The 72,089-nt window shown below is 36.1% G+C and overlaps 5 protein-coding genes across 6 annotated transcripts; 4 read left to right on the forward strand and 1 right to left on the reverse strand.

Moving 5' to 3' along the window:
• The first annotated feature begins 11,143 nt into the window (after positions 1 to 11,143).
• On the forward strand, positions 11,144 to 15,336 carry LOC132131358 (SLAM family member 9-like). Its single transcript, XM_059543381.1, has 4 exons — positions 11,144 to 11,171; positions 14,339 to 14,674; positions 14,813 to 15,112; positions 15,287 to 15,336. Exons 1-4 carry the CDS (start codon positions 11,144 to 11,146, stop codon positions 15,334 to 15,336), a joined length of 714 nt encoding a protein of 237 aa, XP_059399364.1.
• Positions 15,337 to 35,862: 20,526 nt separating this feature from the next.
• LOC132131068 (SLAM family member 9-like) lies at positions 35,863 to 38,459 on the forward strand (the record flags this gene model as incomplete). The annotated part of the gene is made up of 3 exons (XM_059542991.1): positions 35,863 to 35,911; positions 37,165 to 37,479; positions 38,191 to 38,459. Coding segments are annotated over exons 1-3 (633 nt in total), but the record flags the coding sequence as incomplete, so codon positions are not given.
• A 13,364-nt stretch (positions 38,460 to 51,823) lies between these two features.
• On the forward strand, positions 51,824 to 55,670 carry LOC132131733 (uncharacterized). Its single transcript, XM_059543828.1, has 7 exons — positions 51,824 to 51,914; positions 53,374 to 54,074; positions 54,359 to 54,404; positions 54,503 to 54,594; positions 54,788 to 54,898; positions 55,010 to 55,286; positions 55,378 to 55,670. The coding sequence occupies exons 1-7, from the start codon at positions 51,879 to 51,881 to the stop codon at positions 55,582 to 55,584; spliced, it is 1,470 nt and encodes a 489-aa protein (XP_059399811.1). The 5' UTR covers positions 51,824 to 51,878; the 3' UTR covers positions 55,585 to 55,670.
• Positions 55,671 to 55,673: 3 nt separating this feature from the next.
• Positions 55,674 to 65,435, reverse strand: LOC132131731 (uncharacterized). 2 transcript variants are annotated; one of them, XM_059543824.1, is made up of 14 exons: positions 65,367 to 65,420; positions 64,530 to 64,690; positions 64,233 to 64,446; positions 63,858 to 63,933; positions 63,301 to 63,575; positions 63,074 to 63,211; positions 62,517 to 62,596; positions 62,292 to 62,372; positions 62,000 to 62,214; positions 61,719 to 61,812; positions 61,473 to 61,635; positions 61,286 to 61,386; positions 61,004 to 61,154; positions 55,674 to 56,445 (listed from the first exon to the last, which is right to left on the reverse strand). In XM_059543824.1, exons 1-14 carry the CDS (start codon positions 65,400 to 65,402, stop codon positions 56,320 to 56,322), a joined length of 1,911 nt encoding a protein of 636 aa, XP_059399807.1. In that variant the 5' UTR covers positions 65,403 to 65,420; the 3' UTR covers positions 55,674 to 56,319. The 2 variants fall into 2 exon arrangements, with proteins under 2 accessions (XP_059399807.1, XP_059399808.1); XM_059543825.1 differs by lacking the exon at positions 64,530 to 64,690 and having other exon boundaries at positions 65,367 to 65,435.
• Positions 65,436 to 68,169: 2,734 nt separating this feature from the next.
• On the forward strand, positions 68,170 to 69,606 carry LOC132131359 (SLAM family member 9-like). Its single transcript, XM_059543382.1, has 4 exons — positions 68,170 to 68,261; positions 68,306 to 68,319; positions 68,543 to 68,878; positions 69,083 to 69,606. Exons 1-4 carry the CDS (start codon positions 68,170 to 68,172, stop codon positions 69,421 to 69,423), a joined length of 783 nt encoding a protein of 260 aa, XP_059399365.1. The 3' UTR covers positions 69,424 to 69,606.
• The last annotated feature ends 2,483 nt before the right edge of the window (positions 69,607 to 72,089 follow it).

The following is a 72,089-nucleotide window of genomic DNA, read 5'->3' on the forward strand; positions in this document are numbered from 1 at the left end:
ATACTTTTAAATATGATATTAAACCACCAGTAGGTCTTAATGAGTGAATCACTGATTCAACCGATTCGTTCAAACGGCTGATTCATTCAATAAATGAAGCAAGTAACCATTTTTATAGATGGCTTACTGAATCATTGACTCGTTTAAAAATTAATAATTTAGTAATGAAACACTGTTGTGATTTACTCGGAGATGCGCAACTGTTCTGCTGTGACTTTGCTTGGAACTATTTTTGTTTAAAACGGAGCAAAAACTATTCTTAATGTGTATAAAATGTAAGTCAGTTAACATACTTGTTTATTTAACTGAAGATGTATAAAATCAATCTCACTTTGGCAATCAAGCAGAAAGTCAGGAAAACATCACTCCTGGCCGTGTGATGTTGCACATATTAACGTTATACAGAATATTTATATTTTTTCTATATTTTCAATATGTTTGTTTCTTTGTGTGTGTTATTGTGTTGATTTCTCCACGAGGCTGCATGAGCCACAGCTGACGGCATCTTGATACTGTCCGTTATTAGTCACCTTGTACACTGAAATCAAAATCATTCTCGTCAAATTGTGCTGCCCTAGTTATTGTTTGTTATTAAAATTATATCAGGTTACTTGTCCTGTATGACAAGTAAAATTCCTTTTACTTGCCCCTTCACAAAATCCACTTGTCCCGGACAAGCATTAATGTCGAGCCCTGGCTAAAATATAAAGACCATTTCCAGGTCAAATATTTCATCTCAAAACACTTAAAGTGCATAAGGTAGTAGCTAACAATGAAGAAAAATCAACATTACAAAAATATATTAAAGAACATGAAATTCCCACCAATAGCTTTGCTAGGTCAAAGATTTCCATGGACAGCAAATTAATCAATGGTAGGCAGAGCTTACACTGAATACTGAAAATTTTCCTGTGTCTTTCTTTAAAAATGTAATTATGTCTGGACATCCAGTGATTAAAGGTCGTCCATTATCTTGTTGCTGATTTCTTCTGAGCGCGATTCTGACCCCCTTCCCCCTCTCCGCTGGAAAAACTCTAAGAATCACGAACGTATATAAACATTCTGGACCAAAATGTGTTTTTGATGCTTCAACAAATTCTATCTGACCCTCTGATGTCACATGGACTACTTTGATGATGTTTTTCTTCCCTTTCTGGACATGGACAGTAGACCGTACACACAGCTTCAATGGAGGGACTGAGAGCTCTCGGACTAAATCTAAAATATCTTAAACTGTGTTCCAAAGATGAACGGAGGTCTTACTGGTTTGGAACGACATGAGGGTGAGTTATTAATTACATAATTTTGCAAATTGGGCAACTAACCCTTTAAGACTGTTTTTTTGGTTTAGTGTCACAAATAGTTGATTTCCACTGTAAAAAGAATAATACAAGTCTGTTCAGCTCTTATATCTGACTACTCTGATAAAAGTAGTTTAGTAGCTTGGGTAGTTTAAAATTAAGATCCCATGATCTTTTTTTTTAATGTTTTTCTTTCTTCTTTTTTTGTACTTATGTGCTATAATTCAGTACAGCAAATGTGCATTAAATGGCTAAATTTCAATAAAACCTGGAAAAAATGATATTTTAAAACTTTATATATTTATATAATAAAGCTTTTAGAATTGAATAAATTACTCACCACACAGAAACAATGAAGGCATTTTCACTGATTCTGCTGTTGATGATCTATATTTTATAAAGTCCAGAGTCTGTATTTGTGATGTTTGTGATGGTCAGAGATCCAGTCTGATGATCCAGCTTCAGTCTGTCTCTGAATCTCTCAGTTCCTTCATTACACTCAACACCTGTACAGATATAACTGAGATCTCCGTTAACATGAGATATACAAATAAAATACCATCTAATTCTCCTCTGCTGCTTTGTTTTAACATCAGTGTATAGAGTGACTGAATCTTCCTCCATCACTGACACTGGCACTATATCTCTATCAACACCAAGAAAAAAAAGAAAAATACAGTAAATGAAAAGACAATGCAGAAAAGCAGAGCGGATGTGACGGAAGACAAAACTTGAAATTCACTATAGCATCTATAAAGACAGCCTTCATGCTTTTAATGTGAAACTAGCCACAGCTAGACGGACTTCTCAAACCTTATAAACAGTAACTTAAATAACACTCGTACTCTTTTTGCCACTGTTGAGAGACTGATGAACCCCCCAAGTCAGATTCCCAGTGAAATGCTCTCAGACAGCAAATGCAATGAGTTTTCATCCTTCTTTTCTGTGAAGATCACAAATATCAGGAAGGCGATTAGCACATCCTCAAGTAATGCAGAGGTCAGACAGATTAGGCCACAATATCAAAAAGATACTATGTCTATTTTTGAAGCAATTGATAGCAAAATTCTGGAAGACATAGTGCAGCACCTAAAATCGTCAACCTGCTGTCTTGACACACTTCCCACATCTTTTTTCAAGAGTGTGCTTAACTGCTTAGAAGCAGATCTTTTAGAAGTGGTGAATGCCTCACTTCTTTCTGGGACATTTCCAAACTTCTTAAAAACTGCAGCTGTTAAGCCCATCCTGAAAAAGAGCAATCTTGATAACACCATTTTGAGCAATTTTAGACCAATATCTAATTTTCTTTTTATAGGCAAAATTATAGAAAAGGTCGTTTTTAATCAGCTGAACAAATACTTAAACTCAAATGGATACCTTGACATTTTTCAATCTGGTTTTCGACCGCATCACAGCACAGAGACAGCACTCATTAAGATAATAAATGATATTCGCTTAAATTGTGACTCTGCTGCGTTTGACACAGTCGATCATAACATACTACTAGAGAGACTGGAAAACTGGGTCGGGCTTTCTGGGATGGTTCTCAAATGGTTCAGGTCATACTTAGAAGGGAGAGGTTATTATGTGAGTCTAGGAGAGCATAAGTCTAAGTGGACGTCCATGACATGCGGAGTCCCACAAGGGTCAATTCTTGCACCGCTCTTGTTTAGCCTGTATATGCTTCCACTAAGTCAAATAATGAGAAAGAACCAAATTGCCTATCACAGCTATGCTGATGATACCCAGATTTACCTAGCCTTATCTCCAAATGACTACAGCCCAATTGACTCCCTCTACCAATGCATTGATGAAATTAATAGTTGGATGTGCCAGAACTTTCTTCAGTTAAACAAGGAAAAAACTGAAGTCATTGCATTTGGAAACAAAGATGAAGTGTTCAAGGTGAATGCATACCTTGACTCTAGGGGTCAAACAACTAAAAATCAAGTCAGGAATCTTGGTGTGATTCTGGAGACAGACCTTAGTTTCAGTAGTCATGTCAAAGCAGTAACTAAATCAGCATACTATCATCTAAAAAACATTGCAAGAATTAGATGTTTTGTTTCCAGCCAAGACTTGGAGAAACTTGTTCATGCCTTTATCACCAGCAGGGTGGACTATTGTAATGGGCTCCTCACCGGCCTTCCCAAAAGACCATTAGACAGCTGCAGCTCATCCAGAACACTGCTGCCAGGATTCTGACTAGAACCAGAAAATCTGAGCATATCACACCAGTCCTCAGGTCCTTACACTGGCTTCCAGTTACATTTAGGATTGATTTTAAAGTATTTTTACTCGTATATAAGTCACTAAATGACCTAGGACCGAAATATATTTCAGATATGTTCACTGAATATAAATCTAACAGAGCACTCAGATCATTAGGATCGAGTCAGTTAGAAATACCAAGAGTTCACACAAAACAAGGGGAGTCCTCCTTTAGTTACTATGCTGCCCACAGTTGGAATCAGCTTCCAGAAGAGATCAGATGTGCTAAAACACTAGTCACATTTAAATCTAGACTTAAAACTCATCTGTTTAGCTGTGCATTTATTGAATGAGCACTGTGCAATGTCCGAACTGATTGCACTATATTTTCACTGTTTTTTTTATTTTATTTTATGTAAAATCATTTTCTAACTGTTTTAAATTCATTTTAAATAAGTACATTTTTTATTAATTTTAAAAGTTTTAAAATTGCTTGTTTTATTCTTGTTATTATTTTTCTTCATTATTATTTTACTTTTTTTATGTAAAGCACTTTGAATTACCATTGTGTACGAAATGTGCTATATAAATAAACTTGCCTTGCCTTGCCTTGCCTATATATATATATATATATATATATATATGTGTGTGTGTGTCTGGGTTTGCATACATATAGTTAAACCAGTTGAATCTTTAAGTCAACATATTGCTAAAGTGAAAGCGAAAGTAACCTAGAGTGAGAAGTCGGTGTCAAAACAATAAGTTTGTCTCAGTTTGCTAGTAATGTGACGTTCGACACCGAAGCTCTGAAACAAGTGTAAAACAAACAACAAACACGGCTCATGTCATTTTTGCTTCAGCTGCATCTCGCCTGGCAACATTTGTGGTTTGAACGGGCGAATGCAGAACAGGAAGTCCTATTGTGACTGCTTTGTGAAAGCTACATAATCATGCTCCATTGTGCACTCGATAGTAGGCCTAAACTATGTTTTGGACACCTCTTAAAATTGCTGTCACCTCAAATATTTCAGTAGATAATGGAATATGTATGTAATGTATGTATGAATGTATTTATTCAGTGCCCACGTAAACTCTGCCTATCCATATTACAGGCTACTCGGACATGATTAAAGTAGACAGATTATTATTTTAATGCAGCAAAATGACTTAATGATTGAAACCAGTACTCCTCAGACCCACACATTTTGTCAAACACTCATTTTGGGTCTCCCAGTCTCTAGGCTAAATATGAGCTGATGAGTTGAATCAGGTTTGTGACCATCAACACAGAACGTTCCCCTAATGCTATGTTATGGTTGCCTTTTGGTTATTTTGAGCAACCATTGAAGAACATTCAGGGAACCAAAAATCGTTAGCTGGACTAGATGAAAGAGAAATCCAAAATGTGCCTTAGTTCATTTGATCTCTAATGCATTTTAATGTTTTCTGCATTCTGCAATGCATTCTATGTTTTAAATAGGAAACAAAGAATAAATTGCAAACAGATGTGAAGAATTTCATCTTCCCTTACAGAAATGAACCATGGGTTCATGACAGTAAAAGTGTAGTAACCCTGTTTTTTTTTTCACTAGACACCTTCAAACTAACACACTCACAACAAAAGTGCATGAGATGTTTGTCCATCAACTGATCACCATCATTGTGAGGAAATCAGCCCGCAGCAGGTTTCCTTTTGTCTTTCATGTTTCGTGTTGAGCTGCTCATGTCACACCTTAGTAACACCTACAATCAGAGATGGGAAATAAATCGACCTGTTTTTTTATTATAATTATTAGTATTGTTATTATTATTTACTACAACTAAATGAGTGCAAACCATTTTAAATCCATCATCTTTATTATAACATGAAATTTAGGGAGATGTATACAATAAAACACTCCATGTTTAATACAGTGAGACATCTACCCTCGTTGATGAATTATAAAAAATAATGTGTGTTTTTACTTTGGAGAACATTTAAAGTCTTAATAGGAGCCAGACGAACATTTATTTGTGACGATATAACACGCAGAGCATGTGCGCGTGCATCAGGAGAGGCAAACTGTTGTGGGAGGATTCACACCATGAGATTTTAGCAGATGGTCTTTTTAGATCAGACACAGAACTGGTAAAGAAAATGTTTTACGTGCTTCTTTTGTTCTGTTTGTGCAGCAGGCCACTGATTGGTAAGTTATAAAAACATTTTTACGGCTTCATTTCTTCTGTTTCAGAACATCAACTACTGTTGTTCAAATTGTTCAATTATTCCCGGCTCAATCAAATCAAATTGAGGTTTACGTTGCTCATCTGTCTGTTCATTTATGCAGACTTTTAACTTTTGTGTGTTTGATGCTGTTGATCAATTCACATTTAAATAATGCAGGTTTAAAATCTTTTTGTGTTCTTTAGGTTTGTCTGGTTCTGAGACAAATGAAATAAAGTCGGTGTCAGTGATGGAGGGAGATTCTGTCACTTTAAACACTGTTGTTACTGAAATACATGAAGACGACGACATACTGTGGCATTTCAGAGATAAAAAGTCTCTGATTGCTAAAATCAATAGACAGACTAAAATCTCCTCCATATATGATGTTGCTGACGGGAGATTCAGAGACAGACTGAAGCTGGACGATCAAACTGGATCTCTGACCATCACAAACATCTCAACTGAACACACTGGACTCTATGAACTACTGATTGATGGAGTTAAACTGACATCAAAAATATTCAGTGTTTCTGTCTATGGTGAGTAGAGATCATTTGTTCTTCGAACATTTTTATTTTGTTTTACTTGAACCATTTACTTTATAAAATTATGTAAGAGATCACAAACACACTCACTAAATGTCATTATACTAATCATTTACTCAGTGCATTAAACCAAGCACCCCTCCACCCTTTTTTTTCTTTGATTTATCCACATTCATTTTTTATTGTCTCACATTTTCAGCTCATCTGTCTGTTCCTGTCATCAGCTCTAACTCTTTAAACTGTTCTTCATCTTCATCCTCCTCATCCTCAGAGCAGAATTGTTCATTGGTGTGTTCAGTGGTGAATGTGGGTCATGTGACTCTCTCCTGGTACAAAGGAAACAGTTTATTGTCCAGCATCAGTGTGTCTGATCTCAGCATCAGTCTCTCTCTACCTCTGGAGGTGGAATATCAGGATAAAAACAGCTACAGCTGTGTGCTCAACAATCCCATCAGCAACCAGACTCAACATCTGGACATCACTCAGCTCTGTCACACATGTTCAGGTACAGCAGAGCTGATATATGTGATTATTTACTGAGCTGATCTCTGTGTGTTGTTGCAGAACAGATCATTCCCTTCTCTTTCTCATCACAGCACCAGACGGAGCGTCTCCTTCACACACAGTCTCTCTGATCGTGCTGATCGCTGCTGGATCTCTGCTGATTATAACTCTGTATGGGATCTTCTGCATTTGGAGGAGAAACAGAAAAACTGATCAAGAAGGCAAGTATTACTTACAATAATTGAGAAAGAACTGTAAGTAGGACAGTTTTGGTTTTTTTTTTAATTGCAGTAACACCAGTATGGTTCCATTCAATTAATTACATTTTAGTTTTGTTTTTAATGCATGTATTTTATTGTACTGTTTTATAGCTGTTGCTGTTGATAATGAATCAGTTCAGACTCGTGCTGAAGAGATCACTTATGCCGATCCGGTGTTCTACAAACGAAATAAACAAAAGCTGGTAAGTCCATTTTTGTGTTGTTGTGCTTTATTATGATGACACACACATAAATCAATATTGATATAGATTGTAGTTAGTTTTTAGTTTATTGCTGTCACTTGTTAAATAGATCAGTGGTAGAACTGGGTTGTGACCACAGAAATTGGTAGTAAGTCTGGTAAATCACACTTCTGCTGTTAGATTCTTTCTGAATCTGAACTATGCAATTCAATTTTTTAATTTAATTAAATTAATATTACAGAAAGCTGCAGAGGAGAATCGTGTGGAGTATGCACCTATCTGCATAAGAAGATGAAACTTTAATCTTTTCCGAAGTAAAGAAGTCCCTTTTATTTGGCATATGGTTTATAAATGTGATCTTAGATCTTTGATGAAGTTTCGGTATGGTTGAGACTCTGAACTTTTCACAAATTCTGACATAAAAATTTACTAATTTACATAAATGATCTGTTTCACAGAATTCCCACTGGGAGTGTTTGGAGTGTTGTGATTTTTTCCCCTTAAATATACACAGAGATGTGGTTTGATCAGTTTCTTAAACAGTGTGTGCATACGAGTGCCTATGATGAAACACTGGCTAATGTGCATTTGTGAGCGCACGTTAAAGGTGTGAATAGCTTGTGGTTGAAGGTCTTTTTCCACTGCTGCTAATGCGAAACTCACAGTTTCTGTGCAACTCTGTGAATGTAAAATGAGCAAATGTAATATTTTTTTTTTTTGTGAAACATTAAGAAGAATATTAAAAGTAGCCTGCATATGATTATTGGCCTCACTTTTTATTTTATTTAATTTGTTTAGTTTTTTGTATACTTGGTTTTTGAACCTTTGGTTTTATTTCCAAGTCGCAAACACAGAAAACGAAGCGTCAGTCTGTGACACTCGTGACTTGTTTAAAGGATTATCCCGCCAAAACCAGCGCAGTGGTACAGTGTAAATTAACCCAATTCCGCGGGAAAACCCTTGACTCTAGTGATGGGATTTATGGCTCTTTGAGGGGATCCGGATCTTCGCGATCCGTTCCTTTCAAAGAGCCTTTCAAAAGAACGGCTCTTTTGGCTCTTTTAAATATTTAGTCAGTTTTAAGAAGCCAGCTTGGAGGCATCTCAGTTTATCCTGGAAATAATCACTGGGAAGAATGATGAGGTGAGATTTGTAGTCAAATAATTAAAACTCAGATATCACACACCAATATCTGAGTTTGAATTATTCTGAAATATTGATTATTACCTCATTTGTCATGTGTGGACTATATTCCATAGGGTTGCACAAATCCCTCTGCTTAGACAGTGACATCACTATTTTGGATTTACCTTTAGTACAAAGTGTGTGTGTGTGTGTGTAAAGCTACGTTGACATATGTTATTCATACAATACCTACTCAAATAAACATCAAAAACAAAGCCAGCTGCAATGAATTTCTGTGCAAAACAGCTTTTACTACAAACACTTCCACACAAGAACATTGTTATCACACAAGAACATTTTGATAGAAAACAAAAAATATTTAAAGTAGATAAAATTAGAATAAATAAAATGGAAATGTCTACATACTACATACTATTACTACTGTAAACTTTGCAAATAGGACATCAGCCCCTTCAAGTCAATGAACAATAACAAAGTGGGCTGCAATGAATGTCTGTGCAAAACAGCTTTTTTTCAACGCTCCTACCCAATGACAGAGGCATGCAGGGTTTTTTTTCCACTGGAGTAGTCACGTGAAGGATGCGTGCACAACTAATAACTAATATCATCACGCTATAAAGGGTTGGCCTGCGCTGGGTGCGCCCCTCCCCCTATAACTGTTCTGTCTCGCGGAGGAGCTCATTTGTGTGCATCTGTGTGAAATACGCATAGGAAAAAAGAACGACAGAAAGAACGGCTCCCCTCCAGCCGCGACTCGGCTCCCATCGTTCATGTTTATGAGCCGTTCAAAAGAATCGGTTCGTTCGCGAACGTCACAACTCTACTTGACTCACTTCAGCACGCTGGGAAGAGCAACAGCGTTCCTCCAGCTGCTGACGGTTTCACTTTCACTCCGCGGGTTCTGAATATTGAAAAGTTACCCTCGTGAAGGGCGTGGCTCTGAGATAACGCGCCATTAGATGCCACAAATGGAGCGCAAAATATTTTGCAGGCTACTTGTGACTGGTTTATTGGAGGAAAGAAGCAGTGTGGAGCATTATTACACTAGGCTACACTTATTTGTTACAATTAGCCTAGTTGTGTTGTTTGTTTTTCCTAAAAAATGGATTTTAAAAACAATAACAGCTAGAAATAAGTAGCTAATGGGTTTAAACATTTTCAAAGGAAAAATAGGCTACATTTAAAAAAATAGTTCATTCTTTGAAATGGGGTGTTTTGCATTAACGCTAGGGGGCGCTCGAGGGATTCGGGTTGAGTTCGGGTTAAAATGGATGGGAGTGAAATCAACATAAGGAATCAAAGTGCATCATGATTAGCTGAGGAACATTTTCCATGAGCTAAAACAAAGTGAAATAGACACAAAACTAAAATAATGCAGTAAACATTCATATAACAACATATGTTGTAAAATAAAACCCTTACGTACAGCTGTCATGAAAAACCTAACTGGGAATTCTCATCTCTTTTATGGATTTTCTCTGTAAATTATAAGATGGTTTGTGCATTTTTACTTCTAAATATTAACATTTTATGGTAAAATGCCAGGAAATGTATAAATCTGTTAAAAGTTCCCATATATAGTTATGGAACTTAACAGGTTTTTAACCTTTTAGCAGTTAAAAAATAAATAAATAATTACAATTATTTTTACATTGCACTGTATCTTCCGCTGTGCAATTACTGGACAGCTTTATGAGTATTTTGTTCAGGAAAGTTCTCTGCACCACTATCCTATAAGAAAACATTCACATAAGTTAAGGGAAATGAACATGAATGATGAATAAGGAAATGTTACCTCTGCTGGATTAAAAATTAATTATTGAGCCACACATATGGAAAATTCATCCCTCAAGAACAGCATTTGCTGCTGAACCATCATATTTACATATAACATTAGATTATTCAATATATTATTAAAGGAAGTACAGGAAAATTTTGTTATTCACTTTTTAAGCAGCTTTCAATTATCTTCAACATTTGCTTAGGCTATGATTGTTGCATTTCACCCCCATTCAACATATAAAGAGATTAAACAGCTCTGAATATCACGTTGAGGCAGGAAAGGACAAGGGTAATCTAATTGCAACAACAATGCACCAGATCCTGAACTGAAAGGAAGCAATGGCATTTGTACACAAGAAAATAATGTCCTAAACAAGACACATGCAGGAAAGGACAGTGAGTAATGACAACAAACTGCTAAGAAGAACAAAAGAAAACAAGAATTAAATGAATGAATGGGGGAAAAAAATGAAATACAAACTAAAAGTCCCTGAAACAGAAACTGAAACTAAAAGTCATGCTGAGTCACTGCTATAACAATAAACACATTGTGATTATAATGCAGAGCTAAAAGCTCAACCTAAACTGTATTTTAAAATATACCTCAATGGAAAATGCATTTAACAATTCAGTTATTATCACCTGTGACATTAAAACTTAAGTTCTTACAGCAGTTCTGATGATTGTGCTAGTGAGAGATACAGATGAATCATTGATTTACTCAATCACTCATCAGACAAATCTACATGTCTCAAAGATGTATTTTACAACTGCTTATCATAAAGCCCATTTATATACATAGGTTCCAACATTGATCATTACATATAAGAACTCCCTGCCAACCTATGAAGATTTGGTTGGATAAAATCATCATAACAACATATTACAAGATATCATGGACAGTCTCAAATGTAATGACTTATATCCAGATAATGACAGCTTGAATGTGAAGAGTCCTGACTGAGGATGAAAGGAGGAGCTGGTGATGGAGGAGGACCTGAGCAACAAAATAGGTGTGTTCAACTTCATGAGGCACTGCACTGACCAATCAGCAAGAGTTGCTTTATGCAGTCAGGGGCAGAGTTGAAAGAAGATACATGAAGTTGGACACTTTTCGCATAGATGAAATTAATTAAATGCAGTATTTGCCAAATACATAGATGTTTTAGAAATGTTTTCATGAAGCAGCATTCATGTACTGCTTAAAACAGCGCCATCTGTTCAAGAATCAAGTTCAAAACAAGCCTATACTATTTAAACGCCAATAAAGTATACTTTTATCAGTGGTTTTGATAAACGTGACTCAATGTAGCATTGCAACTACAGTAAAAAGGCTTTTACTGTTACAGAAGCACAGATTTTTGAGCATTAGTTGAACTAAAGGCGTCAGAATAAATGCAAAGCTTGTTTGGCCAATTGAGCCAGTCACAGATGTTCTGGACAAGCTGCACAAACTCAGCTGAATGCTCTCGAAACACTCTCAGACATTCTTCCAGTGCTGTCTCGAGTCAGACAACATTTCTAACTGGCATTCACTGCTGTAAGTCACTGCTGCAGCTCCGCATGAAGTTGAACACACCTAATGAAAGCAGCACTAGCAGCGCTGGGATCATAAACCTATAGGTAGAAATGGATCAGCTGAGTGTCAGCTGACACAAGTGTAATAGAGGCGTTTTTCTCCAAGGGACATTTATTTTGATAGTCTCAACTTCAACTACTTCAACTATATTTATTTCTAAAGCACTTTTAAGAACACTATGTGGAAACCAAAATGCTGTACAGGAAGACTAAATAAAAACATATGAATAAAATCAAGCATAAAACATTATATACATACCACAACAACAACAAAGAACAAATTAGAAAACATTTTTAAATGCTAATGAAAACAAATGAGTTTTAAGCGCACTCTAAAATACAGGAAGTGTAGGAGAAGATTTTACAGAGAGAGGAAGGTCATTCCAAAGCCTTGGAGCAGCTTTGCATTTTAAACGAGATCGAGGAACCATCTGATGTAATTGATCATTTGAATGCAAAGACCTATTAGATTGATGCAAACAGAATAAAAAACAGAATTCTTTGGCGTAGGCCCCATCTGCAGCTTGAATCTGGTTGAAGATTCAGCTATTACTGTCAAGACTAAGGCAGGGGCGGAGCCTACCCCCTGCATGGACAATAGGATGGAGGGGAACGTCACTGTCAGTTTCTGCAAACAAAAGGAAAGGTGAGAAAAGAGCTTATATATTTCTTGTGTCGAGTAACAAACACAATTAGCATTTTGCCAATGTCATACTAACATGATTAGCATGTTATTAGCATGTTTTTTAGCAAGATGCTAACATGATTACTGTGTTGCTAGCATGATGTTAACAAAAAATCCCATGTTTGTTGTCATGTTTGAACTATAGTCTATGTTTAATATTATGTTATGTTAGATCTAATTGTAATTCTTGACGTAGCATTAAGTCTTTCTTGTAGAACTTACCCTAAAGCTTCCATTTCTCTATTACTCATCTAAAGTCATCTCTTAACTTCTCATAGCGAAACAACTCATCATCTTCTCAAGTCTTTTGCCACCGACTGGTACACTCATTTCACATAATATATGGCCATTTTGGGGAGGAGACAGGGTGGAGATGCACATACGCACAATTTTCACCCTGGTCTGAAGAAGAAGAGACACCAATGCTAAATGACCACAGTGCCAAACAATCTTCATATATGTCGACAATAGAAAAGTTGCACAAAGCCATACAAAAGATTGCAAACCATCAGGAAGAACCAAGCAGTGCAGCAGTTTCAGCATGTCGTGACCTCAACAGAATGGTTCAAAAAGAAAATCTTCGAAAGACAGTGAAGACCTATATATATATGTTTTTCATGTGGTGAACCTGAGCACATGACTCTTCATAATGGATGGGAGTCTCCAGGGTCTTGAAGCCGTATCAAGACAAAAACAGTGGGGGCTGAGAGATGATTTGAGACATGGTTTGTGAGTCACTCTTCACCTACAAACATTTATGCAGTCAGTGTCCACCCTCACCTACAAAACATTTGCCAACCCAAAAGATTAAACATTTGTGGAAAAAAAAAAAAAAAAAAAGAAATCAACCACAGCAGGTTTCAGTTTGACTGAGAAGATGAAAGTCAGTAAAACAGATATTGTAAGATGGCAGATGGTTTTAACTGTGCTTTGTTTTTTCATACAATAAAACTATAAATATATATATACAACCATTTTAAAACCAGAGCTCCATTTTGCCATGACTGTGCATGTGACTGTACTTCCAAAAACAATAATAATAATGCATGCAATATATACAGTATACACCACCCCCACACCCTAAAACCATGTTGAGAGAGCATGTGCATGTAAAATAGGTGGGCCGATGCTGTTGTGGGAGGATTTACAAACCAAATGAACAGGTTGAGAGTTTTTCAGTAGATGGTCTTATTAGATCATACTTAAACAAGTTAAACAAAATGTTTCATATATTTTTGTTTTGTTTTTGCTGGTTGCACCTGATCGGTAAGTTATACAAGTTTTATATATATTTTTATATATTTATATATATAATATATAATAATATATATATTATATATATATATTATAATATAGCTTAATTTCCATTTAATGGAAATGAAACAACTGCTAAAATTCAGATTAGATTATTTTCATCTGCTGAGGTAACATCATTTTAATTTCATATTTCCAAGCCTTCTGTTGTTATTGTAAATCCCCAACTTCCGTTAAGCCGCTTTCAAATCTCATGCGTCTTTTGTAATTACATATTAATGTCAAGGATAATAAATGCAAATCCTCTACGGTAATATCTAATAAATATTTTAAAGACACTTCAGCAATAAACATGCAGAAGTCATGAAAATTCACTGGGTAAAGTTTGTGGAAACCCCATGCGAATTAAGGCAATCAGATGCAGGGAGCGTGTTGTGTCTAATGATCTGTCTTCGAGAATAAATTAAAGCCGTAATTATAATCATGTATTATTCTTTAAATATAAGCAATTTCACACACTAGATTTACTGCAGAGCACGAGTTTAAAATATATTAAATATTTTCAGCTGTATTCATTTTAAATTTAAACAATACAAAATACAGCCGATTTCAGGCTTTATAAAGCAAAAGCAGCTTTAATTTGTCCGTGTTCATCTTCTTCAGGTGTGTTTGGTGCTGAAACTAATGAAACACAGTCAGTGTCAGTGACGGAGGGAGATTCTGTTACTCTAAACACTGATGTTACTGAAATACATGAAAACGAGGACATACTGTGGACTTTTGGAACTGAAACGTCTCTCATAGCTAGAATAAAAAAAAAAAAACAAAGCTCCCCCATATATCCTGATACTGATGAGAGATTCAGAGACAGACTGAAGCTGGACGATCAAACTGGATCTCTGACCATCACAAACATCACAACTGAACACACTGGAGATTATCAACTACAGATAAGTGGAGCAAGATCATCAAAAAAAACATTGAGTGTTTCCGTCTATAGTAAGAAGAGATCCTTGCCCTTTGCATGTTTTTGATTTATTAAATAATTACACTAAACATTCATTCAACACATTAAAGTGAAAATACGATTGTTGATTAGATTCATTCAGATTCTTTTTATTCTCTTATGTTTTATAGCTCAGTTATCTGTTCCTGTCATCAGCAGTAACTCTTCACAATGTTCTTCATCCTCCTCATCCTCAGAGCAGAATTGTTCATTGGTGTGTTCAGTGGTGAATGTGGGTCATGTGACTCTCTCCTGGTACAAAGAAAACAGTTTATTGTCCAGCATCAGTGTGTCTGATCTCAGCATCAGTCTCTCTCTACCTCTGGAGGTGGAATATCAGGATAAAAACAGCTACAGCTGTGTGCTCAACAATCCCATCAGCAACCAGACTCAACATCTGGACATCACTCAGCTCTGTCACACATGTTCAGGTATGATGGCGTTTATATTAATGTTGATTAACTGAGTTGATTTATAAAATCCACTAACACTAAACGGCTCATTTTGATAATTACAGATCAAGGTCTATCTTTATTCTACACAGTGCTGATCTCTGCTGGATCTCTGTTGATTGTCGCTGCAGTCGTGATCTTCTGCTTCTGCAGGAAACACAGAAAAACTGACAGAGAAGGCAAGTGTTACCTACTGCTGTTAAACGAGACAAATGAAAAAATGCACTCTAAATAGTTTAATCAATTAATAGACAAAATCATCATTATTATTCTTGAATAATAATTTTTTTGTTAATGCCATCTAGTTCCTTTTATTAGAAGAGACTGAAATAATGTGTGCTTATTGGGTTTTGCACTAGACCGCATTCATTCCTACATTATTTCAATAATACAATTGATTTATGAACAATCTGATGTGCAATCTGTTGCTGGTGTTAATCTCTATTAATTAACCTGTTTTACTTGTTGAACTTAATTTTGTGCATTTCTAAATATAATTACTGCATTATGCTAAGAACGTTTAGCATTTTTTAATTAAATGTATTATTATTTCGATTTGAGCATTGATAATGACAGATATTTTGTAAAAAACAGATCTAGTTAAGATTGACTGTTTAATGCATTTATTGTTGTTTGAACAGTTGAGACTTGTGAAGAAATGATCACTTATGCTGAGCCAACTTTCTACAAAAGAAAAGCACAATCGGTAAGTTCATTCAATCTGTGTTGAGTCTCCATGTCAATTCTATCGAGCTATAGGGTATTAAATCTGATTATTACTGTAACTGATTTCAATTTCTTTCCCCGTTCACGGTATGTCAGTGTCGGTGGAACAGAATTTGTTTGTATTGTCATATGTTGCTATGAGATTTGCATTTTCCAGCAAGATATGCATTTTGCAGCGAAATGCAACATAACAGACCACATAGCTTGCACTAACAGGCTGGAAATTCTAGTGTGAAATTCCACATGCTACTTCACAGCCAATGAAATGGTTCACAGGTCTGTTCAAAGACGGTCACACATCTGCAGGTATTTATACATTTGAAAAACTGTGAAAAACCCACTCCCTACCTCGCACCGGGCCCCACATGAGCTAAGGACGGCCCTGATTACACCCTTGTTATCAACTAACTTGTATTATATATTAAAATAAAGTTTTGACAAGACAAACAAATAAAATTTATGAATAATAACATGAATAATTAAGTAATTTATCTGCTCCGTTAATAATTCTAAATACCTTAAGTCGCATTATAAAATTAGCGTGCCTTGCCTCCCCAAATTAATTACTGTCCCCCCACCCCCCCAACCCAATAATAGAACATAATTCATTTAGAAAGTGTAAGTAAAACCAAAAAACAGCGCACATATGAAAGCCAGTTCACGCTTTCGTGAGCGTCAGAAACTCCACGCGATCACAGATTCCATGCTTCCCACCCGAAACACCCCCGCCCCCCATGAAACTGAAATATAGGCCTTGAATTTGCTTTCGTTGTAAGAATTTTTGTAACTACAGTTTAAAACTCCAATAACTTAATTATTAATAAAAAAAGGGCTTGAAGCAAAACCACTGAGAATCTCAATCTGCCTCAAGTAACCTTCGCAGTAACAGGAACGCAACTATTTTCTGGATGCCACATTTTCACTATTATAATTTTGTTATTATTATATCTTGTGTGATGCTTTTGTGTTTTGTTTTTTGTTTTTTTTTCCAGAAAATTGAAGAGGAGACTCACGTAGAGTATGCATCTGTCGCCATAAGAAGATGATCAAGCATTTTCTAAGTACTGTACCTGCTCCAGCTGTGTGATCACTCTCACTTATACTTCTGTATTCAGTCTATTGTTGAGTTTTGGGATTGGGGAGAATCACCACATTCATTCATTAAAAATTCATATAGACAACGTGTTATCAAACCCACAATTCTTTAATTCATCTTCGGAACATAAATTAGTTTATTTTTAATGTTCTATTGATACGCAGAAATGATGCTTATTATTTCTTGCACATCAGGTGTCCAGGTTTAAGTTTCTATGTTTAGCATATTTGATTTGCTCAGCGCATGTGCGTCAAAGTTTATATGTGAATAAAAGCATAATGTGTTTATGAAATATTTGGAGCTTGAAGAGGTTGCTTGCGTGGACTTTCAGTGGATAATGTAAACCGATGAGAATATTAAACACCTTCATGCGTGTTCTGGAGATGAACAAAAGTCTTATGGGTTTGGAACGACAGGGTGAGTATCTGATGACAGATTTCAATTTTGTGTGTGTATCTAAGTGTGTGTATCTCCAAGTGAAAAACATAGATGCATACTACTCATCAAAAGTAGACAAAGTGAACCCTGCTTCATTCTGTACAGACGGGTTTTAGCATGAGCATGTCTACTGCTAGACGTTGGTGTTTGATGCCAGAGTGCGTCTGAGGCGTCAGGAGTGTGTCTGTGTGAACAGCGTGTGGTTGAAGGTGTGTTTTTTTTCCATTCCTGCTCATGATACTCACAGTTTGACTTCTACTTTACAGAAAACAACTTAAAATACAACTGTTGAAGTACAACAGCTTTATGCAGCTGTTCAAGAAACAATAAAGTAATATTTATTGAAGGTTTTGGTCCTATTTTGCTAACAAAAGTTAAACAAAGCAGAACAGTTTTTCAATAACACAGATCTGTATTTCATTCTTGAATGATGCTTTTTTAACAAACTGTCAAACTGTCAGTTATGATGAACTGTGAAAATGATGTCATTCACACATTTATAAAACGTATCACTTGTCAGTTGAATGAGTAATTCTATGATTATCTTACTAAGACTTGCCTCAAACTACAGTCGAATTTCCTTATAACCAATGTTATTTTCCACTAATTCATTCATACGTAAGTTTTCCAAAGGATTTGTGCAACACCCAAAGAGATAAGAAAATGCACACATAGACATAGTCCACAATTAAGATTAATTAAGGTTCGCGAATCATTTGAGTCAGTTTGGGGATCGCGAATCATTTGAGTCAGTTCGGGAGTTGAGCGTGATTCATTTGAGTCAGTTCGGGAGTTCAAAGCGGGTTCACGAATCATTTCAGTTCGGGAGTTTAGAGCGTGATTCATTTGAGTCAGTTTGGGAGTTCAAAGCGGGTTCGCGAATCATTTGAGTCAGTTCGGGGTTTGTGAATCATTTGAGTCAGTCCAGGAGTTCAAAGCGGGTTCGCGAATCATTTGAGTCAATTTGGGAGTTCGGAGTGGGTTTGTAAATCATTTGAGTCAGTTTGGGAGTTCGGAGTGGGTTCGCGGATCATTTGAATCAGTTCGGGAGTTCGCAAATCATTTGAGTCAGTTTGGGGATCGCGGATCATTTGAATCAGTTCGGGAGTTCGCGAATCATTTGAGTCAGTTTGGGGATATCGAATCATTTGAATCAGTTCGGGAGTTCGGAGCGGTTTCGCGGATCATTTGAATCAGTTCGGGAGTTCAGAGCGGGTTCGCGAATCATTTGAGTCAGTTCGGGGTTCGCGAATCATTTGAGTCAGTTTGGGGATCGCGAATCATTTGAGTCAGTTCGGGAGTTCAAAGCGGGTTCGCGAATCATTTGAGTCAGTTTGGGGATCGCAAATCATTTGAATCAGTTCGGGTTGTCGGAGCGTGATCGCGAATCATTTGAATCAGTTCGGGAGTTCGTAGCGGGTTCGCGAATCATTTGAGTCAGTTCGGGAGGTCGGAGCGGGTTCGCGAATCATTTGAGTCAGTTTGGGGATCGCAAATCATTTGAATCAGTTCGGGTTTTCGGAGCGTGATCGCGAATCATTTGAATCAGTTCGGGAGTTCGTAGCGGGATCGCAAATCATTTGATTCAGTTTGGGGTTCGCGAATCATAGCTGTATATGGATTTTTAACTAATTTAGTAGCTAGTTCTAATTACGTTTTCAATGCGTGTTTAGTGTGATATGTGAACTTGTATTTTTGGTTTTAATGATGTGCCTTTTAACAGTATCAAGAATATTCAAAAACGAAATAAATCGTGCCTAAAAAGTGCACGCATCTAGGCTAATGTAAAGTTACATGATGAAGTCATACTAGTGCACGTGTGCATTTTGAGTGCGTTCTTTCACAGCATTATTCGGTGTTTTCTAATGCATTTATGAATGCATGTGAATGATCACAAAATTCAAGATATGGGGGTTAGAAAATGTATATATTTATATCATTTTATGTATTTAATCAATATCACACGAAGAGTGCCATTTCAGTTTTTCTCCAAAAATCAGCATGATTAAAATGTAATATTGATGTTTGGTCATGTGGTGGTGCCATTTTCACTCCGCAATCGCCTGATTCGTACATTCATAAGACCGTCAATTAATTCGCAGTTGCATACCAGCCTATAGTCAGCTTGATCGACTGCATAGCGGCAGCCAGCAGGCCAGAATGACCTTCAGGCCACCGGGAAATGTCCCGGTACTCCTGATGGCCAGTCCGCCCCTGACTGTATTTCATTTCATTTAAATCTCTGTGTTAAATATTTATTTTTTAATATGATATAATACTATTTCAATTTAATTATCTATTTAAATATATTAAACGTTAATATATTTTAATCTATTTAACTTTAATGAACTATATTTAATTTATAGATCTAATACATATATAAACTGCGGTTTCTGTCAATGCTCCAGTGAAAAATACCACTCAAATAAATAAATCTATGTAAGACTATATGGTCACATTATGGTACTTTAATTATACAACGTAGTATTATAGTATAGTATTATAGTATAGTATAGTATAGTATAGAGTATAGGCTACATGTGATATTTAAATCAGAAATCAAAGGATTGCTTTGTGTTTATATGTATAAAAAAAAACTTATGTCGATTTCCTGAACCTGTTCTGCACATTCTACAGACGTCCAAAAAAAATCCTTAGCCCAACGGTCAAATTTTGAACCTCATATCGACGTCCAAGAGACGTCGTAGTTCGACGTCCAGATATGAACCGGATTTGCACGTCGTATAGACATCTCATGTTTGTTGGGTAAGTTACTACAAACAATAATTTAATTACAAATACGAAATGTTGCAGAATAATGTAATATATGAATGAATAATAGTTTAAAGAACCTTTGTGCCAAAAGGGTTCTTTCTTGTCATTATAGAACCTTTTTAGCATAAATGTTCTTTGGAGTTGAGTAAAGAACCCTATGGTTCTATATAGAACCCCAATGAACCCTTTTTTCTAAGAGTGTACATTCGACGTTACAAAGGCGCTGTCCCTAGAGAAGGTGCTGAATTAGTTGTCATCGATTGCTCAAGAATCTATTTTTCACTTTACGCGAAGGTGCATTACAGCGTTAAGAAAGACAACACGTTCTATGCAAATGAAACATTCCTCAAATTATTCCAGTAACATTTATTTTAACATAGTTTATGTAGTATAGTGATATCGCGAGAACAGAGGGGGGTGTGATCGCGAGAGTTGAGAGACTCGAGAGAATGGTCATGTAATTGAGAATGTGTTAATAAAAAAGTAGATAACAGCCATACAGACTGGTTATTGAGACAAACGACAGAGAATAAAATGGCGACGAGGATAAATACATAAAGAACGATCAGTATTGCCGTTCAATTGTCGCTGGAAAAGACATCTAGATCTGAAGGACTGACAGAGCTGGCATGGAGGGCGAAGAGGCCGTAGCACGAGCACCAACGATACATGTCACACAAGCTCAGTTATAACCGCCTATTCCATTGAAACTCAGATTTTGAATTTGTATGCAGAATACAAAACATGGAAAGACTCTTGCAGTTTCTTTGAGTTGGCCAGTGGAACTATCAATGCTGCCGATGCTGTAAGACGGGCTACATTTTTGCATTGCATTGGTGCTCCAGTTTAGGGGATTTTCGCGAATCTCCCGGGTCCCAAAGATTCATATACAGAGACTGTAAATGCACTGGATGCTTATTTTACACCACGGAAAATGTTGTGCTGGAAAGACACAAATTCAGACAAAGATCTCAACTACAAGATGAAACGATTGACACATTTGTGAACGCGTTGAGGGAACTGGCCAAACCTTGTGAGTTTGGAGCTTTAGAACGTGATATGATACGAGATCAACTCATAGAGAAATGTGCACATAGACGATTAAGAGATAAACTCTTGCAGGAAGAAGGGCTTACGTTGGAAAGAGCATTAACTGTTGCTAGAATTTTTGAATCAGCCCAAGCAGAGTCTAAAGTGCTTTCAGAAAACAATATCAAAGAAAAAAAGACAGTCACGTTGTGAACATATGTGGACTGACAACACATAAAGCAGATGACTGTGGAGCAAAATCAGAAACTTGCCTGTACTGCAAAAAAACCGGTCATTATGCGTGTGTTTGCAGAAAGAAAAACAACTCACAAGAGTATTAAAAAAATGAAAAATACAAGACCAAAGACAAGTCAGATCTTAAAGACAAACCAGTGAGAACTGTAAATAACAATTCTGATTCAGATGAACTTGTGTATTCAATTGATCCAGAAGGAAAAGAGACCATAAAAGTTAATGGACAGAGGCTAAAGATGGTCGTAGATACAGGAAGTGGAAGAAATTTCATCGGAAAAGAACTGTACCATAGATTGTTTGCACAAAAAGTTGAACTGAAACAAACAAAGAGAAAATTATTCGCCTATGCACAGACGCACCCTCTCCACTGTGTGGGATTTTTGAAGCAAATTTCCAATAGAAGGATAATGTAACGAAAGATGACATTTTTGTAATCAAAGGAAGTGTTGAGCCACTGTTAGGAAGACGGTCATGCTTTGACTTAAAGAATCTGAATACCACAGACCAGGTCGCTGCAATTAAAAATTCGGCAGAAAGATTTTTGAAACTAGAGGCTGAATATCAATCTTTATTTAAAGGACTGGGGCAAATCAAAGGTTACAGCCATAAAATATCAGTGAATGAAAAAGTCCCTTCTGTAGCTCAAGCTTTAAGGAGAGTGCCCTACCTGATGGTAGAGGCTGTGAATCAAGAGTTGGACAAAATGCTTGAAGATGGCATCATAGAGGAAGTGCCTGAAGCATCTGAATGGGTGTCAAACATTCTTCTAATTCCAAAAAAAGACACTAAAGAAGTGAGACTTTGTGTAGATCTGAGAGAAGTGAACAAAGCAGTAATAAGAGAAAGACACCCAGTACCCACAATAGACAGTATACTGCAAGCAATGCAGGGAGCAAAGGTGTTTGCAAAACTGGATGCCCGTAAGGGTTTCTGGCAAGTTGATCTGGCACCTGAATCCAGACAAATGACTACATTCATTACGCACAGAGGATGCTACCGTTTTAGAAAGGTTCCATTTGGATTGTCGAGTTTTCCCGAAGCATACCAGAAAGCCATTGACTCCATGTTATGTGGGATGCCAGGTGTGGTGTGCTACATGGATGATGTGGTCGTGTTTGCTGAAAATGAAAATGAGCTGGAGCAAAGACTGAGAAATGTTTTTCAAAGATTCAAAAAAAGGAATCACCTTGAATAAAGAAAAATGTTTCTTCGGACTTTGGGTCATGTTGTCACAGCAGAAGGAATAAAACCAGATCCGCTAAAGGTTGAAGCAGTTTGTAACGCTCCCAGACCCGAAAATGTTGCACAGTTACGTTCATTCTTAGGCACTTGTGGATTTTTGATGAAGTTTGTTCCCAATTATGCAAATATATCTGAGCCTCTCAGAAAACTGACCGGACAAGGTCAAGAGTGGCAGTGGTCATCTGAGGCAGAAAATAAATTTAAAGGACTGAAAAAAGAATTAACTAGTTAGCCATGCCTAGCATACTTCAACATAAGCGCTCCAACAGTTGTGATTAGTGATGCAAGTCCAGTCGGACTTGGAGCAGTTTTGCTTCAGACACAAGAAGATGGAGCTAAGAAACCTGTAGCATATGCAAGCCGCTCTCTGACACCCACAGAGAGGCGCTACTCTCAGATAGAGCGGGAAGCCCTAGGATGCTTATGAGCAGTGGAACACTTCAGAGCATATTTGTGGGGAGGCAGATTTACTCTTCGGATGGATCATCGACCTCTCATTTATATGCTCAATCCAGAGAAGTCAAAGCTTTTGCCTCCTAGAATACAAAGACTAGGACTGAGATTGTATCGATATGACTACAAGATTGAACACATTGCAGGTAAAGACAATGTTGCAGACTCACTTTCAAGACTTCCTTTACCAGAAACTGAGGACAACAGTTACGTGGACACGTATATGGACAAAGTGTTGTCTGTAAATATGATTGATGTACAAGCTTTGACTCTTGATAAACTTAAAAGAGCTACAATGGAAGATACTACCTTGACCCAGCTGATTTCCATAGTGGAGACAGAACAGTGGCCTGCTACAATTCCTGAAAGCTTACATCCATACAAACGCTTCTCAGATGAGTTGTCAACCCATGATGGTCTTTTGCTGCGAGGATTGTTCTTCCTTCCATGCTGGTTCAGCGAGCTTTGAGAATTGCATACGAGACACATCAAGGTGTCATTCGCACAAAGCAATTTTTGAGAAGCAAATTCTATTGGCCTAATATGGACACGGATGTTGAAAGAATGGTCAAAACTGTAATGCGTTTGTTCTGAATCAACCCTTGCATGAAGATCAACCACTGCATCCATTAGAACTACCACCCAGACCGTGGACAAAGATAGGTGTTGATTTGGTGGGTCCTATTCAGAATGTGTATATACTCACTGTTATAGACTACTACACATCATATCCTGAAGCAGTAGTCATTGCTGACATTACTTCTGAGACTGTTTCCAAAGAAATGATGAGAATATTTGCCCGATTTGGGTACCCCTTGGAAGTAGTTACTGACAACGGGAAGCAGTTTGTTGATAAAGTCTTCGAAGCATTTTTGAGAACTTGTGGAGTTAAGCACATTAAGGCCTCAACTTACTACCCAAAAAGTAATGGTAAAATAGAAAGATTTCATCGTTACTTGAAGAAAGCCTTCAAAGCAGCTAAAAGTGAGGGAAGGAATTGGAGAGAAGATCTCTCAAAGATTCTTCTTGCCTATCAATCCACACCACATAGAGCATCGGGTGAGACACCAGCTTATCTGATGTTTGGACGAGACGTGCATACAAAGTTGCATACAAAGACATTGAAAATCATCATGAAAGTTACAATAAGAAAATGAAGCAGTACGCATACATGAAAAGACGAGCCAAAGAACACAACTTTAAGTTAGGAGACGTTGTATATGTGGCGAGTATGGAAGATAGCAAGCTGGACTCTAAGTATAGAGATACTCGCTATGTACTGCTGAAGAATACATCGGACAATTCCTTTGAAATGGTCAATGTAGAGGATGGCTCTAGGATAGTGATCGCGAGAGTTGAGAGACTCGAGAGAATGGTCATGTAGTTGAGAATGTGTTAATAAAAGAGTAGATAACAGCCATACAGACTGGTTATTGACACAAACGACAGAACAGTTTAAGTTATCAGTAAATTATAGACTATAAATTACTTTATCAAATGGTCAGTAATACGTTCACACGATATGTTGTGATGGTTAGACGAACCGGATATCCCTCGCTAATCATCCACCCTCCTTATCCCGTTGTGCCACTTGTGCCGTTTCTTGACATGGGTTTAACGACTTCTAAAAATGATGTAATACACTTTTATATTGATGGTAAGGTACTTTACAATCAGAATTGATTGGCAAGCAGCTGCAGTTACTTCTGTTTAATGCGGTATTGATTGCCATTTGTTAATGTTTTCAATAAAAGCAACATATCTACAGTGAACAGAGAGAGTTAGATACAGAATATGGTGGGGAAGCAACGTAAAAAAGGGCACCAAGCTTTTCGTCAGAGGAACTTGAAGTTTTGCTGGACCTTGCCACCAAGTCGGAGATCACACTCCTATGGTCCACTATAACCTGCACGTTTATGGCCGCGTATCCCTTTCGCGATATGTACGCCTGATCAATCACTGATGGATTGGCGATAGTGATGAGTGTGCCATCCACCAGGATGTAATTCCCGGCATGGCGCAGAAGGGCGTTGGTGACAGTGTGGATGCACCTCCACACCAAGTTCTTGATTACACCGTAGCCCTCTCCCACGACCTCGATGAAGCTCTGTGTAGCAAAAAAAAAAAACTTTGGGGCTTAAAGCAAAATTTTGCCGCGTTTGCCTGGCAAGTGCAGGTCTGAGAAGGTCCATCAGCTCCATAATAAGCTGTATTGGGAGGCAAATTTTTTTTAAATATAGCCACGTCAGGCAAAATGTCAAAAGGGCTTAAGTTTTTCCGGAATTTTTTTTTTGACATGGACTAAACGGCTCCGCGTCCAGTGCCGGCTTTGATTCAATTAAGGACACGTTGGATCACTGCCATAGTTGGTCGCTTACTGGACACCACCATGCTTACCCATTTATAGGTCTTAGCCATTTAGAGCCAAATTGTTTGATAGATTTGAATTACCAAAAGTGATTGCCAATTTACATTAATTAATTAATTGCTTTAATTACATTACAAAATAGCCTAGGCTAATTACCACCATATTAGTTCTGATACCACATAAAGTCAATTTCATAAATAGGCCTGTATCCATTGCGAACATATTTTATTATTAGTCTTAAAATGTCCATAACATAAAATCATTGTTGAGCCACAACATTGTCAACATACCATAGTTTGACTTGTACTGCGCTGCGCTGATTTCTAAAGACTGCTGCACAGTGGAGGTGACTAGCGTCTTGAGCTCAAACAACGCTAAGAGAGAGCTTACGAATGGTCCAGACCAACCTTACAAAAGTGTGACTTACAGAAGATATACTTAGCGTACGAACGTGTTGGGAATCGTGTCATTACGTTAAGGGAGAGGTTAAGGAATAGGTTAAGAACTACTTAGCGATAAGAACTTTTTGGGGAACCGGGCCCTGGTCTACAAGTAGATGTCTCAATGAAAGCTTGTTGGCTCAGTTTAGACATGCTTTGGCTGCTTTAAGGAGATCCAAACTGACAGATTCTCTCTGACATACGTTGTGTAGATCTGATCATATAATGATAAATTAGATTAAAGGTGTTATTTTATATAGGGCTGCAACTAACGATTATTTTGATAATCGATTAATCTGTCGATTATTTTTACGATTAATCGATTAATCGGTTTATGTACTTATATTTTAGTTTTTTCCATTTTCCCCCCAAAGTAAAGTATTAATAAAGGGTCTTTATCATTCAGCATAGATTTTTAAGAGATTTTTATAATTTTGCATTGTCATATCCTCATCACAAATATACCTGGAGTTGTTTTATTATGTTTTAGTGATCCCTTGTCAAACTCTTCTGCAATCAAAACACTGACCCATACTCTATCAAATTTCACAAGGAGATTTCAAATAATGTTTTCACCATGGCAGTCCTTAGAGCTCCTAAAGTAGTTTAACATCCCGAACAAAGCTTATTAAGGAATCTTTCAGAACATATTTTCACGAAGAATAAGGATAAAACAGAATAAGATTGCAGTGCGTTGTATTTTATTATTTACAGGGAAACAGCTTTATAGCTTATGCTGTGAAATTGTAAACAATCCTTCGAATAAAGTGCCAATGGCATGAAACCTGAATGGAACTCAATATTTAAAGTAAAATCCATCAGAAGGTTGTCCAGAAAAAAACGGACACACAAAAAACCTGCTGTGTGAAAAAGAGCAGTGAATACTTAGAAAAAAAAAGTGCATTTCAAATATCTTTAAACATTTACCTCTCTCTTTCAGTCATAATTAGGCTGCACGACTGAATTATGAACTGGTAAACGACAAACTGATCACAGAACATGTTTGTAAAGCTTTAAATGTTAACTGTTAAAAAGCAATGTTATCAGCTTTTACAACTAAACATTTGCAAACAACATTGTACTGGAGAATCTGCACAAATAAAAGGCTTAGGTTCACATATCGCGCCTAAAACGCTAGGCGCACCCATAGACTGTGCGCACCGCTTTCTCCTCCTTTCCAAAGCGCTCGTGCAGAAGCGCCCCTGAGGCGTCTGCCTTTGCTAAGCAACCATGACGTGCTCTCTCCTTGAAGACGCGGAATAATAATGGATAAATGGATTTGCAGCTCTAAAAATCGCTTGCAGTAGCTCTGCTACTAAATTTATTTCAAAATGGGAATCCATATACAGCTATGATCAGCTGTTCCTTCATCTTGGCTGAGCTTTTAACGTTGTTACGGGAAAGGATGAAGCTGATTGGTTAGTTCTTGTCACATGACCCGCGGTGCGCTTGCTGCATTCTGAAAAGTTGAAATGTTTTTAACTCGATGCGGTGTGCACGCGCCTGGAAAAACGGGTGCGTCGCGACCGCGTCGCTTCCATTATGAGCGCGCATACTGCGCGCCTACATTGGAAATAACGAACATGAGCGCGCAAAAGACGCGATATGTGAACGGTCCCTTAAACAGTTCAGTAGTGCAGAGTTTACAGGTTAATCTTCTTTTTTGAAGGCTCAAAATAAAGTACTCCCACATCCTGCTGAATGCTGCAGAGACGCCGTTCGGGAAGCACGTGACATAAAACGAGGCCAGCTATTGGCTATTCGCTACTTCTCCTGTTGTACTGGCTGAGTAAATCCTCCGGTGGCTCATTACTGCCACACTTTGGTCACCGCAGATCTGAAATATGCACGAAATAAGCCGCTTACGGCAAATAAATTATTTAGCAACGAATCGATGACTAAATTAGTTGACAACTATTTTAATAATCGATTTTAATCGATTAAATCGATTCGTTGTTTCAGCTCTAATTTTATATTTTTACTACTTTTTTATTTATCATTATTCTACAATGTGAAAAACATGTTAAAGAATGCCATGTGAATCAGTGTAGCTGATATTGTATTTAGTGTATTGTGTCAGTCTCATCTGAGAGGTTTTGAAACGATTTTAGGGGTGTGTGACGCAGATGGTGTGATTGTTTAAATTATGTCTCATTGTTTAAATGAAAACCTCAGCTTCATTTTGTCTAATTCATCCTTAAAGCTGTGAGGGTGGAGACCAGTGAACATCCCATACACTGACATGTGCATATAGTCCCCTTATAATCTATTCCACAATAAATCACACACAAACACACACACACCCTTTGAGGGATCGCAAATAATTTGAGTCAGTTCGGGAGTTCAAAGCGGGTTCGCGAATCATTTGAGTCAGTTCGGGAGTTTGGAGCTGGTTCGCGAATCATTTGAGTAAGTTTGGAAGTTTGGAGTGGGTTCGCGAATCATTTGAGTCAGTTCGTGGTTTGCGAATCATTTGAGTCAGATTGGGGATCGCATTTGAGTCAGTTTGGGAGTTCGGAGCGGCTTCGCGGATCATTTGAATCAGTTCGAGAGTTCGTAGCGGGTTCGCGAATCATTTTAGTCAGTTCGGCAGTTCAAAGCGGGTTCTCGAATAATTGGTTCAGTTTGGGGATCGCGAATCATTTGAGTCAGTTCGGGAGTTCGGAGCGGGATCGCGAATCATTTGAGTCAGTTCGGAGCGGGTTAGCGAATCATTTGAATCAGTTCGGATGTTCGTAGCGGGTTCGCGAATCATTTGAGTCAGTTCGGGAGTTCAAAGCGGGTTCGCGAATCATTTGAGTCAGTTTGGGGATTGCGAATCATTTGAATCAGTTCGGGAGTTCGTACCCAGCAAACATTCGGACGTCTTTTGACCGTTGAAAAGACGTCCGTCTGACATGTCCCGTCATGGTTGAAAAATAGTTCCAAAATGAAAGTTGAACCGACGTCTTTGACGTCTTCTGTACGTCCAAATGCGCCGATTTCTTGACGTCGTCGTCTTCGGGATGTTTAAATGCGTTGCTGCATAGTTTAAGTGTATGTACATATAAGCCAGCATATAAAATAATCACACACCCACTGTGTAACATCGTGAAAGGCAATCAATTATGTCTTGAGGTTTAACACATCTTGACAAAAGTTCTAGATCGGTCCAGTCAGACTTGAACGTCCATAAAACATCTTAATCATCAAGTGCATATCACAAATAATAACACATTATTTGAGGATATATTCAAAAAGAAGCATGTTCTGATTTAGCACATTTTATTGTTTTTGAACAGTTTAGCATCTATTAACCAAACTAAAATACCAATTACAAAATACTGAATTATTATATAAAGGAAAAATTCTGTCATTTACTCATCCTCATGTTTCAAACCTGTATACCATTCTATGTTCTGACGATATTGTTTTCACGTTTGCTTTACTGGGACAATAACGAATCTTCAAGATGATAAAAGTCTTGTGTTTTCAATGTAATCTTTGTATCCATTTTGGATTTCTGAAATAAGTTTACAGGCCTACAATTTTCATCAGAAATATGATTTAATGAGGGTCATCACTGAATAAAAAGTGCTGAAATACTCTAGATTCAAGTCCATTATTATTGTCAAAAATTTATATTTTCGCAGTGTTTGTTAATTAATGTTTTAAATATATAATAATATAAATCAATATTAATTGCATTTATTTTTAAATACTTTAATCATATAATATTAAGAATATTATTAATATTCGAACATGTGGCATATACACCTTGCAGGAGCCATTGTTGTCATGTGACAAGAAAATCATAAAACATAAAACCCTCATCATAAAATATGTTTGAAATCATTGCTATTTATAAAATCAAAGTAGCGTAAATGATGTTAAACTATATAGAACCGACATGAATTCAAATATTACATTTCTGAGAATGTGTTCACGTGTTTTCTACTGGAATGTTAAAAGATGGTTTCTTTTTATCATGTCTTTATTAATCTTGTCATTGACTTTCACCGTTGTCTTATAAACACAAAGATATTTGGAAGAATATTTGTAACCAGGCAGATCTCAATCCATTAACTGCCATTGTAGGAAAAATGATTATGATCGTAACATGAGGTTGAGAAAATTATGACTATTTTCATTTTTGGGTGAACTATCGCTTAAACACACTACAGTTGTTTGGCTCATTTCTTGTAACCTCCACCCTCATCTCTTCCTGGAGCGAGCTTCATGTGTTCTGCCATCGCTGCATCAGTCTCAGAGACTCTATCTCTTCACAGCATCTGAGGGAAGAGAATACATTTCTTTTTAAAAAAGATTAAATAAAAAATTTGAGATAAATGACATGCACTTATTTTCAAAATATCTTTATGGTCTACAGCTAAAAAAAACCCTTGGACCAAGATGAATGAATCATGAATGAAACATTATAAAAAAGGTAATCAGAATGCATTAGATTGTATTTTTATTGTATAAAAGATGTTGTGTTTTAATGTGTTGCCGTTGAGAAACACTCTTAACTGGGTGTGTAACTGTGAGAAAGAGAACAGGACATTTCTGATAAGACAGGTGGGATGTGATGTCCCCTGAATAATTAATTAAAGCGTACCAATAAAAAATACATAAATATAAGTAACTTTTAGCCTTCTAACGTTAGCTAATTTTAGGCATACTTTGTGTCACAAATACAAAATGTACTTACCCAACAGTAGATTTTATATAATATAAATCGATACATCTCCCTCCAAGAGTCCTCTTCGAGTCCTCTCCTCATGGTTGCCTGCTCCGGAACTTCCGGAAAAAAGCGAGATCTCGCGAGATAATCTATCCTATCACGGGATTTTGTAATAACACGAAATATATTAGTATGCTTTGTGTCTACATCTTGGCACCACCGTTTTGGCAATTACATACAACTCAGACCGAAATTGTGATCGGGTATATATCTGTTTTACATTTTATATGCATAGATTCTATAAAAATAATAACACAAATACATAAAACAGGTTGAAATGATGATTAAATTGCAGCATTGCTTTGCAATCACTTAACCACTCTTTGTGATTATAATTTTTTTTTAACAAGATAAAGTGAATATATTTACGTTGTATATATTTTTTTCCCTGCTAGTCTTGCTTGGACGTCTTTTCACAAACCATGACGAGACGTGTAAAAGACGTCAGTGGACGTCTATTCACAACCTCTTTAAAACCTCTTAAAAACTACTTGGTGCACTTTAATTAATTATTGCAATATTAATCAAGGTGTAAGCACAGCTTTTGCATATTCCACAAGGATTTCACAGAGGGTCATGATTTATTTTTATTTATTTTTTATTAATGCAGAACACAAAAGCATACAAAAGTATAAACATACATCACATAATATCAACCATAAAAAGAATCAATAAAAAAGCAATAAAGAATAAAATAGAAGATAAAGAAAGAAAAGAGGGCCAATGCATTTTTAGGAAATGTTCTGTGTTACATATTTTTACCGATTTATGCCGTCCTACCCCGACTATTTTTGGCCGGCCACACGATGTCGCCGTCGGACCAATGTTTGCTGTGGTGGAACATGAGTGCCAATCTCGAACCCCAGTTGAAGGTCCCTCAAGAGATCACCACAACCTTGGCCAGACCTCATGCTCTGGTACACTTCTGCTGTGTTGGTCATCTTGGCAGAACTGACAGTGCCATGGGAAGAAGGAATAGAGTCTGAATAGGGAATAGTATGCAGACTTGTCCATTGTATGCTCACAAGCCAGGTGGAGGGAATTAACATTCCCGGTAGAAGTCAGGAGAAGGGGCTTCACTGGAGCATCCATCCAACGTCTCTAGAAATCCCTTGGAGTCAGAGACTCCAAACTGAAAAAGGCCCTCAAAGACCTGACAGAGGAGGCAGAACAGGGGAGTTTTGGCTCTGATTCCAGAGAAAAGACAAGATGTGAGCAAAAATGTATCCTAGGGCTGGCTGCAGGGGGCAGTAGGGAGATGCCCTGCCACTGCTCCACCACCTCGAGATGTTTCGGGATTGAAGGAGTGGAACATCATTAAAGGGTGACTCCTGTCTGATGAAATGCAGCCAGTATGCTGGCACTGGCAGAGGTTTGTTTAGCAGAAATTCCTTACAGGTGTAACTACATGTGCTTCCAACTAATTCGTTTTGTAAAAAAAAAAAAAAAAAAACTTTTTCAGACTAAACTTGTTTATCAAACCACATTTCTGAAGAAATCAAACTGCAGCAGATTTCAGTTTGAGTCAGAAGACTGGTACTGTGAGATGATAAACAGTTTTAACTTTGTACTTTTCCACATACACTATATATATTAGGGCTGTCAATTGATTGATATATATATATATATATATATATATATATATATATATATATATATATATATATATATTTTTTTTTTTTAAATCTAATTAAATCACACCATTTTTCTGTAATTAATTGTGATTAATCGCACACTTCATGAAATTAAGCATAGACCATTATCTTGTTTCAAATGTTATGATCATTTGCTATATCCAGCAAACTAAACCAAAAGATTAAAGGGTGTTTCTCAAAAATCTGTATTTTTTGCAAGCTTTTTTCATATTTTATTTAATGTGAGTTGGGTTACTTTGTCCTGATGCAAAGTTTATTGTCCAGCATCAGTGTGTCTGATCTCAGCATCAGTCTCTCTCTACCTCTGGAGGTGGAATATCAGGATAAAAACAGCTACAGCTGTGTGCTCAACAATCCCATCAGCAACCAGACTCAACATCTGGACATCACTCAGCTCTGTCACACATCTGCAGGTATAGCAGTGCTGATATTAGTGATTATTGACTGACCTGATCTCTTTCGTTGAAGACTCTTTAGCCGTTCCAGTGGAATCTTTCACACTATCCTTCTCATCCTCCAGGATAGAGCTGATCCCTGTTGTTGTTGCTGCTGGATCTTTGTTGATGATTGCTGTAGTTGGGATGTGCTGCCACTGCAGGAAACATAGACAATTGTTTTAGGACTGCAAATACTGCATCTAATCCTGAAATCGACATAAGAATGCAAACTCTGTTGTTTATAACTCATCTGTATTATTGTTAATGCAGTCCAGACACAGGAGGAAGTCTGAACTGATTCAGCAACCAAAAATAAGAAAAACGATAAGATCACTCATGACTGTGTTGCAAGAAGATGTGTTGAAGTCAGTTAATCTGATTGAAGCTTTCTGATTGAAGTTGTGTGTGTAATGTGCAGCAGGCGGTCAGTGAACAGACATCTGAATAACGGCCCAACCGTCATTATTATTATTACCTTCAGTAATGAGCAGATCAAAAGGATACGATAGGATGTTTTAACCTATTTACTATTAGTGTTTGTACTGTTTGCGCCTCGGTTTTCTGTGAATACTAATATACAGTGTTTACGTGTTGAAGGGTTATTTAATTTTGCAGGCCTTTCTTTAACATAAACTATTTATGACATACTCCACATGCATGTGTTACTCCTGACAAGGGCTAATGGATTTGCAGAGATCGCAGTGTTTCATCTGGTATAGACATGGTGATGCTCCTCTTTATCTAACAGCACTTTTTTATTTACTTCAGAAAATAGTTTTCCCGACTTGGAAATACATATGGACACCAGTGACCTGTTGGGTCCCTGGCGCTTAGGAAAGAGGTGGAGGTTAACTATCTGAGGGTGCTGTCTGAGCTCAGGCTCTGATCTGGGCATAGGCTGAGCTGGAGACGGTTAGACAGAGGCTGGGAAGACAGAGACCTCTGGTGACTTGAACTAGCTGCCGAGCTGGAGCATTTAGGAAGGAAGTAGTGCATGGCCTGCGACGACTCAAGTAGACGACTGCAGTGAAGCTCTCTGCGAATCCGTCCACAGCCGGGCTGAATAACAGGAAGACTAGGGAGTCAAGAAAAAAAGTGATTGTCAGCATCCTTGATCTCGGTTAGATTCAGCTCAAGCACCACCAAGTCCACCATGCTCTTGTGATTGCCTGAGCAGTAGCCTTAGTAGCATGCAGAGCCAGATCAGTTGCTGTGTGCAGCTCCTTAAAATCCTCAGGACTCAGGCCAGACTCGTCTATTGCACAGAGGGATGTTTGGCTTGAAACACTTGAAGCACTGCCTTCATGTCCAGCGCTGAGCCAGCATGGCCCGCAAGTGGTCATGCAGGGCTTGGATGGGTGCATGGCCTTGGCTTTCAATCTTCAGAGGGGGGAGCTTGTCATATCCCTTTTCTTCAGTTTCATCAAGGTGAAGATGGCAGAAGCAGAAGAGTGGATTTGCTCTGAGTAGAGGGAGTGCCTCGCCTTGGTAAGTTCATTTACAACGTCCTGACAGGAACTATTGTCAAAGCAGCTGTGGCTGGGCTCTTCTGGAGCCAAACAATCTATGCCGAGTTCCTCCACAGCCTTGGCGAGGGTTCAGATCAGTTCACTGTCTGTCCCGTGGTGACTCTTTGGGGAGAAGGGTGCCAGGAATCCTCTCCGAAACAAACCCAGTCGTCTGCATCTAAAGCTACCAGTGACATAAAGTCATCAGCGACAGCTTCTTCCTCTGATCTGCCGAAAGAGATCAAACTCCTCGCTGCAGACGAGGGGCAATGATCCTCATGTGTGAAATGCACCAGCGAATCAAACTGCTATGGGCAGAGTGAAGCACGCAGGACGTGTGCCAGCATCAGATCGCTCGAGCCTGGTAACTCACCACAAACCCATATAGCCTGCCAACTCCTCCTATTTTGGTGAGGTGAAATGCCATTTTTACATTTAGACACACAAACATGAACCAATCAGACTTCAGTGTTCAGAGTAAACAGGAGTTTCCCCACAGAGTTTTACGCAACATGTGAGAACAGTTTTGAAAAGGGAACTCTTTCATAGTAGGTTTAGAGTTGACAAAACCTAACAAATCCAACTTGGTTTAGATCAGATTCATCAGTTTCATAATGCTCAATAAAACACTCTCTGTCAGCTCAGAGTTTGATCCAGAGTTTAACTCTGGAGCCTGTGCACCTGTAAGTGTGACCTGCAGCAAATAGCCAACCACGTGAAATAAGGAGAGTGTCCGTTTGATTAGCTTATTGCAAGATAGAAATGAAAAAGCCAGCATGGGTCACCAGCGTGAGTTTCCAGCGCTTTGAATCATTTTTGAAGCAAAGGTTCCAAAAGCTTCTTTTTGTCCTGCTCTTGTTACTGCAGTGATAGTGAATCACATCAGCACAACAACACAGGCTAGTCCTGTTATAGGGCCTGAAGACAGACTTGATTTGTAAATATATTCATAAAAACAGACAATTACTATTATTAGAGATTGACTGAGAAATGGTTTTGCCAAAATCTTTGTCTCATATTTACACTGCTCTACTCTCATCACTTTCATTCACAATATCGAGTGGCGCCATCTGCTGGATCTTCATCTTCTTCCTCTGTCAACCTCAGAAAAAAAATTATAAAAAAAAAATCTCCAGAACTGTCTTAAATAGCTGTTCATACAGTAGTAGCAGGACAGAAAGAAACTCTTCACCTACAAACTAAACACCTCTGCTCTGAGTGAGCAGTCTAACACACAAACTGTTTATCCATCTATCTATCTATCAGATCAAACCACATCTCTAAATAAATCACCACAGCAGCCTTCAGTCTGACTCGGAAGATGAGCGTCATTAAAACTGGCACTGTAAGACCATCCACGGTTTTTACTTTGTACTTTGGTTTTTCTATTCAATAAAACTGATAATTGAAATACACAACAGATATACAGCTCAATTCTGAATAACAGCCAGCTGAATTAAATCATTATATCACATGCAAACGCAGCGTGTGAACTAGGAGGAACAAACTCTTTTGAGGGAGGATTCATACTCGGGTGTTTTTCACAGATAGTTCTGTTAGATCAGACACTGAACTGGTAAAGAAATGTTTCACGTGTTTATTCTGTTCTGTTTGTGCTGGTGGCGTCTGATTGGTAAGTTATAAAAACATTTTTTTTTTAATAACAGCGGCTGCTACAATTTGAGACATACAGTAAAAAGGTATAATAACTGTCACTGAGGCGGTACACTTTAATATGAACACTTTTGGTATAAAATACTTGAGATACTTGAGATACTACTATGCACCTTTTAAAGATAAATAAGGTACAAAAGTTTACTCTTTGAAAGGTTACTGCCCCAGTGCTTTTGTGTTATTATTATTATTATTATTATTATGTATTTATTATTTTTTTCTGACAGAGTACTGTTCAAATTAGATTTTTTTTTCAGTGTAAAACCATTATTAAAGACGGGTTCAGTGAGGCTGATTTGTCTACTGATCTAAAGGCGTCATTTATTTAAAATATGTATTAAACATATCAAACACAAATAAACTGGCACTTTTAATCTTCAATAATTATCATGCATTAGTTTTTAATAAATCATGTAACTTTATACATTGATTTTCATCTACTACAGAACATTAAAATAAATGAAAGATTTGACATGTGTTGCATCATCGCGATTAATCTTAAATCTAGATTAAATCTAGGCATAACTAATAATTATGTTGCATCAAACTTTAAACTATTTAAAAAAATAAGCAGACTTATATTTAAACCTTCATTTAGATCCAGGTTTTACTTTACATTTAATAGAGCTTAACTTTAATCTCTCAGTTATTATAAAGTAAGCTCCTTAATAAGTCGTATGATTACAAACACTGCTGTTTTTGGAAACCTGTTTACTTTGAGTTCATATCTGAGATTAATGCATTTATGGTTTTATGAATTGAGACTGGAAACTTTTGTATGAAAATCCAGAGTATTACTGTTTGCTGGGTCATGTGCTTGTTTAAAACAGACATTTAGTGATAATAATACTGTAAAGGGGATCTCAGGCTTGTTATAGTTTGTTATATGTGGTTAGCATTTATTTTTTCACAAAAATATGCTGCCATTTTAATTCATTAATTAATGGTGAATCCATCATGGTGGACATAATAAACCACAGATTCAAGTTTTATTCAGAATTATAATCTCTGATTTGTTTATCTGTATTTAAAATTGTGTGGTGATTTTAACAGTAGTCTGTTCATATATCTCACCTTTCACTTCGTTTTTGTTTTTTATGCTGTTATTCTGGTTGTTTTCAAGTTCACATGCAAACCATAAAAAATAATCAGATTTTAGTCTTTGTAAACTCTCAGAAACTTTAATCAGTGTAAAATGTGTTTGTTGATCAGGTGTGTTTGGTGATTCAGTGTCAGTGACGGAGGGAGATTCTGTTACTCTACACACTGATCTTACTGAAATACGTGAAGATGAAGACATACTGTGGAAATTTGGAGCTGATAAGGTTCAAATATCTAAAATGAAGAAAAAGAAGCAAATCTTCACATATAATGTTCCTGATGAGAGATTCAGAAACAGACTGAAGCTGGACGATCAAACTGGATCTCTGACCATCACAAACACCACAACTGAACACACTGGAGATTATAAACTAGAGATAAGTGGAGCGAAAAAAACATCAAAAACATTCAGGGTTTCTGTCTATGGTGAGTAGAGATGTCATTTGTCTTGTCCTTCACATATTTTTATTTTATTAAAGCAGTATTCAGTAGAAGTTGAGCTCCATCAACAGCATTTGTGGCACATTGTTTCATTATCAAAAAGAAATATATATTTATTTACTTTATGTTTTTTTAAAGCAAAACTGAAGATTACGGTTAGGCTCGTATGTCAAATGAATTTCTGGAAGACTTAAAAACAGAAATGTGAAGGCTATAATTTTATAAAGACATTTACATGAATTCTTGTTAAACCTTGTGTATTATTTCAGCTGTAAACGGTTTAAATTGTATTTATAGTATAACTTTAAGGTTTAAGGAGTTAAAATGTCTAGGAAATAAAGTTATAAAATTGGATAAATTATTTTAGTGATTTTTGTTTATACAGCTATTGTTCATGTACTGTGTCTTTACTACGATATTTTAACATTTACTGATGGGCTCCGTTGACTTCCATTCTAAGTATTTCACTGTATTTATTTATTTGTTTGTTTTTTGGTAATCTACATTATGCCTCAAATCCTATCAATTCAGCTTAACTGGTACTGAAACCAGAATATTTATATAACTATTTACATATTGAAATGTTTATTTATTTTTTATTTTGAGATAAAAACACAAACTGACTGTAAAAACACTGAACATTGAGCTCAAAATAAGATTGTTGACTAAATTTACCAGGATTTCTGTTTGTTTCAGCTCGTCTGTCTGTTCCTGTCATCAGCAGAAACTCTTCACAATGTTCTTCATCCTCCTCATCCTCAGAGCAGAATTGTTCATTGGTGTGTTCAGTGGTGAATGTGGGTCATGTGACTCTCTCCTGGTACAAAGGAAACAGTTTATTGTCCAGCATCAGTGTGTCTGATCTCAGCATCAGTCTCTCTCTGCCTCTGGAGGTGGAATATCAGGATAAAAACAGCTACAGCTGTGTGCTCAACAATCCCATCAGCAACCAGACTCAACATCTGGACATCACTCAGCTCTGTCACACATGTTCAGGTTCTTCCACAAGTTATTCATTGAGCTGATCTCTGTCTTCTGTTGTAGATCAGACTGATTCAATCACTTACATTAATGACTGTCTGTCTTTTACTCTTCTTCTGTTCCTCCAGACTCTGTGTTTCTGATCGTGTTGATCTCAGCTGGATCTCTGTTGATTGTTGCTTCAGTCGTGATCTTCTGCTTCTGCAGGAAACACAGAAAAACTGATCAAGAAGGCAAGTGTTATAGAATGACTTTAGCAATTATAGTGTATTTTAAATGTTTTAGTCAAGTGATAGTCCTAATTAGAATTGAGTCAAAACTGTTCTCATTATTCCACAGTTAACACCCCCTAGATCATTTCTATAAGAATAAACAGAACATTTCTAGAGACTTAACTTATTATTATTTTTTATTTATTATGAAACTACACATCTGTTTGTATATAATGACACTGGGTAGCACTCTTTATTCATGTCACTGATACACACACACACACACATACACACACACACACTGCACATTAAACTGCATCATAATACTGTAAAGGCAAATCATCAACAAAAGTCTGGATTAATAAAAAAAAAATAACAAGCTTTCTCCATTTATAAACAATATTTACATGTGTAAGGATGCAGCTGGATGAGTCAAATTAAATCTCTAATGATGACTTTTGTTGGTTGATTGTTAGTTCGGATGGAGTTTTGTTGTTTTAATGCATCTTTTCTTGTTGAAACAGTTGAGAGACATGAAGAAGAGATCACTTACGCTGCTCCAGTGTTCTACAGAAGAAACACACAGACATCAGTAAGACAATTGATTCATTTATGTTGAGAGACTTTATATCGTTTCAGCAGATGTAGATGTGTGTGCACTTGTTTTTGCCTGTATAATGATCCATCACCACAGCACAATACAGGTTTATAAAAGCCATACGATCTTTTTTCAATGCAAGAAACACTTGTTACTTATTGTATATATATCACATTACATCTCAATCAATCTTCAGGATGAACATGCCACATTTACTATTTTTATATCTTTTGTAATGTGTTTTTAGAAAGTTCAAGAGGACGATCATGTGGATTATGCACCAATCAAAATGAGAAGATGATCAAACTTCAGTCTTTTTCTAAGTTCAAGACCCTGTGTGACATCTATGTTGGATACGTGTTATACTTAAAGACTGAAAAGTCTCCTAAACACTTAAAAAGAATCTGCCTTGTAATACAAAGACTTTTAACAAATTAAGTAAATCATATAATACACTGAAGCATTTTTATGTTTGACTCTTAAAGTCTTAAAGAGACCATGTGTTTAAAAAACATAAAAAAACATACAAAACTTATGAGACCCTGCTGTGTTCTCATGTATTCTTTTATTTACGTGTGTGCACAAATGTGGTTTATCTGTTGGACAGAAAACGTATTAGTGAGCATGTGTACTGCTCAATGTCTGTGTTTGATGTCTGTTTGTGAGAGTGTGTGAGGTGTGAAAAGTGTGTCTGTCAGTAGCGTGTGGTTGAAGGGCTTTTTCCATTCCCGCTCACATAAAACCGTCGACTTCTGCTCTACAGAAAATCTGCTTTACTGCTAAATATTAAACACATAATCCTCAAATTAAACAGTGATATTACTGTGGAATAAGAAAGTATCATATATACTTTGTGTGCATATGCATCATGATCTTATACTCATGCAGTGATCCTGCAGTTAAACAGTTCTAGTTTCAGAAGTTATTTCCAGCTCAATATGTCTTTGTACAAAGTATTCTTGCTAACTTTTTTTTTTCACAGGTCATATTCTTATTTTTCTGTCAATGTCTGGTCAATTTTGAGAATCAATGCAATGTATGAGTTACAATTTATTTTTTGATGGCTGTTAATAATTTATTTAGTTTTCATCAGTTTTGAGTAAAAAAATAAAATAAAATAAAAATAGTGCTTCTATGCTGCACTGTTGCTAACAAACTTTATTTATTGACTAGTTTATTAAGTATGTAATAGTCTTGCTGTCCAAAAGTTACATAAAAAATAATAATAATTAAATTTAGTAATTCATTTAATAATTAATTTAGGGTTTCCATTCCTACTTCTTGGAGCTTGGTGTCAAAACAGTGTCAGGGTTTTTTTTGTTTTTGTTTTTTTTGTTTTTTTTTCCAGGACAGGAAGATACTCTTGACCTACAAACTAAACACACATGCTCTGTAAACCCCCTCTCATCTACAAGCTGTTTATTCATGCAACAGATCAAACCACATTTCTGAAGAACACAAACCAAAGCAGCTTTCAGTTTGACTTAGAAGATGAGCTTCAGTAAAACTGGCACTGTGTTTGTACTTTGTTTTTTCCACACTGATAAAAATTATTTTGTGGTGAAGTAAATACTACTTATAAACAAATGTAATTTCTACATTAAGTTCAAGCAAGAATTAAATTCTAAGCTGTGTATTTTAGCTAAACTCCTTGAGTGCCTGGTTGGTGAGCAACTAAATTAATTTTTAAATATAAATGATATCTTATCACCTTTTCAATCAGGGTTTAGGAAAAAACATAGCGCCATATCTGAAGCATTGAAGGTGATAAATTGATATTGCTTTCGAAGGCTTTTGATACAGTTGATCACGGCATTCTTGTGAACAGTCTAGTGAGCATTGGCTTGTCTAAGCATTCGGTAGATTGGTTTGCAAATTATTTGTCAGGTAGAACCCAAAGTGTTCGGATAGCTGGCTCTGTGTCTTCATTTTTGCCTATTTCCAAGGGGGTTCCTCAAGGCTCAGTATTAGGGCCCATATTATTTTCAATTTATATAAACAAACTTTGTGAAAATCTATCGAATGCTATGTATCACTTTTATGCTGATGACACTGTTATTTACTGTACTGCATCATCTACTGCACAAGCCCTTGAACTTTTGCAGTCTGCATTTAATACTGTTCAGAACCGTTTAAAACAGCTTAAGCTGGTCTTAAATGTACAAAAGTAAAAAATAATGGTATTCACAAACTCAAGACAACTTCCAGTTTCTTCTTCAAACATCTCAACTTTTGAAGGAAATGAAATTGAATTAGTTAACAGTTATACATATTTGGGTGTAATCATTGATTTTAAACTATGTTTCAGAACCCATGTTAGCAATCTGGTTTCTAAGCTTAAGATAAAGCTTGGCTATCTCTACAGATCAAAATCATGCTTATTCATTCGCGCTAGAGAATACCTGGTGATGGCCACTTTTCTTCCTATATTAGATTATGGTATTAATAAAAAAAAAAATAAAGTAAATTATATATTCCTATTCCATTTAAGCTTGTTGAAATTAAAATTGAAATTATAAGCATACTTGGAATTGTTTGTTATGTTTAACAAAGGATTCTTTAAGTAAATATCAAAGTTATGATCCCATTTTGCCCATCATGCACTGGGGCATGAATAATTACAAATGTAAAATTTTTCACTGTACTTACACTATTTTTTTTCATTGGGTTTAAATAAATGACCAATTCATACTTAAAAACTATTCACTGATTGTTAGCGTCATTGTGTATGATGTATCAAGTGTCGAGGTCTCAGTGTTCATTTGGATAATAATTATATCGAGTGGACATATTATTTTCAAAGGATAACAAGTTGTATATTTGCTTACTTACATGTTTGCAAAAGAACCACATGATTTAATAGCATGGTTGTTAACCAGTGCTAACTTGTTTGAGTAAATTATATCATCTGTAACTGAGGGTAATGTACTTGAGTATGTGCGTATTTAACAAAGTGGCTAGATAGCTATTACTCATGAAACTCTAACTTGCCTTGTGAAATTTACTCAATTCCTTTGCTAAATGTACCTAACCTATTTTAGTAGATTTGACTTAATTTAATACAAAATAAAACTTTATAAATCTACTTATTGTTTTTTTTTCAGTGCAAGCACTAAGACTGATAAACAACAACTTTAAAAACTGCAGTTATGCTCTTTACAGTGAAATATTATATATACACAATTCACACAACATTCTTCTGCTTTTAGCCATTTAACAAAGTCAGGCAGCTACCTAACAAAAAGTATGTTAAACGATAAAAATATTGTTTTGTCCATTAAGAAGAGGTAATAAGGCCCAGATGAATTATAACATTATATGATATGCAAATGCTGCGTGTGAACTAGGAGGGTCAAACTGTTGAGGGAGGATTCATTATAGCTTGAGTGTTTTCAGCGGATAGTTTCATCAGATTAAACGCTGAAATACTGACGAAAATGTTTCATATGTTTGTTTTGTTCTGTTTGTGCTGCTGGCGTCTGATTGGTAAGTTATAAAAACATTTTTATGGTTTATTAAAAAAAACACAGAGTAATAAAGGAGAATAAAATATTCTGTTATACTCAGAAAAAAGGTTAAAACTGTGGTGCTACACTTTTTGTACTAAAAAATAGATTTTAAACACTAATAGCACCCTTTCGGGATGTAAATGTAAATGATTTGCATGGAGACTCAGAATGACAAAAACATATTTTAAGGTGCATTCAAATATCAGGCCATTTTTAAAAATTCTGTTCAAAATAATATTTGTTATATTTGTTTTCAATAAATTATGTAAATTTATACATAGATTTTTCTCTACAGCAGAGAATTTAAAACAAATTAAAGAGTAAGCATGTGTTGCACCATAAAAAAAAGAATCTTAAATTGAGATTAAATCAAGGCATATCTAATCTTTCTGGTGCACCAAACTTTACATTTTGTTTAGAAATAAGCAGATGTACATTTAAACCATAAACCATTTTGATCCTGGTTTTACTTTACATTTAAGGTAGATTAAGTTTATTCTCAGTGCTCCATTACTCTAAAGTAAACTCCCATGACTTACATGACTGCAAACATATGTTTTTTTTTTCTTTTAGGAGTAATGCATTTCATTTGAATGTTATTATTATCATCATTATTATTATTCAATAATCCACAAAACAGGAGGGAGAAGCTCAGGAAACACAAGAACTGAACAAAACAGGGAATATACTGTATATCCACAGACTAAATATGATAATTAATCTAACAACAGGTGAACGCAATAATAATCATTGGAACAAACAGGCACCAAAAGGGAAACACAGGACAAGAAACTAAGCCAAAACAGAACAAATACATCTGTCTTCTTTTTTTTCATAAATGCTGCTGCCATATTAATTAAAACTATAATAATATTTCTGCAATCTATAAGCACTGAAATTATTTCTCTGTCTGTTTGATTCTCTGTAAAGATAGAAGTTAACAGTTTAGCGCAGCAGTTTAAAGACAACAGTTGACATGTTACATATTTATTTTTCTTTATCTTCAAGAGCTAAACCGAAAAGTTCTTCTAGTCAGTCAAAAAAGAAATGAAATAATAACAGCTGATTAATTAAAATGTCCTACTTTTGTAATTACTTTAATCTCTGTTTGTTGATCAGGTGTGTTTGGTGATTCAGTGTCAGTGACGGAGGGAGATTCTGTTACTCTACACACTGATCTTACTGAAATATATGAATACGACGACATACTGTGGACATTTGCAGCTGAAAAGTCTCTCATAGTTAGAATGAAGAAAAAGAAGCAAATCTTCTTCACATCTGATGTTCCTGACGGGAGATTCAGAGACAGACTGAAGCTGGACGATCAAACTGGATCTCTGATCATCACAACTGAACACGCTGTAGTCTATGAACTACAGATAAGTGGAGCGAAAAAATCATCAAAAACATTCAGTGTTTCTGTCTATGGTGAGTAGAGATCATTTGTTCTTGTCATTTGTCAAATCTCAAGAATATGATGAAGGCACTAACGTCAAATGAATTTTGGGAAGACTTAAAAACAGAAATGTGGAGCCTATAATATTATAAACACATTTACATGAATTCTTGTTAAACCTTGTGAATTATTTCAGCTGTAAACGGTTTAAATTGTAATTATAGTATACATGTAACTTTAAGGTTTAAAGAGTTAAAATGTCTAGGAAATAAAGTTATAAAATTGGATAAATTATTTTAGTGATTTTTGTTTATACAGCTATTGTTCATGTACTGTGTCTTTACTACGGTATTTTAACATTTACTGATGGGCTCCGTTGACTTCCATTCTAAGTATTTCACTGTATTTATTTATTTGTTTGTTTTTTGTTTGTTTTTTGGTAATCTACATTATGCCTCAAATCCTATCAAGTCAGCTTAACTGGTGCTGAAACCAGAATATTTATATAACTATTTACATATTGAAATGTTTATTTATTTTTTATTTTGAGATAAAAACACAAACTGACTGTAAAAACACTGAACATTGAGCTCAAAATAAGATTGTTGACTAAATTTACCAGGATTTCTGTTTGTTTCAGCTCGTCTGTCTGTTCCTGTCATCAGCAGAGACTCTTCCCAGTGCTCTTCATCTTCATCATCATCATCATCCTCAGAGCAGAATTGTTCATTGGTGTGTTCAGTGGTGAATGTGGGTCATGTGACTCTCTCCTGGTACAAAGGAAACAGTTTATTGTCCAGCATCAGTGTGTCTGATCTCAGCATCAGTCTCTCTCTACCTCTGGAGGTGGAATATCAGGATAAAAACAGCTACAGCTGTGTGCTCAACAATCCCATCAGCAACCAGACTCAACATCTGGACATCACTCAGCTCTGTCACACATGTTCAGGTTCTTCCACAAGTTATTCATTGAGCTGATCTCTGTCTTCTGCTGTAGATCAGACTGATTCAGTCACTTACATTAATGACCGTCAGTCTTTTACTCTTCTTCTGTTCCTCCAGTCTCCGTCTCTCTGATAGAGTTGAACTCTGCTCCTGTTGCTGGATCTCTGTTGATTGTCGCTGGATTTGCGATCTTCTGCATCTGCTGGAAATGTAGAAAAACTGATGAAGAAGGCAAGTGTTATAACAAACAATAATATACTCAAATCTCCTCTAAATATATGAAGTATGATTATATGATTAATATGATTATATGATTAATTGATAGCCCATATTATAATGTAATTTCATTTATGTATGTATACTCTCAGAAAGAAAAGTACAAAACTGTACCTTTTAGAGTACAAATAGTCCTCACCCTAATTTCTTCTTTGTACCTCTACTTTTTTTTTTTTTTTGACAGCGTAACACCATTTAGTTACTAATAAAGTGTTTGGTTATTGTTTTGTTGACTGATCTAGCTTGTGCAGCTTTTTACTCGTCTCACAAACAAAAACTGAGTCTGTTATTTGCCGTTTTAACTCTGCTTGTAGCATAAAATAAGGTCATTTAAATTCAATTCATTAATGCAGTTCTAAAATTTGCAGCATTAAAACTATTGAATTCATTGTGTACATTAACGCTTTAACTTTGACAGCCCTAACAATAACTCATACAAGAACAAAAAAGGAAAAAGAAAAAGAAAAGTTGAGTCATGTAGTGTTAATCTATTTCTGTCGTCCAAACAGGTCAGACTTATGAAGATGAGATCACTTTTACTGTCATGATTCATGATCCAATGTTCTACGAAAGAAAAGCGCATGCATCAGTAAGATCATTTATTATTCATTTCTGTTGTGTGTGTGTGTATGATTTCAGCAGTGAGTCAGACGTAGATCAGTGTAAGCGCTTGTGTTTTTGTCTGAATGATAATGATCCATCAGTATCACATATTTTCTTTGGTATGCGAAAGTTTGTGAACCACTTGCAGAATCTGTGAAATGTGTATAATTTTAACAAAATAAAGGAAATCATACAAAATGCGTGTTATTTTTTTATTTAGTACTGTCCTGAGTAAGATATCTTACATAAAGATGTTTACATTTAGTACACAAGAAAAAAATAGCTGAGATTCTGCAGAGGGTTCACAAACTTTCGCCTGCTAATGTAGTTCCAAAAGAAACCCTTTTACAGTTAACTTTCTATCGATGGAGTGTAAGACGTTTGAGTACAGGTCATCTAGATGATTGTTTTCTTATGGCTTCGAGAATCTAAAGGTGGATAAAGGAGCCAGATCAACTTTCATAGTGTGCTGGATCACATTACATATTATAATAAATAAATACAAATATTAAAAGTGTCAGACAGCAGGGACCAACTAATAAAATACAACTAGAATAACTGCAGAAGAAAGGAAAGTAAATATACTGATTAACTGTTAAAGGGAAGAGAGTATTAAAATTATTTAACTATTATCAAAATAATTTTTTAATTACAAAACTGTCATTTTTCCTATTCATCTTGTGTCGTGGTTATAATTTAATGTATAGTTGTGCAATTCTAGCTTGTATTACCACACAATACAATATTCAATACCTTTTCTTTTCCAAATATTGATGATTATTTAATATCAAATATTTAATTGTGTCTTTCTCTGATGTGTTTTTATACAGGATGTTGAAGAGGAGAATCAAGTAGTAGAGTATGTCTCTGTCAGCATCAGAAGATGATCCATCATTAATATTAATATCAGATCCAGCTGTGTGATTCATTCTGTGGCAGTGATATTAAGTAATGTCCAGCCAAATAAAATTGATATGTTCTACTTTTGATAACACAATGAAACATGACAAACTCTGCTGACAAAATGTTGGCCTGCTGTCATACAGATAGAGAACCAAACGGTTATATATATATATATATAGCTACAGAAAGAGAAAAGAAGAGAGAGGGAGAGAGAATATACAGTACAGACCAAAAGTTTGGACACACCTTCTCATTCAAAGAGTTTTCTTTATTTTCATGACTATGAAAATTGTAGATTCACACTGAAGGCATCAAAACTATGAATTAACACATGTGGAATTATATATGGAATTATATACATAACAAAAAAGTGTGAAACAACTGAAAATATGTCATATTCTAGGTTCTTCAAAGTAGCCACCTTTTGCTTTGATTACTGCTTTGCACACTCTTGGCTTTCTCTTGATGAGCTTCAAGAGGTAGTCACCTGAAATGGTCTTCCAACAGTCTTGAAGGAGTTCCCCGAGAGATGCTTAGCACTTGTTGGCCCTTTTGCCTCCTGTCTGCGGTCCAGCTCACCCCTAAACCATCTGGATTGGGTTCAGGTCCAGTGACTGTGGAGGCCAGGTCATCTGGCGCAGCACCCCATCACTCTCCTTCTTGGTCAAATAGCCCTTGATGCCTTCAGTGTGACTCTACAATTTTCATAGTCATGAAAATAAAGAAAACGCTTTGAATGAGAAGGTGTGTCCAAACGTTTGGTCTGTACTGTATATATCCATCTTTGGGTTTTTTAGTTACATATTAGGAGGTGAAGTGATTGCTGGAACATCTATTATATTGAATAGTTGTTTAATGTTGATATTGGGATGTCATACAATGGTGCAGCTTAGTTAAATCTAACAGCAGGACTCAGTTTAATAGAAAGTGTGCTTACCTCTGCATATCGCGCCATCTAGTGTTAAAAAAAAGACTTCACGTGCTTTGGGTGCTTGTCTAAAGAGACCACTTTATGTCTCTGATCTTCTGCTTTCCCACAGCTTAATGCCCATTGGTTTAAACAATCTTGACGTACTGTAGGCCTGTTGTTCTTTTTGAAAATGTTTTATTTTAAAACCCTGATATCATGTTTTTATGTGTATAAATTCCTTATATTCCCGCTCTGCGTAGAACGTAGAACATGACCGACAGAAAGAGAACTACCTTTCCATGATTCACTCCACCATCTGCCATCAAAAGTGCATCAGTAAGACTCAAAGAGCTCAGGAATCATTTAGAGATTTTTTTTATTTTTCTTTTGCTTACACAAGACACTTGATTAAGGAACTAGAGAAAGCAAAGAAGCATTGCTTGATGCCATGACTGAAGGGATGTAATAATATAGAGGCCTGTAATGTTCAAAAATCATTCATTTGAAAGATTGTAATGGACATTGTTATCTCAAAAATAATTACAAATAATTCTGCAGGAATCATAAACAACAAAAAAAGTAAAACAAAATGAATGAATATTGCCTACTGAATGGGCAATGCCCTCTCATGATGCTCTGCTCGGCTCACATGCTCTGATAATAATAGCGTTGTAAGACTATACATTATTTGGATAATTAAAAAAAAAAATCTGTTAAATTTGATTCTGTTGCACAGAACTGAATGAAAATAATATTGATATTTAATATTAATATATGTTCTGTCTAAGTTTACTGACTTAATTACAATAAAAATGTGGGTATTTTATTGGCTTGTATTTATTTTTAAATTCAGTTTCATTAAAATGATTGAGTTGAATTAAAGTTAATGCAAGTCTCATACAATTATTTTATATTATTTAAATGATCAAAAAGCAGTTTTGATTTCAATTTTCGGCCCAGAATTTTCATTTTATTTCATGCATCCCTAAAATAAATAAATTAATCTACTTGTACATTGCCCTAAAATTATGTACTCATTTCATGAATAAAAAGTACATTCTTTTGAGTGTGTAAGAGAAGAGTGCACATTTTCATCCAGTATATAGCATTTATTGAATCATTTACAGTTGGACAGTCTGTGGTCCAGTGATAATGTTTCATGCCTTCTTTCACTGTGGCCTGGTGCAGACTAGTGGAGACTTTTTAGTATAATTAAGCAGCGTTATAAATGAGTGTATGTGTACTGTCTGAATGAATTAGTGAAGGTATTGAAGTTTTGCAAAACAAAAAGCACACTGTGAAATTGTGTACAACCTGTAAATTAATTTGGGGCACTAGGACCCTGACTCTACAGATTGGGACACTGATTTGGTATACAGATATTCTGGAAAACAAGACACATGAATCAGATTGTGTGATATTGTACACAGTGTGGACAGTCAGTCATTTAGATGTGATTCCAATAGGATGCACAAATAATTGGATTTTGACTGACAGTGTGAAAATGGACCCACTGATGTCAATAATATGTATCAGTTTAGAGGTTTTACCAAATCTCAACAGTCAATCATCAGTGAAAATCTACTACTGTAGATGATGTCTTTATTGTCTAATAGATATGACATAATAAGTAAGCAGAATTTAAGGTTGGATACAACTGGGGTTTTTATTTTATTTTATTTTATTTGTTTTTGCACAGCAGGTGAATGATTCTCAAGGTCCTTTACTAAGAGTTTGCAAACTGGAATCTGAGGGTGCAAGGAAAAAACTAAATATTGAGAAACTTGCTTTCAAAATTGTCCAAATGAAGTTCTTAGCAAAGCATATTACTGATAAAAAAAGTTTTGATATAATCATGATGGGAATTTTACAAAATTTCTTCATGGACCATGATCTTTATTTGATATCCTAATGATTTTTGGTATAAAAGAAAATCGATAATTGTGACCCAGACAATTTTTTTTTAGGCAAATGCTAAACATATACCACAGCGACTGGTTTGTGCTCCAGGGTCTGGATACAGTATGGAATTATATATATATATACAGTACAGACCAAAAGTTTGGACACACCTTCTCATTCAAAGAGTTTTCTTTATTTTCATGACTATGAAAATTGTAGAGTCACACTGAAGGCATCAAGGACTATTTGACCAAGAAGGAGAGTGATGGGGTGCTGCGCCAGATGACCTGGCCTCCACAGTCACCGGACCTGAACCCAATCGAGATGGTTTAGGGGTGAGCTGGACCGCAGACAGAAGGCAAAAGGGCCAACAAGTGCTAAGCATCTCTCGGGGAACTCCTTCAAGACTGTTGGAAGACCATTTCAGGTGACTACCTCTTGAAGCTCATCAAGAGAAAGCCAAGAGTGTGCAAAGCAGTAATCAAAGCAAAAGGTGGCTACTTTGAAGAACCTAGAATATGACATATTTTCAGTTGTTTCACACTTTTATGTTATGTATATAATTCCATATATAATTCCACATGTGTTAATTCATAGTTTTGATGCCTTCAGTGTGAATCTACAATTTTCATAGTCATGAAAATAAAGAAAACTCTTTGAATGAGAAGGTGTGTCCAAACTTTTGGTCTGTACTCTATATATATATATATATATATATATATATATATATATATATATATAGAGAGAGAGAGAGAGAGAGAGAGAGAGAGAGAGAGAGAGAGTTAAAATATGGTCATTGTGTTTCTATTATTTATCGTACATCTACCTCTTTGTCAACAACACTTTCTCGTCATGTTTCACTGGTCCTGTAGGTCAAAGTGTCAGAGTTGTGCATAAAAGCAGGAAGAAGCTTCACATACAGACTTCATGTCCTAAATACCAGTTCTCTCATGCACAGAGTGTCTGTCCACTGAGCAGATAAAACCACGTTTCTGAAGAAAACCGACCACAGCAGCTTTCAGTTTGACTCAGAAGCTGAACTTTAAGACTAGTAATGCAAGATGCAGACACTTTGTAACTTTGTACTTCAGTTCTTCCATACACAACAATTGAATACATTGAATATATACAACCATTTTTAAAACTTTAGAGTTAGGCTTTATATAAAACCATATTCTTCTAATTGTATGTATTTAATGTATTAAAAAAAAAAAAACTCGTGAACGAGTCAATGTTTTGTTCGTTATCTGGCTCGGCTCGGTGTTCATCTTCAGTTCTCTCTTCACAGCAGTTCAGTCAGTGTACTGTTTGAGTAAATGAATTACTCCGGGATATTGGTTTGTTTGAACTCAGAGGGAGTGTCAGCCACATTAAACAAGTTAACAGCTTAAGTCATTTGTGGATTAATGCGTATTGGAGATGCGAACCATTTCAAACGATTCAGTTCGATTTGGTGAACTGGTTCAAGAAGATCCGGTTACATCGAATGATTCGTTCACGAACCGGATATCACAAACTGCTTTGTTTTGAACTCTCTCACAACAGACACGGAAGAGAAGACAATGCTGAATAAAGTTATAGTTTTTGCTATTTTTGGACCAAAATGTATTTTCGATGCTTCAACAAATTCTAACTGACCCTCTGATGTCACATGCACTACTTTGATGATGTTTTTCTATGGAGTCAAAATAGGGCCATATATATCTGCAAAATAAAACAATGTTTTGCAAAAAAAAAAAAATGTTTTGCAAAAAAAAAATATGTTTTGCAAATAAAAATAGAGTATTGAGAAAAAAATGCTTTTTTGCAAGTAAAAAATATAATTGCAAAAGAAAAGTTAACCACTGGGAGAAAAAAATAAAGTTTAGCAAAGTAAAACTTCAGCAGCATTGACTTTGCAACACATATTTCCCTTTGCGCCGCTCCTTTAAATCCGCGTTTCATTCATCCGTGCCTTTGCGGCGCAAGTTTTCCTTTGCGCTTCATTTTTCTATGTGCCTCGCTTTGTGTCCCTGATTTGACGTGGGGGAGGGGTCAAGAGGTTGGGGTGTGTCTCAGAGCCGTTAGGGTGTGTACAAGGGATGAAGGGAAGGCGCGTCCTTCTTGTTACGTCATCAGCGCGAGCCCCAGACCGAGTGGATCGATCGAAATGGCAGAGCAGAGACATGCGGGTGATGGATCACAGGTATGTATTATTGATCGCTTTCTTCTTATTATTATTAGACTCCTATATTATTAATAACAGATACTTCAGGCCGGCCAGAGCGTGGTATTAGCGGGGTTTTGAAGTAAAATTATTTGAGTAACACATAGCAACACATGTGTGGAGAGCTTTCACTGAACATCATAATCTCATTTTTTTATGGGCCTGTAGAGGCTTTTTGCATCTGAAATCTTTAAATGTAATCCGCAAAAAAGGCACAATATAGTATTCAGACATACGTTTCTGTTGTCATGTGACCCGTAGTTCTTTGACCTGAGACGTTAAAGGAGAACTCCGGTCAATTTTAACATTGAGCTCATTTTTTTGTCAATTTGGAGTGATGTTAGTACAAAGAACAACGACAGAAATCGGTGTTGCCAACACCGTGTTATCCTCTTTTTAATCTGACTGCAGTAGATGTGAAAGAAATGGATAGAAATGATGTTATTTAAGCCAGCGCATCCTGATTTCGGTTGAAGTCCAAAGTAGTCGATTGCCGAGTTCACGCGCGTGATCATTGTTAACTAAACCTATGCGCGTGAACTCGACAATCGACTACTTTGGACTTCAACCGAAATCAGGATGCGCTGGCTTAAATAACATCATTTTTATCCATTTCTTTCACATCTACTGCAGTCAGATTCACTCTGAAGGAATCACTCACATGACCTGTGCAATTGTAATGACACATCAAGGATGTTAAGAGGCTAGAAGCAGGTTTAAATATTGTCCCATTGAAGTCAACAGGGTGCAAATTTTAAAAAGAGGATAACACGGTGTTGGCAACACCGATTTTTGTCGTTGTTCTCTGTACTGACAGCACTCCAAATTGACAAAAAAATGAGCTCAATGTTAAAATTGACCGGAGTTCTCCTTTAAGAGTAACTGCTGCAACCTTTACCTAGGCGTCAGCACAAATAAGGCTGCCACGATTAACAGACATTATATTGTACATGATTTATGAACAGCTTGTGGGTGAAATAGGTAAAATACTGTTGCACCCGAAAGCTAGAGGTCGCTCTCGTGCGAAAACTCAAAATAAGCGCAGTAGAGGAAGACAATAACACACATAACTAATTATAGGAGATGCATATGGACATCATTTTATCAATATTCCTAAAACCTTCTCAGGTATTTTCATGATAATAAAGTATATTAATAATAATGGAGAGGATGTTCGACTGGTGTTGCTTTTTCAAATGCACGTTATAAGTGATTCAAACTCGAACTGCTTTTACATAGAGCAGCACTTCCTACTGATCAGAATCATGAAAACACTCAAATAAGAAACAATCGTGCACAAAACACACACAGATGCATGCACAGAACTCAACACGCACACACCAGCCAAACTCCTAAGGGTGTTTTAACTTTAGCTGACTCGCATATCAATTTGTAAATCATTTTTTATACATTTAATCAAATAAATTCTTATCTTTAGGTCCATGGACCTAATGATGCCACAAGTCACCAGCTGGGAAGGATGATCATGGAAAGACTGCTATCCAAACTGCAGGATACAATGAGTCGCCTACCCCTAGATTTAGATTATTTGGAGTTTTTATGCAGTCATGAGCTTCTCTTCATTTCATCAGTCTATGATCAAATTTCAGTCCCAGAGGAACTCCTTGGTGAACTGTCAACCTTGAAAAACACAGTGGATAGGCATATTGACAATAACAATGAACCTGTTACTGCCCTTGAAGTGGAATTTGGAGTTAAGGGGCCCCCAAAGTTTATTATTTCCAGAGAACATCTTCAGTACCTAGTTAATATGCAGCTATCTGTTCCATGTATTGCCGAGCTTCTTGGTGTGTCAACAAGGACAATCAAACGTCGCCTCACTGAGTATGGCATTTCTCTAAAGGACACCTACAGTAAAATCACAGATGAAGAACTTGACAACCTAGTGAGGTCAATCAAAGCTAAAAGTCCACACCTAGGCCATAGAATGATGAAGGGACACTTACAAGCCTTGGGTCATCGTGTGCCATGGACAAGAGTTTGGGATTCCATGCATCGAGTGGACTCTGCTGGAATACTAGCAAGAATTACACAATTGAGATGTGTAGTCAGAAGGACTTATTCCGTCAAGGGCCCTCTTCATGTTGTTCACATAGACACAAACCATAAGCTGATAAGGTATGTCAAGCCATTGTTGTAATGCTACTGATTAAAGTATGTGACGCTTTCTGTGAAAATATCACATATTGTGATCACATTACATTATGTGAAGTCATTATTTTTGAGTTTCTGAGTTTTCTAATTCTATTTAAATTCTTTGAAAATGTATTAAGGAATATAAGTAATGCCCAAGATTTTTTTTGATATTTTTAATCCTTAAAAATGACTTATTATGCATGTGAGTTTCTCTCTACAGTTTACATACGCATTTCAACTGGTAATAACAGATTATCTTTTATCAGATATGGCCTTGTGATATTCGGTGCCATTGATGGGTACTCCAGAAAGGTATTTTTCTCTTTCTTTAATGCATTGTTGGCCTATAAATTTTGTACAAATCAAATTTCTGATGGAATGCATAAGTCTAACTTTACTTTGTCTCTCAGATCATGTACCTTGGACCTGCAACCGATAACAAGGCATCCACTGCCCTCGGTTTCTTCCTTCAGTCAGTGGAGAGACATGGGTTTCCATTGAGGTAAGACAACTTACATCATGAGTGTGTATGAATGCTTTGCTACCTCCAGTAACGTGAATGTCACTTTGGATAAAAGCGTAAGCTAAATGTAAATGAATCCCTGCTTGTTTAAACATGGTTAACATACGTTTTTTAAATACTGTTAGGTTTCTTTTCTAAAATACCTTGTCATATTTAATTTTTTTGCATTTAGAGTTCGAGGAGACCAAGGAGTTGAAAATGTAGAGATTGCCAGATGTATGTTTTCTGTGCGTGGTTGTGGCAGGGGAAGCTACATCTCAGGAAAAAGCATGCATAACCAGCGGTAAGCAGCTAGATAAATTAGTTAAAGTTTGATATGAATGTTAAAGTGTTCTGTTTCTAAGAATGATGACTTGTGTTCAACATTACACACTGTTTTCTCTTCCATTTTTAGCATTGAGCGCCTTTGGCGTGACATATGGATGGCAGTTACAAACATCTATTATGATGTTTTGCACAGCCTTGAAGAGGAAGGATTACTAGAGCCAACCAACAGCCTTCACCTCTTTTGCTGTCAGTTTGTGTTCCTGCCTCGTCTCCAGGCCAGCCTTGACTCCTTTACTAGTGGGTGGAATAACCATCCTCTCCGCACAGAGAGTAATAGAAGCCCAGACCAGTTGTGGGAAATTGGACTCCTGCAAAACCCTGTCCCTCCTCCAGTCCAATCTGAGGTATTTTAAGAATTTGTGTCTTTTAATGTATGTAATGTTTTCAAGCAAGATATTGCCCCAATGTCCATAACCTATTACCAACTTTTAACAGATTGCACAAGACGACGACTCTGACTGGGACACAGACAGTATCTCTGACCAGCCGTGGACAGGAATTGTAGTTCCTCCAGTCGAATGCCCCTTAACTGAAGAACTTAAGGCCCAAATTCAAACTTTTTTTAACCCAACCTCACACTCTCAAAACTATGGAAGAGACAAGTATTTAGAAGTTTTGAATTTTGTTCTGCTTCATTCTTAATTGACACTAAATCAATCATTGAAATGACTAGTGACCAAATGATCCATTTAGAAGCAAATTAACATCCAATTCAATAAAAAACAAACAAGTTGACATTGCATGCTTGTTTTATTTTTTGTATTGGCTATATTTAAAGCAGAAAAAGACTTGTATAACAACTTGTGTTCTCTTAACACATGCATTAAGATATAAAATTTTACAATATGTAACACGTTGTGTTCTCTACACATACACAGTAAATTTCAAAACCATAAGAACATTTACCAATGTATAAAAGGTTTTTTTCCTGAAAATGTACAATTCCATACATTAAGCAGCATTTTAAATTCTGTTAAAACCGTCGTCAAACTGAATGGCTTGCAACATGACTGATTTAAAAGAACTGTAGTCACCCATGTGTACTGTGGGAAATGTAATTTTTCTGGCACAGGCACTTACAACTGGGAAGCATATTTTATGTTCTGGCATCCTCTGCATACACTCATGGTCAAAATGAAGAGAAATTTTGAATTCTTTAAGTTCTGACATTAGAAGAGGTTTGTGTCCCTGGCCAGTGAGCCATTGCATAACACCGGGGACAGTTAAGGGCAGGATGTCTCCGTCAGGGTTATCCTCTACAAGCAAAAGAACTTGTTATCTCTAGGGTTGGTATTGTCTGAATTAGATCAATTACATTTTAACATTAATTTGTGTAATCTGCAGTTTTTTTTAACAATATTTATACTAAATCAACTGTCAGCTTTCAATTTCTTGGAGAAAGTCTTGCAGAAAGTTGATTATAGCTGTTTCATAAGTCTCTCGTACTGATCCCTTCTCCGACATTTTCGGAAGAATGTTCTGCATGATGAAGTCTGTATCAGCCTGTGGGGGGGGGGGGGGGGGGATTCCATTTTCAGGTACATATACACATATGCATTTGACTTTTATCCAAAGCTACTTTATTACTATAATAACATTTGTTTTAAGTATGTGCAATCCCTGAGATCGAACCCAAGCCCTTGGGCTATGCTAGCACTGTTATCTAACCAATAAGCTACAGGAAACCATTACTGAGGTATTAAGAGCAATCCATTTTCTACTATTTATTTATTTTTTTATTTTCAAGCATACAGTGAAAAAGTGTACAGTATGTACAACATAAAACAATAATTGAAAAAACACTGATGATCCAACAAATAAAGTTCACCGCTGCTTGAAAAAGGAGTGGGCTGAAGTTTAACACTTGTTAATTCCCACCCCTCTTTCAAACTCTTAATACATTAGTTTTTTTTTTTTTTTTTTTTTTTTACAAAACACAAACACATAAATCTTCATACATTTATACAAAATGTTAGCAACAGACATTCTGGCTTAACCAACTCAATTTCCTTCATTTTTATAACGTTCAAAAATCATTTCTTTAAATCTTTTCCTGAATTGTTTTATATTTGGACATTTCTTAAGCTTCTCATTTAGGTTATTCCACAGTTTCACCCCTTGTATGGAAACACAAAAACTTTTCTTCCTACTGTGTACCATTGGTAATATGAAATTTAGTTTTCCTCTCAACACATACCCTCCTTCTCTCCAAGTAAATAACTTTTGTACATTTTGAGGTAAATCATTACACTTTGCCCTATATAGAATTTGCACAGTCTGTAAATCCACCAAATCTTTAAATTTTAGTAATTTGGACTCCATAAAAAATATATTAGTATGTTCCCTATAACCCGCCCCATGAATGATCCTTAAAGCTCTCTTCTGTAAAATGACAAGTGGCTGAACTGTTGTTGTATAATTATTTCCCCACATTTCTACACAATAAGTAAAGTATGGCAAAACTAATGAACAATAAAGCATACGTAAAGACTTCTGATTTAAAACTGGTCTTGCTCTGCCAATTATTGCTATACTCCTTGAAACCTTACTCCTAACATAACTAATGTGTGGTTTCCAGTTCGCTTTATTGTCAATGATAACTCCTAAAAATTTTATTTCATTAACCTTTTCAATGACCACTCCATCCATCTTAATTTCAATTTGCAAATTATTTCGACCATTACCAAACATCATTAATTTTGTTTTCTTTAAATTTAGTGATAATTTGTTTGTATCAAACCATAATTTAATCTTCTCTAATTCCTTATTTGTCTCCTGCACTAGCAACTGTAGATCACTGCCTGAACAAAAAATATTAGTGTCATCAGCAAACAACACTAATTTCAATACATTTGACACTTGGCATAAATCATTGATGTAAATAAGAAACAATATCGGGCCTAACACTGCCCCCTGTGGGACTCCACAAGAAATTTCCAAGCATTCAGAAAAATAATCTCCCAGCTTCACAAACTGCTTTCGCTGAGTCAAATAACTTCTTATCCAGTTTAATACCTTTCCTCGGATCCCATATCGCTCTAATTTTCCTAACAAAATTTCATGATTGATGGTATCAAACGCCTTCTGTAAATCAACAAATATTCCAATAGTATGCATTTTGTTATCTACTGAACTTGATATTTCTTCTATAAAATCTAACAATGCAAGTGATGTTGCCCTTTTTGCTCTAAATCCATACTGACATTCATTAAATATATTATTTTTTTCCAAAAAGTTGTCAAGACGAGTGATAAAAAGTTTTTCCAGAATTTTTGAAAATTGTGGAAGCAGAGAAACCGGTCTATAGTTTGTAAATTGATGTTTGTCTCCTGATTTATAGAGTGGAATGACCTTTGCTATTTTCATTTGATTAGGGAATGTGCCAGATTGAAATGATGAGTTATAAATATAGGTAAGAGGTTTTGAAATGGCATCAATAACATTTCTCACCACCGTCATATCAACATTGTTACAATCATTTGAAGTTTTATTCTTACATTTTGAAACAATTTGAATTATCTCACTTTCCTCCACCGGAGAAAGGAACATTGAATTTACATTTCTTTCAATAGAGCAATAACCATATTGATCATTTCTGGGGTCAGGAATATTCTCTGCCAGCTCTTTCCCAATATTAACAAAAAATGTATTGAAAGTATTTGCCACCTCTATCATATTATAATTGTCTTTGTCTCCCATATTAAAATATTTAGGATAACTTAACTGGCCAGAAGATTTTTTTATTACTTTATTCAATATTTTCCACATTTCCCTCACATCAGATTTCTTAGTTTCTATTAATTTATTGTAATAATCTTTCTTAGTTTTCCTCAAGATATTAGTCAATTTATTTTTATATTTCTTGTACTTATTATCCGCCTCTTTGGTTCTTTGTTTAAAAAACTCCTTATAAAGCAAGTTCTTCTTTTTGATTGCATTTTTCAATCCCTTTGTAATCCAGGGATGACCTTTTTTATTTGAAATTGTACATATTTTCTTCAATGGACAATTTTTGTCATATAGTTGTTTAAATATTCTCATAAACTCATCGTAGGCATCATGTACATTGCTCTTGTCATATACACCGTCCCAATTTTGTACAGATAAATCATTCAAGGACTCTTCTGATCTTAATCTTTTGAATTTACTTAGTGGTTCCTGATGAGGCTTACAATCGCTATCAAACACTGTAAATACGGGCAAATGATCACTGATGTCACTTATTAATATTCCACTTATTGCATCATTAAAGATTTCATTTGTTAGAATATTATCAATTAGTGTAGCGCTATGGGTCGTTATCCTCGTAGGTCTAGTGATTTTAGGGTACAAATTCAAGCTATAGATTGTGCTAATGAAATTTTCTATCAATTTATGCTTATTTGGATTGAGCATATCTATGTTGAAGTCTCCACAAACAATGATTGTTTTACTAGCTTTTTTGATATACATTTCCTCCATATATTCACTAAAATTTTCAACACATGAGCCTGGTTTTCTATAAATACAACTTAGAATCACATTCTTCCTATGTTCTCTATGTAACTCAATTGTTAAACTTTCAAATATATTTTCAACAATGAGACTCATATCCTCCACAACACTAAATCTCAAGTTAGTGTCCACAAATAATGCAACACCTCCTCCTGCTCCATGTTCTCGGTCCATGTGTACAAAATCATATCCATCCAACTCAAAATTTTCTTTTTTCTCCTTATGCATCCATGTTTCAGATAAAGCAATTATACTAAATGGTTGTGACAAACCATGCAAATAGTTCTTAATATTTTCAAAGTTTGCATAGAGACTTCTACTGTTTATATGTATAACGGAGAGTCTGCCATCTTTATCAATTTGATTGTGCATTTCATCTGTATAGTAGCCACAGTTTTTATTGGCACAAGTAAAAAAGTTCTTGTCCGGATCAATATCATATTCCATATCAAAACTTATGTAATCAGTATGTTCAAATGTTTGCAACTCCAGACTGGTTGTATCTTCTGCTTCAGATGAGTGTCTTATTTGAGTATGTATGTCAGTCAGCTTACCTCGTATTCCAGTAGCCTGACAACCTTGTTTACTCATACTCAGTCAGCTCTTCCAAACCCCTCACCACCAATACCTTCGCATCTTCTGGGCTTCCATTTAGTTTTATAAACACTTTACAGTTGGCAGTCCATGTATGTTGTATTTTCTTCATTTTTCTCAGGTACCTGGCTTTCTTTGCGATATCTGCATTGTGCTTTGTGAGGTGCTCATTGATATAAACGTTTGTTCCTTTGAGCTTTTTTCCTTCCTTCAAAATCGCAATCTTGTGTTTCCTGTTTGCAAATCTCATGATGACAGTAGATTTATCGCTGGCTTTCCTCCTCGGCAACACATGGCAAGCCTCAACATTATTGCAATCCAGATCAATTCCTTTTGATTGTAAAAAGCTCGCCACTTGTTGCTCTGTCGAGCTGGTATCAATCTCAGCTGCTGGATCTCTGATGTTTACGTCCACCGCGCGAGCATACGATCGGGGTTTCACCGTGAACCCGGTTATTATGATGTCGTTCATCCTCGAATTTTGTTCGAGGTCTGCAACCCGATTCTCCAGCTGCACTATTTTCATGTCTTTCTCCGCGTTCTGGATGCGAAGAGACTGGACCTCCTTCACCAAATCCAAAATACGGATCTGTTGCTCCTTTACCTCCGTGAGCTGTGTTTTGAGGAAGTCCAACGTGACTTTAATGTCATCGATTTCCTCAGCCACATCACTTAACTTCTTCGGCGGCATTTTCACTGCTCGGACGAAGCGAACGATCTTCGCCCCGTTTGAACAATTAAACAAGGACTTATGATTTTTATTCTTTCGTGGACATACCTAGCAAAATGTCCGTACTCACAGACCACAACTTGTAGTTGTCATAGCTTTCGAGTCACTGGCTGAAACCTTACTATTATTTTTTGTAAGGAACAAAGTGTTTGACTATTTTTCAACTTAGCAAATAATAATTTTCCTATATATAATATTCCTAAAATAAAACCATTTCTAAAATGTTATTCCAGTTAGTGATACCTTATCATCATCATCCACATCAGGGACAAAGAACTGGTGGCAAAGTCCTGAATGGTTTTCCAGGATGTCCACGAAATTGTAGACTTCAAGACCTTTTCGGATTTGCTTCAACAAAGGGAACAAACGTAGAGTTGCATGCAGCACAATTGATCTGAAAAAAGAACCAGGAAATTCTAGCATAATATAGACAGTGTTGTGGCTAATCAGTATATCTGGTAGGCAGCAAAATTAAAACCGTTTGCAAGGTTTCAAATGTAAAGAAGTTATAACACTTTTTCTGACCTTATTATGGCCTCTTTGTTCTCAGGTTTAATGGCCCCAGTAAAACCACAGTTAATTATTTGATCATTCCATGCAGAGAGATCGGTTTCTTCTTCCTCCACCTGAAAACACAAACACGTAAAATGGTGTGCTTGCGTAGAAATAAAGCTTTTATGAAATCAGATTTTATTTGGAAAAAAATTACTACCTTTTTAATCAAATGATAAAGTTCAGCATCATCCACATCATCTATAGTGAGAGTTGATTCATCCAAGTCTCCAGATGAGAGATAATCAAAGCACCACGGCCTCAAGAAACGGGGGGCAGGCCCACCCTGAGCGAGACTAACCGAAAACACTTCTCCAGCAGTCCTGAAAGAAAAAATACAAAGTAATATTTAGTTGTATGCAAAAATGACAACTGACATGTTACTATAATGTAAAATATTACTAACTTAAAAAATCCATTCTCCAGATTACTTAGGGAGTAGATGGGGCTCTTCCCTCTCTGGTGTCCTCTATGCTCAAAGAGGTGTTTCTCAATCTCACCTATCAAATCTACAAACAAATATACAAATGTACATGTTAAAAAAGAATGTTATTTACTACATTGTACAATTATAAGCACATTAAAACATACCAAATCTCATAATGACACATGTGGTAACTGTTTATTGTTTTTCTAAACTTTAAATTGTTACGATGAATTTAAAAACCTAATAATGTGATTGTGAACCTAACTTGCCTGAAAGAAATTCCTTACGAATGGCACCTGTGTCAACACCTGCTTCCCCCAAAAATGTTACACGCAAAGTATTGCCCGGGGTTCCTCTCTTTTGTCTTTGCCACTGCACCATAGCTCTTTGATAGAAGTCAGTTCGAGAAACACAGATCTTGAAATCCTTGCTGTCATCTACCCTTCTTGCCAACAAACGCAATACATCATCTGGACTATAAAAACAGGATAAAAAGATTAGTAAAGAATTCAGATGTCTCAGGGTTGTTAAAATGTAATAAATAGACTGTACCATTTCATGTCTGGGCCTTGGTGTTGCTGTACTGGTGTGCCACACGGAGGACTGCTCTCATAATCCAGTGTCTGTAATATACTGAGTATATACCCAATGGTTAGATTGACTTCTTAGAACATTTACAACATGTTATATACACTTATAATACCTAAAACATGTTTTTAATACATACCTTATTAAATGTCTGTAAATGAAATAACTTTTCAAATCATTAAAAATTACCTATCTCCACAAACACTTGCATGCATGGGCAACTCTGTCTGTGAAAATGTGTCTAAACAAATGGGACACTGTCCCTCATCCTATAATGGCAAAAGGACAACTGATTAAGTATTATACAATAAAATCCCAATTAAAACACAATTGGTTATTTCCAAAATCCAATTTGTTTAATTGGTCACTTTAAATACTTTGGTCACCAAGTATTTTGCAAGATCTAAACAAGCACTCGCTGTTTCAGTTTTTTTAACTTTACAAAAAACATTCTGATTCAGTTCTAAATGTTTAGTAAATTGTATTGACTTCTAACATTTGTGTAGTGTTTTAAAACTATAAAAATAGGGCATTCTTCTCAACCAGTGTTATTTACCTCTTGCAAAATGGTCTTTATGTACCAATGAGAGACAGTATAATTACAATCAACTAATCAAAAGTGCTTGACAATAAGGCACTACAAAGAAAATACCATTACCGTTAGTAATAAAATCTTAACTTGGCATCTAATTAATTTTACTAACTGCACCGGTCCTTATGCACTTATATTAAAATTAAAACCTCACCTCAAAACTTGTGGTGGGTGTAGGAGAACAAGTTTGTATTGAAGTGGTGGGTGTAGGTGTAGAAGCTGGGGCTGTAGGGGTAACTGCTCTGGTAATCTCACCAACTACTTTTACATCATCATCATCATCTTCAGTAGTCTGAAATGACAAAACGAGATATATATTCTGCCTAAAAGAAAACTTAACTGAAAAACAACATTTGTGTAAATGTTGTGTAAACAACATACCTCATCATTAGCTGACTGTGTGCAGCCACCACAAGATTTAACATGCAAGTACAAAACTGGTAGTGGCATTGTGGTTTTACAAGTACGACACTCAACCTTTGGCATCTTCGCAAACTCTTCTGCTGAGAATGGCAGTGGATCAAGACATAACTCATCTTGAAGAGGGACCATATACAGTGCTGTTCTTCCAGCGGTGGTAGCCATTTTGAGAAGGCTGCCTGTATAACCCTCTGAGTCTGGAGGGACAACAGTAAGCTTTCTTCTTCCATTCCCACCTGATAATTTAAAAACACATTAACAAATCCAGCAATAAAAGGTCTTTACTATATAATTGGGCTTTATACTGTAGTTAAAACGATGTCAAAAAACAGTGCTTCCCATATTCTATTAACACTTCCCTGTGTACTATTATTAAAAAAGGATGTAGCCTGGGATTTAAGGTTAGAATGCCCGGGGAAATGTTCAATTAATAACTACCTATGGAAATTACTTACACTACAGTATACTCTACTCAGATATTCATGTTTGTGTCTGTTCTGGTAGACAGTACAGCATACCTGGTGCCTTATAAAGTAACCACCCTCCAGTAAGTGACTTCATCTTTGGAAATTCAGCTTCAAGGAGCTTGCATAACTGAAATAAACATGAAACAGAACAAGGGTTCTCAAACAACCACACAAAGTAAAAACTAAATCTTTATCACATTGAAAATTTTACGTGCATTTGTTTGTCATTTTTATACATACTAATTCACATTTTACTATGTTTAGCCTAAGCAAATTATGTTCATTCATCTCAGCATGTTTTGAAAGTGGAATATTACTTTGAAGCAGTTAATTATATATTATTCGCAGGGTGATATAGAAATAATCCTGCTCTAAAATCAGATGGCACAAACTAACAAATTAGATTGTACTATAAAATGAACTTACATCCGAATGGTTCACATTGGATGAAATTGTAATCACCCGTTTTCCTAGTCCGGCCTGGAGTAGTTCAAGCTCTTCAGAAGGTGTGGGTGAGGTGTCAGTGTTGCTGCTCATTAAATATATGGAAACAGCAAATGGTTTCCAAGGTGTGGCTTTCACATGTATTTGTGGATTTGGAGTTTTCTTCTTTGATTTTTTAAACATCCCAGGAAAAGATCTACAAATAATAAAACAATGTTAATTATAATATTAAACATTCAAAAGACAATTGTTAAAATAATTAGATGTGGATGCGGCAACCTGGCCATATCCTGCTCTATTCGAGGCTGAGAAATAGCAGGAGGCTGCTGTCGTTGTTGTGGCTGCTGCTGCTGACCCTGAGCTGACTGAATCTGACCAAGGCTTTGGGTCAGAAGACCTATTAAATTCTGTGCAGCTGTACAGACATCTGAATATTCTCTCTGTTAAATATGTCATGACAAAATCATATAGGATTATCTAGATAAGGGGTTTTATACTCAGTTCCTGCAGGGCTGCAGCTCTGCACAGTTTAGCTCAAACCCTAATCAAACACATCTGATTCAGCTAATCAAGATCTTCAGGATTACTAGAAACCTCCAAACAGGTGTGGGATGGAGCTGGTTTGAGCTAAACTGTGCAGAGCTGTGGCCCTCCAGGAATTGAGTTTCACACAACTGATCTAGAACAAGTGCATTAACAATGTATCATATAAACATCACAGCTTTTAAACATAGTCTATAGGGATGTGACCTACTGTATATAAATCAACTTGTTCGGAATCAGAAAGAGGTTTATTTCAAATTATGTTTGCACATACAAGGCATTTGTTTTCAATTTACAGTATATTTTGAGAAACACCTTTGGCATCGCTTATAGTCCATAATACAACTAGGGCGTGGAGAATAATAATTATTATTTATTAATCAACGTGAAAGGTGTGCATATTGAGAGAAATGTACAGCCGCCGACACACTTAACGTTGCGTCGGCGATTAGCTAATCGCCACATTAATTGATCTCTAACTTACTTAACTTGAGCAAACGCGCTGATACACATAGTTACATATAGTTATCAGTCTATCTAGTGAACTTGAAGAAAGCGATCAATAATACATACCTGTGATCCATCACCCGCATGTCTCTGCTCTGCCATTTCGATCGATCCACTCGGTCTGGGGCTCGCGCTGATGACGGTAACAAGAAGGACGCGCCTTCCCTTCATCCCTTGTACACACCCTAACGGCTCTGAGACACACCCCAACCTCTTGACCCCTCCCCCACGTCAAATCAGGGACACAAAGCGAGGCACATAGAAAAATGAAGCGCAAAGGAAAACTTGCGCCGCAGAGGCACAGATGACTGAAACGCGGATTTAAAGGAGCGGCGCAAAGGGAAATATGTGTTGCAAAGTCAATGCTGCTGAAGTTTTACTTTGCTAAACTTTATTTTTTTCTCCCAGTGGTTAACTTTTCTTTTGCAATTATATTTTTTACTTGCAAAAAAGCATTTTTTTTTCTCAATACTCTATTTTTATTTGCAAAACATATTTTTTTTTTGCAAAACATTTTTTTTTTTTGCAAAACATTGTTTTATTTTGCAGATATATACGTCCCTATTTTTACTCCATATTTTTCTTCCCTTTCTGGACATGGACAGTAGACCGTACACACAGCTTCAATGGAGGGACTGAGAGCTCTCGGACTAAATCTAAAATATCTTAAACTGTGTTCCAAAGATGAACGGAGGTCTTACTGGTTTGGAACGACATGAGGGTGAGTTATTAATGACATAATTTTGCAAATTGGGTGAACTAACCCTTTAAGACTGTTTTTTTGGTTTAGGGTCACAAATAGTTGATTTCCACTGTAAAAAGAATAATACTAATAAGATATAACAGAAATAAGTCTGTTCAGCTCTTATATCTGACTACTCTGATAAAAGTAGTTTAGTAGCTTGGGTAGTTTAAAATTAAGATCCCATGATCTTTTTTTCATGTTTTTCTTTCTTTTTTTTTTGTACTTATGTGCTATAATTCAGTACAGCAAATGTGCTTTAAATGGATAAATTTGAATAAAACCTGGAAAAAATGATATTTTAAAACTTTATATATTTATATAATAAGCTTTTAGAATTGAATAAATTACTCACCACACAGAAACAATGAAGGCATTTTGACTGATTCTGCTGTTGATGATCTATATTTTATAAAGTCCAGAGTCTGTGTTTGTGATGTTCGTGATGGTCAGAGATCCAGTCTGATGATCCAGCTTCAGTCTGTCTCTGAATCTCTCAGTTCCTTCATTACACTCAACACCTGTACAGATATAACTGAGATCTCCGTTAACATGAGATATACAAATAAAATATCATCTAATTCTGCTCTGCTGCTTTACTTTAATATCAGTGTATAGAGTGACTGAATCTCCCTCCATCACTGACACTGGTAATATATCTCTATCAACACCAAGAAAAAAAAAATTATATATATATATATATATATGTGTGTGTGTGTGTGTGTGTGTGTGTGTGTGTGTGTGTGTCTGGGTTTGCATACATATAGTTAAACCAGTTGAATCTTTAAGTCAACATATTGCTAAAGTGAAAGCGAAAGTAACCTAGAGTGAGAAGTCGGTGTCAAAACAATAAGCTTGTCTCAGTTTGCTAGTAATGTGACGTTCGACACCGAAGCTCTGAAACAAGTGTAAAACAAACAACAAACACGGCTCATGTCATTTTTGCTTCAGCTGCATCTCGCCTGGCAACATTTGTGGTTTGAACGGGCGAATGCAGAACAGGAAGTCCTATTGTGACTGCTTTGTGAAAGCTACATAATCATGCTCCATTGTGCACTCGATAGTAGGCCTAAACTATGTTTTGGACACCTCTTATAATTGCTGTCACCTCAAATATTTCAGTAGATAATGGAATATGTATGTACTGTATGTATGAATGTATTTATTCAGTGCCCACGTAAACTCTGCCTATCCATATTACAGGCTACTCGGACATGATTAAAGTAGACAGATTATTATTTTAATGCAGCAAAATGACTTAATGATTGAAACCAGTTCTCCTCAGACCCACATATTTTGTCAAACACTCATTTTGGGTCTCGCAGTCTCTAGGCTAAATATGAGCTGATGAGTTGAATCAGGTGTGTGTCCATCAACACAGAACGTTCCCCTAATGCTATGTTATGGTTGCCTTTTGGTTATTTTGAGCAACCATTGAAGAACATTCAGGGAACCAAAAATCGTTAGCTGGACTAGATGAAAGAGAAATCCAAAATGTGCCTTAGTTCATTTGATCTCTAATGCATTTTAATGTTTTCTGCATTCTGCAATGCATTCTATGTTTTAAATAGGAAATAAAGAATAAATTGCAAACAGATGTGAAGAATTTCATCTTCCCTTACAGAAATGAACCATGGGTTCATGACAGTAAAAGTGTAGTAACCCTGTTTTTTTTTTCACTAGACACCTTCAAACTAACACACTCACAACAAAAGTGCATGAGATGTTTGTCCATCAACTGATCACCATCATTGTGAGGAAATCAGCCCGCAGCAGGTTTCCTTTTGTCTTTCATGTTTCGTGTTGAGCTGCTCGTGTCACACCTTAGTAACACCTACAATCAGAGATGGGAAATAAATCGACCTGTTTTTTTTATTATAATTATTAGTATTGTTATTATTATTTACTACAACTAAATTAGTGCAAACCATTTTAAATCCATCATCTTTATTGTAACATGAAATTTAGGGAGATGTATACAATAATACACTCCATGTTTAATACAGTGAGACATCTACCCTCGTTGATGAATTATAAAAAATAATGTGTGTTTTTACTTTGGAGAACATTTAAAGTCTTAATAGGAGCCAGACGAACATTTATTTGTGACGATATAACACGCAGAGCATGTGCGCGTGCATCAGGAGAGGCAAACTGTTGTGGGAGGATTCACACCATGAGATTTTAGCAGATGGTTTTTTAGATCAGACACAGAACTGGTAAAGAAAATGTTTTACGTGCTTCTTTTGTTCTGTTTGTGCAGCAGGCCAGTGATTGGTAAGTTATAAAAACATTTTTACGGCTTCATTTCTTCTGTTTCAGAACATCAACTACTGTTGTTCAAATTGTTCAATTATTCCCGGCTCAGTCAAATCAAATTGAGGTTTACGTTGCTCATCTGTCTGTTCATTTATGCAGACTTTTAACTTTTGTGTGTTTGATGCTGTTGATCAATTCACATTTAAATAATGCAGGTTTAAAATCTTTTTGTGTTCTTTAGGTTTGTCTGGTTCTGAGACAAATGAAATAAAGTCGGTGTCAGTGATGGAGGGAGATTCTGTCACTTTAAACACTGTTGTTACTGAAATACATGAAGACGATGACATACTGTGGCATTTCAGAGATAAAAAGTCTCTGATTGCTAAAATCAATAGACAGACTAAAATCTCCTCCATATATGATGTTTCTGATGAGAGATTCAGAGACAGACTGAAGCTGGATGATCAAACTGGATCTCTGACCATCACAAACATCTCAACTGAACACACTGGACTCTATGAACTACTGATTGATGGAGTTAAACTGACATCAAAAATATTCAGTGTTTCTGTCTATGGTGAGTAGAGATCATTTGTTCTTCGAACATTCTTATTTTGTTTTACTTGAACCATTTACTTTATAAAATTATGTAAGAGATCACAAACACACTCACTAAATGTCATTATACTAATCATTTACTCAGTGCATTAAACCAAGCACCCCTCCACCCTTTTTTTCTTTGATTTATCCACATTCATTTTTTATTGTCTCACATTTTCAGCTCATCTGTCTGTTCCTGTCATCAGCTCTAACTCTTCAAACTGTTCTTCATCTTCATCCTCCTCATCCTCAGAGCAGAATTGTTCATTGGTGTGTTCAGTGGTGAATGTGGGTCATGTGACTCTCTCCTGGTACAAAGGAAACAGTTTATTGTCCAGCATCAGTGTGTCTGATCTCAGCATCAGTCTCTCTCTACCTCTGGAGGTGGAATATCAGGATAAAAACAGCTACAGCTGTGTGCTCAACAATCCCATCAGCAACCAGACTCAACATCTGGAAATCACTCAGCTCTGTCACACATGTTCAGGTACAGCAGAGCTGATATATGTGTTTATTTACTGAGCTGATCTCTGTGTGTTGTTGCAGAACAGATCATTCCCTTCTCTTTCTCATCACAGCACCAGACGGAGCGTCTCCTTCACACACAGTCTCTCTGATCGTGCTGATCGCTGCTGGATCTCTGCTGATTATAACTCTGTTTGGGATCTTCTGCATTTGGAGGAGAAACAGAAAAACTGATCAAGAAGGCAAGTATTACTTACAATAATTGAGAAAGAACTGTAAGTAGGACAGTTTTGGTTTTTTTTTAATTGCAGTAACACCAGTATGGTTCCATTCAATTAATTACATTTTAGTTTTGTTTTTAATGCATGTATTTTATTGTACTGTATTATAGCTGTTGCTGTTGATAATGAAGCAGTTCAGACTCGTGATGAAGAGATCACTTACGCCGATCCGGTGTTCTACAAACGAAATAAACAAAAGCCGGTAAGTCCATTTTTGTGTTGTTGTGCTTTATTATGATGACACACACATAAATCAATATTGATACAGATTGTAGTTAGTTTTTAGTCTATTGCTGTGACTTGTTAAATAGATCAGTGGTAGAACTGGGTTGTGACCACAGAAATTGGTAGTAAGTCTGGTAAATCACACTCCTGCTGTTAGATTCTTTCTGAATCTGAACTATGCAATTCAATTTTTTAATTTAATTAAATTAATATTACAGAAAGCTGCAGAGGAGAATCGTGTGGAGTATGCACCTATATGCATAAGAAGATGAAACTTTAATCTTTTCCGAAGTAAAGAAGTCCCTTTTATTTGGCATATGGTTTATAAATGTGATCTTAGATCTTTGATGAAGTTTCGGTATGGTTGAGACTCTGAACTTTTCACAAATTCTGACATAAAAATTTAATAATTTACATAAATTATCTGTTTCACAGAATTCCCACTGGGAGTGTTTGGAGTGTTGTGATTTTTTCCCCTTAAATATACACAGAGATGTGGTTTGATCAGTTTCTTAAACAGTGTGTGCATACGAGTGCCTATGATGAAACACTGGCTAATGTGCATTTGTGAGCGCACGTTAAAGGTGTGAATAGCTTGTGGTTGAAGGTCTTTTTCCACTGCTGCTAATGCGAAACTCATAGTTTCTGTGCAACTCTGTGAATGTAAAATGTGCAAATGTAATTTTTTTTTTTTTTTTTGTGAAACATTAAGAAGAATATTAAAAGTAGCCTGCATATGATTATTGGCCTCACTTTTTATTTTATTTTATTTGTTTAGTTTTTTGTATACTTGGTTTTTGAACCTTTGGTTTTATTTCCAAGGCGCAAACACAGAAAACGAAGCGTCAGTCTGTGACACTCGTGACTTGTTTAAAGGATTATCCCGCCAAAACCAGCGCAGTGGTACAGTGTAAATTAACCCAATTCCGCGGGAAAACCCTTGACTCACTTCAGCACGCTGGGAAGAGCAACAGCGTTCCTCCAGCTGCTGACGGTTTCACTTTCACTCCGCGGGTTCTGAATATTGAAGAGTTACCCTCGTGAAGGGCGTGGCTCTGAGATAACGCGCCATTAGATGCCACAAATGGAGCACAAAATATTTTGCAGGCTACTTGTGACTGGTTTATTGGAGGAAAGAAGCAGTGTGGAGCATTATTACACTAGGCTACAATTATTTGTTACAATTAGCCTAGTTGTGTTGTTTGTTTTTCCTAAAAAAATGGATTTTAAAAACAATAACAGCTAGAAATAAGTAGCTAATGGGTTTAAACATTTTCAAAGGAAAAATAGGCTACATTTAAAAAAATAGTTCATTCTTTGAAATGGGGTGTTTTGCATTAACGCTAGGGGGCGCTCGAGGGATTCGGGTTGAGTTCGGGTTAAAATGGATGGGAGTGAAATCAACATAAGGAATCAAAGTGCATCATGATTAGCTGAGGAACATTTTCCATGAGCTAAAACAAAGTGAAATAGACACAAAACTAAAATAATGCAGTAAACATTCATATAACAACATATGTTGTAAAATAAAACCCTTACGTACAGCTGTCATGAAAAACCTAACTGGGAATTCTCATCTCTTTTATGGATTTTCTCTGTAAATTATAAGATGGTTTGTGCATTTTTACTTCTAAATATTAACATTTTATGGTAAAATGCCAGGAAATGTATAAATCTGTTAAGAGTTCCCATATATAGTTATGGAACTTAACAGGTTTTTAACCTTTTAGCAGTTAAAAAATAAATAAATAATTACAATTATTTTTACATTGCACTGTATCTGCCGCTGTGCAATTACTGGACAGCTTTTTGAGTATTTTGTTCAGGAAAGTTCTCTGCACCACTATCCTATAAGAAAACATTCACATAAGTTAAGGGAAATGAACATGAATGATGAATAAGGAAATGTTACCTCTGCTGGATTAAAAATTAATTATTGAGCCACACATATGGAAAATTCATCCCTCAAGAACAGCATTTGCTGCTAAACCATCATATTTACATATAACATTAGATTATTCAATATATTATTAAAGGAAGTACAGGAAAATTTTGTTATTCACTTTTTAAGCAGCTTTCAATTATCTTCAACATTTGCTTAGGCTATGATTGTTGCATTTAACCCCCATTCAACATATAAAGAGATTAAACAGCTCTGAATATCACGTTGAGGCAGGAAAGGACAAGTGTATCTAATTGCAGCAACAATGCACCAGA

Source organism: Carassius carassius, chromosome 48 (assembly GCF_963082965.1).
Source record: "Carassius carassius chromosome 48, fCarCar2.1, whole genome shotgun sequence".
NCBI classification, from domain to species: Eukaryota; Metazoa; Chordata; class Actinopteri; order Cypriniformes; family Cyprinidae; genus Carassius; species Carassius carassius.

Bases quoted from the DNA above. Each gene is read 5' to 3' on its own strand.
- LOC132131358 (XM_059543381.1), top strand. From the start codon at position 11,144: ATGGAGGAGGACCTGAGCAACAAAATAG. The intron at 11,172-14,338 runs GTGTGTTCAACT...CATCTTCTTCAG, and splicing joins GGACCTGAGCAACAAAATAG to GTGTGTTTGGTGCTGAAACT. The intron at 15,113-15,286 runs GTATGATGGCGT...CTGCTTCTGCAG, and splicing joins GCTCTGTCACACATGTTCAG to GAAACACAGAAAAACTGACA.
- LOC132131359 (XM_059543382.1), top strand. From the start codon at position 68,170: ATGTGCGCGTGCATCAGGAGAGGCAAACTGTTGTGGGAGGATTCACAC. The intron at 68,879-69,082 runs GTGAGTAGAGAT...TCACATTTTCAG, and splicing joins ATTCAGTGTTTCTGTCTATG to CTCATCTGTCTGTTCCTGTC.
- LOC132131731 (XM_059543824.1), bottom strand. From the start codon at position 65,402: ATGGCAGAGCAGAGACATGCGGGTGATGGATCACAG. The intron at 63,576-63,857 runs GTATGCTGTACT...TTAAATTATCAG, and splicing joins GTTACTTTATAAGGCACCAG to GTGGGAATGGAAGAAGAAAG. The intron at 61,387-61,472 runs GTAGTAATTTTT...TTGTGTTTTCAG, and splicing joins TTTATCATTTGATTAAAAAG to GTGGAGGAAGAAGAAACCGA.
- LOC132131733 (XM_059543828.1), top strand. From the start codon at position 51,879: ATGGCAGAGCAGAGACATGCGGGTGATGGATCACAG. The intron at 51,915-53,373 runs GTATGTATTATT...TCTTATCTTTAG, and splicing joins ATGCGGGTGATGGATCACAG to GTCCATGGACCTAATGATGC. The intron at 54,075-54,358 runs GTATGTCAAGCC...ATCTTTTATCAG, and splicing joins ACAAACCATAAGCTGATAAG to ATATGGCCTTGTGATATTCG.